The 72,089-nt window shown below is 35.9% G+C and overlaps 3 protein-coding genes and 1 pseudogene across 4 annotated transcripts; 3 read left to right on the forward strand and 1 right to left on the reverse strand.

The window, feature by feature from the left end:
- The first annotated feature begins 4,568 nt into the window (after positions 1-4,568).
- On the forward strand, positions 4,569-7,000 carry LOC140833933 (large ribosomal subunit protein uL2-like). The gene is made up of 2 exons (XM_073198462.1): positions 4,569-5,054; positions 6,409-7,000. Exons 1-2 carry the CDS (start codon positions 4,615-4,617, stop codon positions 6,749-6,751), a joined length of 783 nt encoding a protein of 260 aa, XP_073054563.1. The 5' UTR covers positions 4,569-4,614; the 3' UTR covers positions 6,752-7,000.
- Positions 7,001-9,704: 2,704 nt separating this feature from the next.
- LOC140835406 (protein ANTAGONIST OF LIKE HETEROCHROMATIN PROTEIN 1-like) lies at positions 9,705-11,018 on the forward strand (annotated as a pseudogene).
- A 35,003-nt stretch (positions 11,019-46,021) lies between these two features.
- LOC140833934 (mediator of RNA polymerase II transcription subunit 22a-like) lies at positions 46,022-50,781 on the forward strand. 2 transcript variants are annotated; one of them, XM_073198465.1, is made up of 4 exons: positions 46,025-46,159; positions 46,249-46,441; positions 50,173-50,238; positions 50,374-50,781. In XM_073198465.1, exons 2-4 carry the CDS (start codon positions 46,280-46,282, stop codon positions 50,611-50,613), a joined length of 468 nt encoding a protein of 155 aa, XP_073054566.1. In that variant the 5' UTR covers positions 46,025-46,159; positions 46,249-46,279; the 3' UTR covers positions 50,614-50,781. The 2 variants fall into 2 exon arrangements, with proteins under 2 accessions (XP_073054564.1, XP_073054566.1); XM_073198463.1 differs by having other exon boundaries at positions 46,022-46,441.
- Positions 50,782-61,857: 11,076 nt separating this feature from the next.
- Positions 61,858-62,838, reverse strand: LOC140833387 (anther-specific protein LAT52-like). Its single transcript, XM_073197739.1, has 2 exons — positions 62,590-62,838; positions 61,858-62,233 (listed from the first exon to the last, which is right to left on the reverse strand). Exons 1-2 carry the CDS (start codon positions 62,804-62,806, stop codon positions 61,908-61,910), a joined length of 543 nt encoding a protein of 180 aa, XP_073053840.1. The 5' UTR covers positions 62,807-62,838; the 3' UTR covers positions 61,858-61,907.
- Between the last annotated feature and the right edge of the window lie 9,251 nt (positions 62,839-72,089).

Raw genomic sequence — 72,089 nt, forward strand, 5'->3', positions numbered from 1 at the left:
TAAAATCATACAACTGATAGTTGCCAATAGCAGAAGATTAATGCGTACATTATCAACGACAACTCAAGCCAGCTGAATCTTATCTACGTCGAACTGATCGGTTTCCTAACTGAAGATTAATGCGTACATTATCAACGGCAACTCAAGCCAGCTGAATCTTATCTACGTCGAACTGATCAGTTGGAAACTGATCAATTGAGCAGAATCAAACTGACTGATCAGTTGAGAACTGATCAGTTGAAACAATCAGTTATGAGATTTCCAGAAGAATTTTTTTCAGCTGATCTTTCAGTTGTACACGTCATCAGTTGAGAATGACAACCGACAAATAGAACAAACAGAGTACAACTCGTAGTGTAACACCGCATTTCAGAGTCTACAGTGTACAAATGTCAGAAGAATGTTGACGTGGCAATCAACGGCTATAAAGAATCAAATTGTATTTATTGTTACCGTTGAAAAGATGCCTATAAATAGGCGAGAAGAGCAGTTGAAGAAAACAACAAGCTTCTATTCATCTTGTTGTTACGCTGCTAAAAAACATTCACAAGCTCACAGTTATCAGAAATATCAGTAGCATTCAAGGTTATATTTCGAGCTTAAATAGCACAATTCATTTAGCATTCAAGGTTATATTCGGAGCTTAAATAGCACAATTCATTTGTTGTATATTCATTCAGTTGTGCTAAGATCAGTATATTTCGAGCTTAAATAGCACAATTCATTTGTTGTATATTCATTCAGTTGTGCTAAGATCAGTTTACGAACTGTAAGAAAATTGTATACTAAGAGTTTTAGTTTTGGCAGTGTTAAGTCCAAAACTGAAGTGGGTCTATACAATCTTGTATTGATCAAATTCTTTTAGTGAATATCTTATCTTTGCGATAGAAGGGGTGACGTAGGAGGGATTCAATCTCCGAACATCCATAAACTCTTGTGTGTCATTTTATTTCAGTTACATATTCTATCTTTCAGTCAGTTTACTTCCGCAACTGTTTTCTCAGTTAAACTGATTGTCATTGACTGACAAGATTTTCAGTTTCAGTTTCTTGCAAAAATTACACTATATTTTTCAAAAGCTACAAAACCGTAAGTATTTATTCAACCTCCCTTCTAAACACTTATTCCAGTAGTCAATCGATCCAACATTTTTATTGAATAACTATTTTTAATTATTTAATATGAGGTGTTTTTAAGTATGATTTTTGAAAATAAGCCTTGGTTGGGTATTTTTGCCCGCTATGGTTATATTTTTAGCCGGTATGAAAATTTTATCGATTCAGGGGACTTTTTAGGGGTTCGAGCAATATTTTCAAACAACAAAATATTTTTCGGGAGTATTATTGGGCTTGTTAGGTTTGTTTTAATGTTTAATAGGCTCAAAACCTATCAATCCTTTTAAAATTTTATTAGAGGCCCATTAAGTTGTCATTAACTTAACCTAAACCTAATTTATTTACCCCTAAGCCCGCCCCTCCCCCCCCCCCCCCCCCCCCAACCTAGCAGCCGCGCCCCTCTCCTTCAGCAGCATTTCCACGCAAAAAACCAGCAGCACCTTGCCGCAAGATACGGCCCCCTCCATTTTTCTTTCAAGAAAGTCTTCTCCCCGCTCCTCCAGTACTTCCCCGATGCGCGTTGCTTCGAGTTTTTGAGCATCTATACCTCAAGGCACGCCATGCATTTTTATTTTTGCATCATTCATGCAATATATTTGCTGTCATGTGTGATGTATTCTAAGGTTTCTTAGTTCTTTTCTGATTGTTGCGTTTTTGGCTTTGAAAGTGCATAAAAACGATTTTTCCTTGTGCATAACTCACGTGTTTGTTACCATGGTGCAAGGGGCTGCCGAGAAAGGATCCCAAGGGCTGAATATGTCAAGGAGTATGATGTCTCTAGGCTGGAGTTGAGAGTTGGTGGTGTGTGTTGTAGGCCACGAGTTGTTTGTCAATGAATTATCCAGTTCATGATCTGGAATTGGCATCAATTGTGTTTGCCTTGAAGATCTGACAACATTATCTCTATGGAGAGAGATTTGAGATTTTTACAGATCACAAGAGTTTGAAGTATATCTTCACTTAAGTAGAGTTGAATATGTGCCAAAGAAGATGGATGTATTTGTTAAAGGATTATGATTGCGAAATCAAGTATCATCCAGGATCAGCGAATCTTATAGCAGATGATCTTAGTCACAACGTGAGATTATCTGCACTTCAGACAAGTTTCATATCAAGTGTAACCCAAGATTGTTGTTCTTTGGGATTTCACTTCCGGAATAAGAAAGGAATGGAACACATTCGAGTAACGAGCATTTATCTGAACCGACTTTGTATGCCAAAATCAGATATGCTCAGTTTTCTGACCCGAAAGTGAAAAGTTAGCAAGTTAGCTAACGAAGACAACACATCTGGCTTTGCGTTCCAAACAGATGGAACTTGTGTCTGTCAGGAAGAATCGTAGTTGATGAAGAATCTAAATTAAGAGACGAGATTTTATCTCAAGCCCATAGGAGTAACAATAGTTACCAGTAGTCTATAGGTATGGCTCTCCTTGGAGGCACATTATGAGAGGAAATGCAGATCACCGATACATTGGGATGAGGTTGGTGAAAGAGGAGAGTTAGGCTCGGACTTGATCAAACAGAAAGCAAAGCTAGTAATCAAAATCTGAGATAGGATGAAGACTGCTCAGAGCAATCAGAAAAGTTACGCTGATAAGCGTCGAAGGGAACTATAGTTCGCAGTTGGCGGCCACATGTGTTGTGAAGGTAGCATGGATAAAATCTTCAGTTTTCAAAAAATCATGCAATTAGACCTTCAATAATATACTATGTATCATTTAAGAATTTAAAATCAATTAAATAAAGTAATTAAATAATTTAAATCATTTGCATACATGCAGTTTACGTGGGTTGACTTTTGGACGTTACACATCAGGGATGTATTTAAGAATTTAGTTCATAACAAAAAAATTCATGTTGCATTGCATCTAGTCTTGGTGGATAAATTCAAAGCAGCAAATTACAGTTGTCCTTCTATTGATGAAGTAAAATCACAAATCTCTACAAAAATTGATGGAATGAGTTCTCAACTAAACATAGTGATGGATTTTCTGAAAATCATATCGGGTGATGTTGAAAAAATGGGAAAGTAAGCCAGAAGAAGACTGAATCTAGTCACTCCCGAGAACCTCCTAGGTTGATTGATTCCAGAAAGCCTTCTGATTCCAGCAAGCACCCATCATAAACTTATAGTAAGACTCTTTGTGATCAAATTGATTAAGTGCTGAGTTAACTAGGACTTTTCTATAGGCTATTGATAAGCCCCGCTGAAGTAAGTTGTTGCAAATTACTTGTAATTGTCAAAGTATTTTAGTGTAATACTTTCAAAAGAGAAAAAAAAAAGGTGAACATACGAGTTGTTCAAATATCTGAATATACATAGACAACTTATCCACGAATGAATATACATAAACAACTTATCCATGCATTTTTATATTATTTCTTCTTTCTAGCCTAACTGATATTTAGTTTTGTCACTTATAATATTCAAATCGATTCAGTGAGCCTATTTTTGCTTAGTTTCCAAATACTAGTTTACTGAAGCTCGACTGATAAGAATTAAATTTCAGTGTAGCTAACCCAAACGAATTATTTTAAGAATTTTGTGAGATTGTATATTCAATCTCCTTCTAATCAACACTCCAATCCTAACAATCAATAAAGCTGGAAAAACCGTTGTGATGTCACTCCCAAGAGTAAAAAAAACTACTATCACTGGAAAGGTCCGTCGTAGTCACTCTGAGAGTTATGGAATTTTGTAATACCAGAAATATTTCGTGATATCGCTACTGGGAGTTAGAGAGATCAGCACCACTGGACCTAAAAGATAAAACCTAGGCCCATTACTTAGCATTGATCGACAATAATACATAAATGACAAAATCTAACCCTAAGTGTGACAACCAGAGAAGCGTCGTTGCATCATATTATGCATAAATAAAATATAAAAAATAAAGAGAATTGATTAAAACCAAATATTGGAAACCTCAAAACGGCAACCCATCACCGCATACCTCCGCCATCTCATCTGCCCATCTCGCTCATCGCCAATCATCAACAACCTCACCACCAATCGCGTCCCACGAGACCCGTCTCGCTATCGGCCATCATACACCATTGCCATCATGATTTGTGCAATTTGAGCTTGACTCATTGTCCTCTTAAGTGACTTTAATAAAAGTTGATTTTTACTTTTATATTATTTAATTTTTTTAATGACAAAAGCAAATATCTAAGATTAATAAATAAATTATATTTTTAATATTATATATATATATATTAATATTTTATATATATATATATATATATATAAAATAAAAAGGAAAAGGAAAAAAAATCACAAATTGATATATGCGTTTATAAATAACCGAGATCATATACTCACTTAAATAGAGGCCAGATTACATTCGGCCTCATGTTTACTTATTGGAAATGTTGGCCCACTTTCGGAATGCGGCCCATATAGAGGCCCATGAGTGCCTAGCTCTTATAAACCCTAGAACAATCTCACTTCTTATATATTCCCTACACAAATTCACCCACGTCGCTGCGCAAAAATGGGACGGGTGATTCGTTCACAGCGTAAGGGAGCAGGATCCGTGTTCAAGTCCCACACCCACCACCGGAAGGGACCGGCCAGGTTCCGATCACTTGATTTCGGCGAGAGAAATGGGTACTTGAAGGGGGTCATCACCGATATCATCCACGACCCTGGTCGTGGGGCTCCCCTCGCGCGCGTCACCTTCCGCCACCCTTTCCGCTACAAGCACCAGAAGGAGCTTTTCGTAGCCGCCGAGGGCATGTACACCGGACAGTTCGTGTATTGTGGGAAGAAAGCCAACCTCATCGTAGGTAATGTTCTCCCGATAAGATCCATCCCCGAGGGTGCTGTCGTCTGCAACGTCGAACACCACGTTGGTGACCGTGGCGTCTTCGCCAGAGCTTCTGGGGATTATGCTGTCGTCATTTCTCACAACCCAGATAATGGTACCTCTAGGTATAATTTAACTAAATCTCTGTTATTCTATTTTTATTCCTTATTTATGTTAAGTTTGATTGATTCGAATGATTGGTAATTTTGGTTGGATGTATTGATTTTAATTCACGGGTTTTGATTAATTTTATGACATGTTGTATGGTTTGAACAGAATGATATTTTGTCCTTGTCCCCAATTATTTCCTTACTAAGATTTTCAACTGTTTGTTAATTTGATTCTGAGGGTAACTGTATGCTATTGTGTTGTAAAATGTGCGGATTTATGCTATTAGATTGTGTTTAGTTTATTTTATATGATATTATCGCCGTCTTTTCTGGCATTAATGTTATTAAAGATGAGGATACATGTTTGAAATATATGCGGGCGGCCTGTTTAAAGATGCTTATTGAGATAAAGCAGTAGTTGAGAGCTAATGCTATCATATCATAGTTAAAAGCACAAAAGGTGTGCACCTAGGCTCAATTCTAGCTGAGGCTCTTTCTCTTAGAAATGTATTTACGATAGTTGCCAAAGGCGAGCCGCTCACGCTATCAGGCGAGGACCCTACGCCTGGGGTCATCCAACGCGCAGTGATTCACTAAGGCAATCCCAGGTGCTCGTTTGGACTAGTAAAGCGCGCCTTAGTGAATTTTTTCAATTACTTGTTTAAAACAAAAAGCCAAAACGCAAACCCAAGCCGTAGCAACCAACGTTGAAATATAAAGAGATCAGAAAAAGATTGATTTCATATTTTTTATGATGAGGAAGAAAAAATTAATATTGATCAAGTAAATTATGAAGATCAAGAAGAATACAAATTCGAAAGTTCTGGGTACTCTGATGATACCTTGAACTTATTAATTGTTTTTTTTACTGACATTGTTACTTAATTATTGCATATCTTAATATATTTATTCTAACATAAATATATATTTTTTTAAAATAAAAAATGTGTCTTGCTTCGATAAGGGGCACACCTCGCCTTTTGCCCAGTCTCCATGGCCCTTGTGCGACTCGGTGCGCCTTGTGCCCTTGACAACTATTGTATTATCCATAAATCTCAAGTCTTGGTGCAACTCAAATTCTCAAGGTCACTTATTCAATCAATAATAATGTTGACTAAATATGATTTTGTTTTGTCTGTATAAGGATGTTTGAAGTTTTCATGTGTCTGACTTAATCACTCGCCTATGGTTGCATTGTTTTGATATTTGGAAGAAGGTTTGATAGATGATGATCTCGATTCATTATTTTTATATCACTATTCAAGGTAGTACTTTTTTTTAAGCTTATTCCCATGATATAATCAAAGTGGAGGGGCAAACATGTTGGCCATCCATTATATGCTGTATTTATGTCATTTTCCTTGCACAGGATTAAGCTTCCATCAGGAGCCAAGAAAATCGTGCCTAGTGGTTGTCGTGCTATGATTGGCCAGGTTGCGGGAGGAGGTCGTACTGAGAAACCACTCTTGAAGGCTGGAAATGCATATCACAAATTTCGAGTGAAGAGAAACTCTTGGCCCAAGGTCCGTGGTGTTGCTATGAATCCTGTGGAGCATCCTCATGGTGGTGGTAACCACCAACATATCGGTCATGCCAGTACTGTACGTCGTGATGCTCCTCCTGGGCAGAAGGTTGGTCTTATTGCTGCAAGGAGAACTGGTCGTCTGCGTGGTCAAGCTGCTGCTACAGCCGCCAAAGCAGATAAGACTTAGTTTACTCATTTAGTTGAAAATGAACTTAATTTCCTTTACTGTCTTCTGTTTTGTTTTTTATGAGTTAGATTTTGCCATTCAATGGCATTTGAATTATCATGCTGGAGGGTCGACATGTTTGATTTTGAATTATTTTATTTCTGTCGATTGTACTTTCTTGAACTGTTTTCCAATTTGGGGTACAATGATCGTTTTTGCCTTTAAAAAGTAGTACCATGTTATTATCAACAATATATCGTTGCCGTTTCAGAGCAAGTCTATGCGATAAGTTGCTGTTACTTTGTGTTCTCAGAATTCGTGCAAAATTTTCCTGCTATGGTTGAAAAATTAGTTTAAAATGGAGAAATATAAAAAATAAAGGAGCACTTCGTGGTTGAATGTAACCGAATAAAGAGATTTGACATTCAATTAAGACGACATCACTTACGATCGAACTTATGACTGCTCTGAAGCCAACTGTTTGGCTCTTTGGCACGTTGTTTCAGTGGTTTTCTTGCTGGTGTCTTTAAATACCTTGTACAATTTCATAGAAAACTAGTAGATATATATATATATATATTAGGACAAAACCAATAAACCCAGATCTCTGCCTAACCATAGGAATGTGAGTCATATGGTGCAACCTACCTTTCTCATGTATGCTCCAATACCACATATCTGGAAATTTTAAAAATTAAAATAAAAAAAATTATACCATCATCGAATAAAAAATAAACCCAAGATTATATATTAACAATAATGGTTCAAAATATTTTATTATTGACAAAGATATTATTATTATTATTATTATTATTATTATTATAGATAATCAATAATTCAAAAATTCATTTATCACACGGGCTAGTATACATAGGAGAAGACATGCTAATTGCAACTAAGAGCATCTATATTTATGAATTAATGGATAATTATTAACACTAATAAATATTCATGCACCAATGTGCAGATACACATTAACTTTGGCTGCCATGTCAGCATACAAATTCATGAGAATTAATCTCATTAATTCACATAAAACAAAAAAGCCAAACTGATATTTTGAATATATATATATATATATATATATATATATATATATATATATATATATATATATATATACTCTCTTTTTGTTTGTTTTGAAAAATAAATATTTTCAAAACAATTATTTTATTTAAAAAATCAAACGGCTCTTTCATTTAATTTTAAAAAATTTACATATGAAAAACTATAATTTATTCACTATAAATACTAATCAATTTCTACAAATTCATCCCAACACATTTCTCTTTAATAATCACACTCAATATTTATTCTATACATTCTCGTACTCGCAATTTCATTTTCAACATTTATTTCTTGAATCCTAATTTTTATCCAAATGGGTGACAATAGTCAGAACTCACAAAATCGAAATCAATTTGTTTCTTCTACACAAAATCCACCACAATCTCCAAATTTGCCGTTTGTTTCAAATTTCCAAGGTTATGAAAATCCTTCGAATAATCCAAATTATACCTCCCGAGCTCCGTATCCACCGCCTACACCCGAATATTGGCAAAGTATGGGCAACCCAGATTTCATGACGCCTTATTTTTATGGATTATATAATCCACAATCCATCGTTACGCCAATCGAAAACGAACCGCCAACTCCTACGTTTGTCCCAGAGACTCAGTTGTCCGAACGTGAAACACGAGTTGATCTCGAAAATGTGCAAAATGCTGATATAGATGTTGAGGGTACGAAGAAGCGAATAATATGGAAAAAGGAAGAAGACGAGCTCCTAGCGAAATCGTATGTTACAATGAGTGATGACCCAATCATCGGCAATGATCAGAAGAGGAATGATTTCTGGAGACGTGTTGCAAGCTATTACAATGACAATCGTCCCGCTGGTTCATGTCGAAGAGCTTTAAACGTGATTTGATCTCATTGGCACAATACAGTCCAAAAAAAGGTAAATCGGTTCAACGCAAATTATAATAATGTTTACAATACTTATCGAAGCGGTCATAGTGATGAAGACATATTGCGGCTTGCATATGAAAAATATCGTGATAAAAATAATGGCATTGTAAGAGATTCGTCTAATTAGTCAAAAGGCCGTAAAAAGAAAAGGGAAAAAAACAAAGCAAAATCATAGATGGAGGATATGACAACAAGATACGACATTATGTTTGAAAGTTTTTCTCATTATACAGACATAAAAAAGAACGAATCTGAATGGAAACAAAAAGAACTTGCAATAGAGAAGATTAAAGCAAAAATGGCTTTGAACAAATCTGAAGCTAAAAAGAGTAAATATTTGCTTAAGGAATACGAAATCTTTTCGAAAGACACTTCACAAATGACGCCGGAGCAGCTTATAGTTCATGAACATCTGTGTGACCAAATTAGAGAGAAATATAATACGTAATTTTCAATTGATGTAATTCTCTTTTCAATTATTATAATTCGTTTTCCAAAATTGTTTCAAGAAACATACTTGATAGGATAGAGCACACAAGAAACAGTTGTCCAAATTCTTCTCTTTGTTTGCATTCAAATTTTTTTTCCCTTATGGTTCAGTATTGGATTGTTTCCATAACTTTTTTAACTCTCAATAGATTAAATAATTTATCTCAAACCTACAACATATACTTTCACGAGTGTTTATAATTTTTTTAATAATTTTTCGATTTAAATAAAATTTTAATCTCCGATATCTAGTTTAATTAAACCAAAGGCTAGTTATTATAAAATAAAATATAACGGTGAGTTTTTTTTAAAATTTTCAAAAATAAAACTATAACGGCTAGTTAAATAAAATAATAATAAAAAATCACTATAAATACTAATCATTTTCTACAAATTTATTCATTCATCAAACACATTTCTACTTATCAATCACACTCAATATATAGTCTCCACTATTCTCATATTTTCAGTTGTAGCTTCAATATTTATTTTTTGAATCCTAATTTATATACAAATGTCTCATTATTCGAGCAGCTCGAGCTCCAGCTCTAGCCCAACAAGCGAAGACGAAGTACAAGTTGGAGTTAATGACGAAATTTATGATCCGGGAGAAGAAATGATGTTATGCATGCTTGAACTAAGCAAAAATATACATGAAGCTTCTGAAATTAATAACGAGATGCGACGAAGAAGAAGGTTCATCCAAAGAAATCGTGAAGCCGGTCACTTGCGGCTCGTCAATGATTATTTTTCCGCGAGCCCAGTGTATGAAGAACATATATTTCGAAGAAGATTTCGGATGCGAAGAGAGTTATTCTTCACATTGTGAATACACTTGAGGCTAATTCAATGTATTTTCAACTGAGGAACGATGCTGCTAGAAGGAAAGGATTTTCACCACTACAAAAATGCACAGCTGCTATACGTCAATTGGCTTACGGAGTCCCTGCCGACCATCTTGATGAGTACCTACGCATGGGTGAATCAACTGCTATCAAGTGTCTTTTCAAATTTTTCCAAAATGTGGTTGAATTATTTGGTGATCGATACTTGAGAAGGCCGAATGTTGATGATATTCAACGTCTTCTTCAAATGCATGAAGAGAGGCACAAATTCCCTGGCATGTTGGGTAGCGTTGATTGTATGCATTGACAGTGGAAAAATTGTCCAGCTGCTTGGAAAGGGCAGTTTACAAGAGGCCATAGGTCACCGACAATCGTACTTGAAGCGGTCGCATCTCAAGACTTGTGGATATGGCACGCATTCTTCGGGATCGCTGGTTCACGTAATGATATTAACGTGTTGTACGAATCTCCCATATTCAACAATATCTTGAAAGGAAATGCCCCGAGATCAATTTCACAGTTAATGGCACTCATTATACGAAGGGTTATTATCTAACAGATGTAATATATCTGGAATGGGCTACTTTCGTGAAGGCTTTTCCTTGTCCGGAGGATCCTAAAAGGAGGTTGTTTAAGGAAAGATAAGAGTCTCCAAGAAAAGATGTTGAACGGGCATTTGGAGTGCTCCAATCCAAATGGGCGATTGTTAGAGGTCCAGCTCGTTATTGGTACAGAAAAAAATTAAATATATTATGTTAACATGCATTATTTTGCACAACATGATTGTTGAAAATGAGGGGTGTAACGTGACAAATTGGTCTAACGACGAAGGTGACAAACCCGCACAACCAGTCCAGGGCTCAAACCGAGGATTTCATGATTATCTCTGTAGAAATTCCGAACTACGTGACTCTCAAGCACATCACCAACTTCGTGCCGATTTAGTTGAGCATATTTGGACAGAGTACAACAACAATCAATGAAATCAGTTTATTACAAATTTCAAAATGTTTAATTTATATGTTGTTTTTAATTTTATTCAACTGTTTTTTCTATGTGTACGGTTTCAGTCAAATTTGTAATAAAATTTTAAAAATAAATAAATGAAACTCGTAAAATAATCCAGAAAACTATTAAACATTAATTAATAATAAATCAATAATATTATGTTATTCTAAATAATTATAATTTATAAGTTTAAAGAATGATAGCAAAGAGTCTAACTGTTTTTTCATTTTTTTAAATAATATTTTAATCAATATTGAAATTAAGTTATTTTTAAAATAATAATACTATTTATTTTCAATTATATGTATCGTAAATTTTTAAACAAAATTAGAAAGATATTTAATTAATATAAAATAAAAAAAGATAAACTAAGTGGACTGTGAGACCCATAAATAATGAAAGTTGATATTAAATGAATGTGAATGTGTATTAATAATGAGAAAGTGTTAATATAATGATTATGTGGCTCGTACACCCCACACTTTTTGAAGAGGTGGAAAATTAATAACATACATTAATTACTACTGGATACGGATGCCCTAATACGTTCTGAAATATTTCCATTTTCACGGAAAAAAATTTGTTGCCTGTCAAATTCGTTAGATCCGTCAATAATTACAACCCACACCCAAAATCAATGTATTGTACATGCCAAATTTGTCAGATCTTTCAGATAATTACAATCAAGTTTCTTTTTTTTTTTTAAGTTTTACCTTGACGTTTATGAAAAATGAAAAATATCCAAATAAATAAAGTTTTACCTTGACGTTTATGAAAAATGAAAAATATCCAAATAAAATCTACAACGCATTTCAACCAAATACTGAAAGTAGCACTTCTATTCAATCCAATGATAAATATAAATCTATTATCATGTTAATCGGATTTTAAAATATATGTAATCCACAAAATCTCATACAAAAGGCAATATTTTTGTAATGCCCGAGATTTCGATTATATTAATATGAGATTATTGATTATGACCTAATGTAAGTATAGCCGGGCTATTCCGAGACCAGATTGGACAAAGAAATATGAAAAGCTAAGATGTGGGCCGAAAGTGTTGCGCCCGGGCGGAAGTCTTTGTCCGCCTGAGCGCCAATGAGTGAGCAAGAAAGTCGAACACTTCGCGTCCGGGAGGAAGTTTTTATCCGCCCGAGCACGCTTGTATAAATTGCGAGGGCCGTGAGTTCCGCGCCCGGGCGGAACTTTATGTCTGCCCGAGCGCGAAACGTGCAGTTTGAAAAATAAGCCACTTGGCTTGAATTATGCACGAGATATGTATATATATATATATATACATATATATTCAAGCAATTCATTTCCTCAGAAACCGAGAGAAGCTTCAAAATCTCTCCGAGCTTAGAATTTTAGTTGTGCAACATACGTACATCAGAATTCGAATCCGAGCTCAGTTCTGTACTCCTCTCGTCAACAGCTACAACTGGACGTAAGCTTTACTACGTTTTGACATGTCTTGAAATTATGATATTGTCAGAATTGAATGAAATTTATATATGATGTTCTTGACATGTTAGATATCATAGAATCGAAGTCAGATTAAGAAAAGGATTGATTCTGGAATTGTTATGAATTTTTAGGATGTATTGAATTATACCGGACATATTTGAATTACGGTTGGATTACAGATTGTATTGAATATAAATTATGGATTGTAACTGTTATCTGGTGATGTTGTATTGACGGGGAGATGGAAATTGTACCGTTATGCCGTTGATTTTGAGTTAAATCCAGATTAATCAGATTGTTAGTAATTTGAAAGGTAAACTGACGTGAGATTATTGATATTGTCAGTGCCAGACAGACTGTGAATTTAGGACTTCGACTGAGCCAGAAACCGACGAAGGAAAGGTATAAGTCAATGTGTATTGGGACATCGACTCAAGTAGGATGTACTTGAGTTTCCCTAAATCACATACTTGTTATTTGTCTATCATTGTGTTTAATGATTTGATGAAATGCTTGTTCTATGGATTTATAGGAGCATGCATTAGACGAGTAATCTTGTGTCAGAAGTACCTGATAGTGGCAGGTAACCACGGGTACATTGCACGATATCACAAGATATGGCGATAGACCATAGTCTATGACGGATGCGTCTAGACACTGGATGTTTGGTTATATCGACTTGGATAGAACTGAGGTCTTTTCTATTACTGTTTGTCGATATAGGAATGTCACATCTGGACACTGGGATCCCTAGGCTAGGATTGAGTCTAGTCTGAGTCGTGGAGTCACGAGCATTGTCGACAGTTTGATATTGATTACATTTCTGATTTTGATATGTATTACTGTCATATGTTTCATGCTTTATATTGATTATATAACTGCATGTTCGTTGATTTCTACTGGGATTTATTCTCACCGGAGTTATCCGGCTGTTGTCTTGTTTGTATGTGTACTTGACAACAGGTGGGACATGTTCAGGGTCTAGGAGATGAGGAGAGTTCGTGATTAGAGTGGAGGCTCCGGACTTGGATTATATATAGGGTTGAACACTTGATATTAGATGTTTAAACCGTAGTTGAATAAATGTTTGTGGTACAGGACTTGTACTTTTATTTTATATACTGAGATGTATATATGTTTTATTGCACTACGTTCCGCATTTTAAAAAAAAATAAAAATTTATACCCTGTTTTCTAATTGATTAATTAGCCCCAATGACGATTAGGAACATGATTAGCGTCCGGGTCCCCACAATTTTAAAGAGAGGATGAATTTTGATAAAGTATATGTAGGCCTCTTAACTCTTTATCGTTATTACAATATAATTTAATTATACTCAATTATCTACAGCGAAAAATGAGTAAATATTTTCTTTACAGTGAGCCCAAAATATGACATGATTATAATACTTAAAATAGTATATATAATAAAGTCCCGTCTAAACACGACAACACATAAAATAAGCCTACACATGACTGAAATCAACTACATACAAACAACTCACATCATTTGGACATGCCCTGATATATAGATACATATATACAATGAGATAAACTACTCAACCTCAGCTCATACATGACTCACTTCAGAAGTACCCTCTTTGTTCTCCTGATAAACTGGGGTACCTGCCATTGTCCATACACAAAGACAACAACAGTTTCAGGGTGAGAAAACGCTTTCTATGGAACAATCATGATAAATGCAATATGTATCTACACAATGAAAAATGATATATGAAACGTCTACTACTCATTTTTTTAAAATATACTAGAATTTTTTTCTTCCTTTAAGCTTTCGACTAAAATATATCAGTATCTATAAATATATAATTTTGCATCATTTAAAATAACTCACCATATATTTTATTTAAAATCCAATACGTATTGCAAAACGAGGAATCATCAACCAAAACCTAAGACTAATATTTTTCAAAATAAATCATAAACTCTTTAATCCTCTCAAAACCACTCAAAAGCATAATAGTGCATAAACTTCATCAAAATTTTTAAAGTAATCTTAAATCATATAAGTGCGAAAAACTAGCAAATGTTCTCGGGTTATGTGCACCATCAGCTCAGCTAGTTCAACCATCAAGTCCTCTATCATCAACAAAATCATGCTCACCTGCATCGATCACACCTAGTGAGTCTATTGATTCAACAAACCTTAACCATGATAACAAGTAATACTTATACATTCACAAGCAACAGTGAAATATACTTTTAATAAAATAGATTTTCATGAACATGTATAAACTTTAAACCTTTTTCCTTTCATCATATACGTATACTTTTCCCTTTTATTGAATTCAGATCATTAATTGTGACTTTCGTTTCAGCTTTTAGTCGATGGATCCATCTACGTATAACCATGGTACCAGGCGGCCGGGACATCAGGGATACTCTCACCCGTAAACTAAGCCTTGACCTTACATATCATCATATCATCACATTCTTTCATTTTAGCTACAATCAAATCACCTCTTTCAACCTTTCATTATACTCATCACTTATAAAAATTCATGTATATATATCATTTTTTAAAAAAACCAAGCATTCAAAACGTCTTTTTGCGTTATCATTTTTTATTATAAATTTCCATAATATTTTAAAATAAACAGTTTATCATTCATTACAGCATTCAGGGCACTGCCAGGACGTCTAACATTTTTCAGGTGTAAAACGACCGTTTTTCATCAGAAATCCTAACTTTCTCAATTTGCTCTTAAACCTTAAAACGACGACCTAAATCCATCCAAACTTAACATAACACTTTAAAATGAACTCATAAACATTTCTTAGATGTAAACTTAAGCTTCTAGACTAATTTTCCAATTTGTTTTAAAACTTGAACCTATGCCTCGGTTTTAACTCGAATTGAATCGAAACTTAACCAAACCTTATCAAAATTGAACCATTACTAGGGGTGGGCATAAAACCCGAAAAACCGAAAAAACCGACCGAACCGAATAATTCGGTTTAAATGGTTCGGTTTTATCGGTTTTTCGGTCGGTTATGGTTTTAAAATATATAAAGTTCGGTTTTTCGGTTCGGTTTTCGGTTTTAAGCCCCAAAAAAACCGAAAAACCGAACCGGCCATATTTTTGTTAAATATAAGGTTTTTATATATAATGGGTCATATTATTGTTAAATATAAGTCTTTTTATATATAATGGGCATATTAAGATTTAGGAACTTAGTATCATTAACCCTCAATTTTTCAATCCGATCGTTTTATCGTAAGATTATTTGTGTTCCATTCGAGCTGGTTGACACCTTGTTATCATTCTTATTACTGAATATTCCGTTGGATTCATGCATTTTCCGTGTTTACATGGTTAATTAGTTATATATAGTTATTATATTCGTATGACATGTTTATACACAAGACATGTTTTATATATATATATATATATATATATATATATATATATATATATATATATATATATAAATGATCAAGTCTCACAAATTAAATATTTTAAAAATACTATGATTTAGATTTTAAAGACATAAAGTGACATATAATTTTATCTCTCAACAAATTTTAGCCAACCGTATATAACCGGCCGTAAAAACCGAACCGTATTACAGAAAAACCGAACCGAACCGTAATAAAATGGTTTGGTTTTGGACTAGAGATATTCAAAACCGAAAACCGAAAAACCGAACCGTTGTAGACTAAAACCGAACCAAACCGACCGTTGCCCACCCCTAACCATTACTTATTAACACCTAACCATACCATATAAAACCTAAATCGAACTATTTAGAATACTTGAACAAGCCTAGCACCTAGCTGGAAAATTCTGCACAATTTCGAAAACCCTAGCTTGAACACCCTCAATTCCTTCGACCCTAGCTCATGACCGACCCAACCAGACCCTAGTTGACCATCCTAGGACATAGACCGAATCCTAGAAAAGGTGCTGGACCAAGCCTATCGAACCTAGCTAGCACATCCCTCAACCCATCAACTCTTCATGATGCGCGACCCTCCTTGCGCCCAAGGCGCTTGACTACCGCCCTCCTCATTGCACCAGCCATCCCTTAGCCTATCTAGGACCATGACTAGCCTCTATTAGGACCCATGGACGTGACCCAATAGCAGCCCGAGCCGCACCCTTCTAGGATACCCAAAACCGAAACCCTAGCCACTATAATCCCAATTTTCGTTCAGCATGATTCCCTTCTTGTCCAGCCTTTAACCAAGCATCTAGTGTTAGAGTAGATACCCTGCAAGCCAATGGTTGGCTAGGGAATTTATCGACTCAAGTGCAATAAACAATATTTATTTTAATATAATTTAAATTTTTATGGTCTTGTTTTACTTTATCTGTATACCAACAATAACATAAATATAATCCTTGATTATACTTTAATACAAATGAATCGTAATTCGACGTTGAAAATCATTTGTAAACACTGTATGATCTAAATTCGTTCCTAGTCGATTCAGCCGCCTAAAACATTGATAAAGGTCACTTGAGCTCAAGACTAGCATCTGTAATGTGTACTATGTTTCTTAGTAAGGGCATAAAGATGTCCAAACATGCAGATGGGTAGTCATATGATGATTATTACGAACAAACCTCTCTCGAACTTTCCAAGTGGTTATCATTCATCGAGAGGATAAGCTCGTGGTTATGATTGTACACCATTAGTCCTTACGACCCGGGATAACACTGAGGCTCTATATGCTAGGGCTGTGCTTTGACTCGTTTACCGGCTCCAGGAGAGTCATCAGGTGGCGAGATTGGGTACAATTACGACACATGTAGGAGCCAGTGCATTGTATTCGAGAATTCACCGCTCACCTACGGGTGTGGATATCCTATGTGATCTGATAAAATAATAGTGCATCGAATCTCTTGCTAGAGTATGAGATGTACGTTAGAGAAGGATTTCTCCAATAGTACATGCGATGCCACTATTTATATGTATCGCATAGTTATCGAATTCTTATGTAACCCTCGATGAACCAATAGTTGTAGATTCGGTCGGAATATATGAGATGAAGGAGACCGTACTGTATGTTAATCATAACCGACTGGTTCTTGCAGGCACTATCAGTGATACCTAGGGAATCATGGGACGATGCTACTAGACGCTCTTACCATGATTTGATGGGTTTAATCAGAAATATGATTTCTGACATTCTCATGATTTGATACATAAAATGGGGAAAATTAGGGTAAGCCCGAATAAAGGATTATGTCCTGAATCTCAAGGAGTTGTTTACCCACGACTAGCTGTATCCCTGAACCATTGATGGTCACACAAGTACTGTATCATTTGTTCCCGTTGAGAGAATAAATTCAAGGAGTTGAATTTATATTATGATATAGTAAATTCAAGGAATTGAATTTATGATAATTAAATTTTGAGAGAATAAATTCAAGGAGTTTGTTAAGAAATGAAACTAGCGCTTCAAGAATTTTGGTGTATGACAAATCAAAATCAACCGCGGCTGGAATCCTAATAATCTCAACCGGCAAAAACCTACAGGTTTCTCAACCGCTGATTCTTTTGGAAACCAAGAATTATTTTTCCTTTCAAAACTGAAATTCTAAAAATAGATTGTTGGAACATTTTAAGTTTTGGTGATTGAACAAGATTAGTGATCCATCGGATAATTAAAGAACCTAATCGAACTTAATTCGGGGAGGAAAACTAAATTTTTACAAGAATAAGTTTTCTAAGAAGCCTAACTGATTACAAAAAAAAAATGGATAAAACATAAGAAAGATACTAATAGATAAACTGATTCAAGGTTGACTGATGAAGTCCAACTGACAGTCTATCTAGTTGACCAGTCAGTTCAAATCAATATGTTCCCTGAAGAATCAGTATAATAATTTATTAAGATCAGAGCTCAGTTGAAATAGTAGATAAAGCTTTCCGTATCAACATTCGCTAAACCTTAACAGAATGTTAGGATTCGGCGCACTACCAGAACATGTCAGAAAGGACAATGACATTACAACAATAACATGTCTTCTAAAATAGATACATTATTTTGAAAAGATTATAGTTATATATTAAGATATAAACAGATCAGTTGAACAATCTCTGAAGGTTGCATAGTTATATTATCTCTGGACATTGAAAACCAAATGATCTTCTTTGAATAAGCTTTTCATGAGACAAACTGAAATATCAAGCACACGCTGATAAATCATTATCTGATCATTTTGAGGACCATATTCGTGTTTAGAATTTATCTGTCAAATCTGTGTAATTTAGAGTAAGAATTTTTACTGCTCAAAGTGTTTATATTGAAGTCTTACTAAGAGTTTTAGTTAAGCAGTGTTAAGTCCTACTGAAGTGGGTAATTTCAAATTGCTTGTAATTATCAAGGTATTTTAGTACAAACCTTCCGCGAGAAAAACTCTCTGAACATCTAGAAACAACCTTATATTTATTTATTTTTCAGTCTACCTACTTTTTTATTATTTAGCAAACCGCAACTGATTTTCCTGATAATCTAGTTTCAGTAAGCTTATTTCTGCACAGTTCATACTAATTGACTTATCGACAAATCTATTGACAAGAACAAAATTTCAGTGTTGATAACTTAACTAAAAAATTTTTGGGATAAATTTATTCATCAACTCTAAATTTATTTTCGATTTTAACATTAAATTACAAAAAAACAAATATACAAGAACAAAATTACAATTTTTCCAAAAACATAACTTGAAATTAATTATTACCAAGTTAGGCTTACATTCAATAAAACAGCAAAATATTTTATGACTTTAAAAAATGAGAATACATGAAAAATATATACAATAAGTTTTATTTAACATCTAATTCTTGGAGTATATTATATACATATTTGCAGTTATGATCTCAATAGAACTTTGAGAGAAGTGATTAAGCTAAAGGATAACTTAAAAATAATGTTTTTAAAATATATTAAAGAACATGCTATATATGATATAAATTATTTATCAAGAGATGCTTCCAAATTATAAATTTTCTTTTATAAAATTTAGGTCTCATTCCAGTAATTTAACATTTTTTTAAAATTTTTAGTACTTTTTTGTTGCTACCTTGAAGTTGTACAGACACTGATCATTTGGTGTGGTGATATGATATCATATATTGTTAACATATTCAATGTCATGTAGATTAATAGTTAGAAAAAAACCCAATTTATTTGACTAATTCTAACTTTGCTGAATTTTATGATCAAAATAAAAATATTTAAAATTAGAGATATTTTTTATAATTTTATGGAGGCACTAATGCTCGATCAAATAGTAAAAAAAATAGACTTTAGACCAAATCCAACACTATTATTCTACCGTTGGATGGGTCCAAGACTTTATCCAAATAATATTATAAAAACAAGCAAACCATTTCAATATTATAAAAACAGAAGCAAACCATTTCAACTTGCGTAGTTTTCACCGAACAATTAAACAATAACGCATATAAAACCAACAAGAAAAGAAACAATTCCACCAATTAATATATGCAAAAGATAGCAGCAGAAGTTCTCTTCTATCGGCAAGTATGAAATCCTTTTTCGAATTCTTTACGTGTTGCGGGCAGCGCCAGCCAGGGTCAAGCCCTTCTGCAGAAGACAAAAGATTGCTCCGAAGCATGACCAGGAAGCTGGATAGGGTGATTGAAGGCGGCGGCTATGACGACGACAACCATCATGAGTGGAGGCCTTCCCTAGTATCGATAGCAGAAGATGATATATTTACGGAGGTAAGCAGTGGTCATAATATTGGAGATCCGGTGGCAGAGCATGGGAGGAGCTTAAAGAGGCAGGTTTCGTCATCCTCTCCGCGGAAAGGTTCCGGTTCTTCTTCGAATTCCCCCATCGGGTAACCCTTGCTGCCTCCTTTCTTTTGATTTTTATGGTATAAGAAAACATTCTGAAGAACGATAATCGTCTGCATATGATTCCTGATCATATTGTGTGCATTTTACAGGAGAGCTCCCGTTTCAACAGTCGTCAGGCCGACTCTCAGTGTCCTCCAGATCATTCATGTTTTGATCCGTGTTTCTTTTTTTTTTTTAAAAAAAATTAGATTTGTTTAATTATGGATTAATAATCTATAATATTTGTTAATGATTCATTAAGAATTAATTAACATAAAAACCATGATTTTGAATCATGGATCTCTCGGCCATACTTTCAAAAGATTTGGGAAAATTTCGGCCATGTGATTTTCTTCCATCCATGCGCTGCTTCGTCTCCGGATTTTGGAAATTCGGAGGCTACAGTCTCAACGCATAAATCGTTTGCGATTTCTAGTGCAATCAAAGCGAGGAATATAGCTTTGGATCGTAGACCTAATTAAGCGATCAAAGGAGAAGAGCCGTTCGTAGGAAATTACAAGAAGAACTATATCCACCTCAAACAGGAATAGTTTCGATCCAGCGATTAGAACGCAAAGGTATAATTTCAAACGCCCTATGATTTTAAACACACGACACCCAAGCAAAATTTTAAAACTTCCACTGCGTCTTGAGTGTGAGAATACGATGTCCCAACACATCGTTCATGTTTTGATCTGTGTTTTTTTTTTTTTTTTGTTTAATTACATATCAATTCAAGAGTTTTTGCTTTTACGTGGGGTTCGACTCCCTCCTCTCCTCTTAATTATATTGTGGAAATTTAAATTTTGTGCACAAACTTTTATTTTACTAAAGAAGAGGACAATATAATTGTCTTTCCCAATGTAAATTGTGTTTTCTCAATTTTATTAATTTCCTTGATTTTTATAATACTGTGTTGATAAGAATATTGAGCTACTCTAGGACAAGATGCACCTGACTTGTTCTCCGGTGACGTTAAACCTAGATTAAAGGCCTCCAATCCCGTTCAAGACATTGAACTGCATCTTCTGGTGTAGCACAGGTCATTTAAAACTTTTGTAACTGAGGATATTGTTTAAAGTGCGTTCAAAAACCGTTGTCGTAACTATCATTATTTGTGACGGATTATTGAATTAGTGACTGATTTTACCGTGTACTCCCTTTTATTAGTACATAGTAAAATATGTATAAAATTTAGTAATCACATATTGGTGAAATTCGTCGAGGCTAACAGTCAGAATCCTTAAAACCCTCCATCAACACCAAAAATCCTTCTTGTTTGGAATGTGTACTCCTTTTATTTGTTCCTTCCGAAGAACCTAATGAACCTGATAACTGTTGAAGCCAGAGATATCTCTTCCGCATCAAGGGAGATTATAATGGCATGGGCATAGATACATTACTGTCATTATATTATTTGGAGCCTTTTTTATATTAAAATATGAAATAAATTGTAGAAAGTTTAATTAATCAAATTCTTGGATTCCCTCTTGACAATATTTTTATTTCTCCCACTATATTGGAAGTGCTCCCAAATCTCTAAAAATAAATTTAAATATTTTATTCCTAAATAATTACCTCATTTATGAGGTTTTTAAATTTATCTTCCATTGTCCCATTTATTTTCTTTTCATTTGAAAGTTAATTGCGAGAGGCAATTTATCTTTTTAAAATTGGCATATCCCATCATGATTCCAAAATTTCTTCAAGTTACATTTTGATGGGAGAGTTTAAATTTTAGAAAATATTTGAAATGATCGAGTGGTAGCAGGGATGGAGTATCAAGGGGAAGTGGTAGCAGGGATGGAGCCAAGGGGACCCTTGATTCCACCCAACCCCCTCAATTCTGCCTCATCACTAAGTACCCCACCCTCTCATCTTCCTGATTTTCAAATCTCTTATCCTCCTTCCATGACACCATCTTTTAATTCCTATATTCCAGTTTTAAAAGTGCTTATGTTTTAAAACCGGAGTTTTAAATTTTTATTATATTAAATTGAGATTGTTTTATTATAATAAAAAAATTTATATTATATGAAAATAAAATAATAATAACAACTATTTTATACATATATTTCGATACTGTATTTGTATTATTCTAATAACTAATTTGTTAGAATCGGTTGATTGGTTGAAATGTGTTTAGAAAGAGGGTTAAATAAACACTTACGATTTTATAATATTTTCGAATGAAGCGTCGGTTTTCTGACAAATTGAAACTAGGAATCTTGTCAGTCAATGACAATCAGTTTAACTGATAAAAGTTGCGGAAATAAACTAACTGAAAGATAGAATAAATAACTGAATTAATAACACAAAGAACTCAATAAGATCAAGAACAAATGTCATCTTTCAAGAATAGATGACTTTTCAATCAGTTAAAAGGAGCTAAGATCTTTCCAAAACTCTACCTAAGGTCAGACTACCACAATTGAAGGTCAAGGCAGAGAATATTCCTAAAATAGCCTTAAAAAGAAAAGGGTATGAACACTATGAGTTCATAATAATTCATTTTGTCATGACCAATGCTCCAACAACATTCATAGAACTCATGAACAGTGTGTTAAGAAATTCCTCGACAAGTTTGTGTTAGTATTGATGATATTCTTGCATATTCAACAAGTGAGGAAGACCGTGAGGAAGATCTTCGTCTTACTCTGCAGATGCTCAGAGAAAAATAACTATATAGTAAATTTAAGAAATATAAATTTTTACTGAAAAGTGTCACATTCCTAGGTCATATAATCTCTTAAATAGACATACCAGTGGGTCACAAGAAAGTGGAGACATTCATGGATTGGCCTTGACCGAAAACTAGAATAGAAATTCGAAGCTTTATGGGATTTGTTGGCTATTAACAAAATGTGTTGAAGGATTTTCTTCCGCTCACCAAGCTCACTAAGAAGAAATCTAAATTCAATTAGAGTGAAGAATATGAAAAGAGTTTTAGATCATGAAAAAGAAAACTCGCTTCTACGTCATTATTAGTACTTCCCGAATAAGGCATGAATTTCACAATTTACAATGATGCAGCTAAAAAGGATTGTGATGTGTTATCATTCATGAAGGTCAGGTAATTGCATATGCATCAAGACAATTAAAACCTTATGAGAGAAATTACCCCACTCATAATCTTGAGTTAGCAGCCATCGTATTTGCACTAAAAATATGGAGATACTATCTATATGGTGCTAAATGCGAGAATTCACGTATCACCAAAGCCACACATACTTGTTCACTCAAAAAGAATTAAACATGAGGCAGAGACGGTGGATTGAACTCTTGATGGATTATGACATGACATTCAACTACCATCCGGGTAAAGCCAATAAGGTAGCTGATGTTTTAAGCCGAAGAAGCATAGGAGGTGTAAATTTATTTCTGCTCAACCATGCCTTCAAGAAACCATCAAGCTGAAACAAAATCACGATCCTTCTATAACAAGGATTAAGGAGCAAATTCAAGAAGGAAAAGCTCAAGAATTTAGAGCTGATGAGAAAGGCGTCATGTGGATGAAAGGACGTTTATGTGTACCAGAACTCGATGAGATTCGACAAGAAGTAATGTCCTAAGGAACATAAGTCAAAATTCTCAATTCATCTTAGAAGCACCAAAATGTACCGAGACTTGAAAAAGAATTACTGGTGGAATGGAATGAAGAAAGATGTAGCCAACTTTGTCGCTAAATGCCAAATCTGTCAACTGGTCAAAGGCGAACACCAACGACCTGGAGGACTCCTACAACCGCTAGAGATCCTAACATGGAAGTGGGAGCACATTTCTATGGACTTTGTGGTAGGATTACCAAATTCAAGACAAAACCATGTTGGGATCTGGGTTATTATCGATCGTTTGACCAAATCGGCACACTTTTTATCGGTGCGGATGAACTACAACCTAAATAAACTAGCCACCTTGTACATGGACAACATAGTAAGATTACATTGAGTTCCAGTCAATATCTTATCTGATATAGATCCGAGATTTGTATCTCGATTTTGGAAGAGCATTCAAGAAGCTATAGGACCAAAAGTCACTCTAAGTACGGATGATCATCCTCAAACTGATGTCCAAACAGAGAAAACAATTCGAACTTTGGAAGATATGCTGAGAGCTTGTGCTCTAGACTTTAGTGGTAATTATCTTCCATTAATTAAATTCACGTACACTAAAATTTACCACAACAGCATTGGTATGGCTCCATACGAAACTCTGTATGGGAGGAAATATCGATCACCACTCTATTGGAATGAAGTCGTGGAAAGAACCATCACGTCACCCGAACTTATCAAAGATATCGTGAACAATGTATTTGTGATCAAAGAACAACTTTAAACGGCACATGATAGACAATAGAGTTGGGTTGATTTAAAAATAAGACCATTGGAATTTGAAGTGGGGGAAAAGCTTATCTGAAATTTTCCTCGATGAAGGAGTAGTCCTGATTTCGTAAGGCTAGATACGTTGGATCACTAGCATATAGACTAGCCTTACCGCCCAATATGGCGAGGAATCATAATGTCTTCAATGTTTCACAACTAAGAAATATGTGTCTAATCCAAGCCGTGTTCATGAAGAAGGACCGCTACTAATCGAAGAGAACTTGAACGAATAATTAAGAAATGAGGAAGTTCCAATTCGAATTGTGGATAACAAAGACCAAGTACTGAGACGACGAACTATTCCATATGTCAAACTATAATGGCCCAATCACACCGAAAAAGAAGCTACTTGGGAGTTGGAAGAAAAGGTGCGAGAACAATATCCTTATCTCTTTGAAGATCAGATATAGCCAAGTTTCGAGGACGAAACTCCTCATAAGGTGGGAAGATGTGAAGATCCAAAGAATTAACGAATTAAAAACACATCCAAGCCATGAATTCAAAGAAGAATTTGAAGAGCCACAAAGCCATGAATTAAACACACATTCAAGCCATGAATTCAAAGAAGAATTTGAAGGGTCATAACAACATTTTAATGGTGTTTAAGGCCATTAAGAAGGCCATAAACATGGTTGTAATGGTATCCTTTTCACCTCCCTTCCATGAGCCTATAAATAGTGGCCAAAAGGTGGGAGAAATCACACCAAAACAACATCAAAATTTCTCTCCAAAAGTTGCAATTTTCGAGAACCAAATATTCTCCACAATTTCAGAAGGTTTTGCTCATAGTTTTGCATTATAAAATCTGATCTTCACCAGTTCAGAATATACTTACACATGTTTGGAGCAACATATCCAAAATTCAGACCGATCCAGCGGTTCAATTAGGCGCAAAAATTTTTGCAAAGCGACTGGTCGGTGTCAAACTACAACTTGTTCATTCCAAGATTTTGGAACAATATTTCAAGTAAGTGGTTTTTTGCTATGTATTTCTTTGTAACTTAAAATTTGTATAAGTATGACATGCTTTTATGTGTGTCAAACAATTTTCGAAAAATGATGTATTATGTATTATAAAAATCTCGATCGATGTACGATATATTCTTCTGGTCTCGACGTTCTTTGAATCTGCTGAGTCATTTCACAATTCTGATAAGTATTGTTTGATAAGTCTGATTTTGTGGTTCACTATTATGATTTGAATTGGATATGGAACGATGATTATAAATTCTGTCTGGCCCCTATCAGTGAGTATAAAACTGTGTTCTGGCCCCTATTAAAGGGTATAAAATTGTGTTCTGTATGGCCCCATCAGTGGGTATAAAACTGTGTTTTGGCCTCACCCCTTAAAGGACTAACATATGGGGGACAATTTGACCATGCATGAAGAGATGAATAACAGTGTTCTGTTTGTTCCGATCTATTCTGTTCTGAATTGTTCTCATAAGTTTTGTTTCACCTCTTGAGTCTGATTCGGTTAATGTATGATATGATAAGTGTTGGAAACTAAGTTTCAGCGTTTGACAAACATGAAGGACAAAAGCTCGAGAACCAACTTATTATATAATAACTGAACGCGTGAAGCCGCAACTGAACTACGCAACTGATTTACGCAACTGAACGAGCAGTCAACTAACAGCAGTTGTAAACCTTACCAGCTATTGCCCAGCAGCTGATTCTTCAGCTGAACACGTCATCAGCTATCGGGAAAGGACATTCAACTGAAAGTAGTACACAACAGACTGTTACTTAGTGGAACGCCATATTTCAGAGATTGTAGTGTACGATTGTCAGAGGAATATTGACGTGGCAATCAACGGATATAAAGATTCAAATATTATTTAATGTTACCGTTGGAAGATAAGCCTATAAATAGGCGAGAAGAGCAGTCGAAAAAATAAGAACGAACAACTATTCTATTCAAGCTTGCTGTTACGCTGCTAAAATCACTACTCGTATTCAAATATCAAAAGCTCAATCTTATCAGATTTATTAGTAGCAATCAAGGCTACATTTACGAGCTTGTCAGCACTTTGAAATCATTGTTAGATTCATTCAGTCGTATTAAATTTAGTCACGCACTATGAATGTTTTTGTGAACTAAGAGTTTCAGTTTTGGCAGTGTTAAGTCCAAATTGAAGTAGGTCAATACAAATTTTGTATTCTATCAAAGTCATTTAGTAGAAATCCTATCCTCGTGATAGAAGGGGTGACGTATGAGTTATTCCATTCGCCGAACATCCAGAAACAAACCGTGTGCATTTTAGTTCAGTTATTATTGTGAGTCAGTTTACTTCCGCAATTGTTGTTCAGTTAAACTGATTGTTATCGACTGATGAGATACCGAGTGTCGGTTTGTCACTAAACTGAACTCAATCTTCAAAAAATATATATAACCTGTGAGTGTTTATTCAACCACCTCTTCTAAAAACTTATCACATTCTAAACGGTCCTTTCAAGTGGTATCAGAGCAAGGTTGTATCTCGTCTCAGAATATTTCTACTCAAATTGTTCATCATGTCTTCCTTCAATAAGATCCCAATGTTTTCCAGAGAGGATTTTGACGGCTGAAAAATAAGAATGCAGGCTCACTTAGCTGCACAAGATGACGATATGTGGTACAATATCACTGATGGTCCCATGAAAATCCTAAAAGCAAATATAGCAGTCGCCATTACTGAAGGGGCACCTCATCGCTAGAAAATCCCAGAGATGAATGGACGACAGAAGACAAAAGAAAAGCAAGTTTGGACAATGTGGCAAAGGATATACTGTACAAAACGCTGGATAAAGTAACTTTCAAAAAAATCAAGATGTGTAAGACAGCTAAGGAAATTTGGGAAAAGCTGACCCAGCTTTGTGAAGGAAATGAAAAAACTAAAGAGAATAAACTTTCTGTTGCTGTTTAGAAGTTTGACAACATCAAGATGAGAGCTGGAGAATCGATGCATGAGTATGATGAAAGAGTCAGCTGTATCATCAATGAGCTAAATGCACTTCGAAAAGTGTATAACAACAAAGAAGTTGCATTAAAAGTGATCAGAGGTCTTCCCAAGGAGTGGGACGTTAAGACCATGGAAATGAGGGAGTCCAAGGTTCTAAACAAAGTTGAGCTTCATGACCTATTCGCTGATCTGAAGGCCTATGAGTTTGAGCTGCAAAATCGAGAAGGAGAACCTTCTACTCCAGCAGCCACAATTGCCTTAGCTGCTGTGAGAACAGAACCAACTGGTTCAGTCAAGAAGGTTGCTGATCAACTGAGCAATGATGCTATGTCATTATTCATCAAAAAATTTGGAAGGTTTATGAGGAAGAATCAAGTTAACTTCCAGAAGCATTATCAGATAAACAATTCTAAAGAGGAATCAAATGCTTGCTACAACTGTGGCAAACCCGGTCACTTCATTGCTGACTGTACCAAACCCAAGAAGGACAGTCAAGGCTCGACTGAAAGAAGGAAGAAGTCATATGAGCACAAAAGGATATCCAAGGATTATAAGAAGTCTTCCAGGAAGAAGCATTAGGTGCTCTTAGCTAAAGAAAGTAAATCTAAATGGACAGAAACTGACAGCGAGGAGTCAGAGCCAAAAACCTCATGCAGTTCCAGTGATGGTGAAGAGGAAGTGAAGTGTCTAATGGCTGTTGATACAGAAGTGGAGTCAAGCAGTCAACAGGTATTTGACTTCAGCTCAACTGATTTCACTAGAGAAAAACTCATTTCAACTCTTCATGACATGGTTAATGAGTACCACAAGCTTGCCTTATCTTTTGAAAAGGCCAGAACAAAGAAAACTGATCCCATAGACAATAAAACTTAAAATGATGAATCAGTTGATGAGTTGAGTCTAAAAAGGGAGATTGTTGAGCTCAATGCTGAAAGAAACAGGAATCAATCAATGATTCAGAAGTTGATGCTTGAAAATTCAAAGCAAACTGAGCTTATTCAGTCGTGGAACAAATCATCTGCTGCATTATCTGAAATACAGAACTCACAGAAATCAGTTACTGATAAAAATGGTTTAAGGTTCAGTAACCAAGATAAAAGGCTTTCCAATGATACTCGACCAAAACTGAATATGGATAAAGGGAAATACATTCACTTTGTCAAATCAGTTGTGGTACAAGAACAAACTGAGCCAAGTAAACTGGTTGAACAGCCTACTGAAAGTACGAACAAGCCTAGAAGATATGGTATTGGTTATCGCCCAAAAGTTTTAACCGACTCACGCAGTCAGTCGTCAAAAAGATTCAACAGGGATTATTCAAATGGCTACTTTAATCACTATAATAACAAGCCAGTTCAGAAAAGATATCGGCTGAACAATCAGTTGAACAAAGCTGAATCACATGTTGTCTCATCTGCACACTACACACCAAGCACACACAAATCGAGAAAGACCATTTGGAATACATCAACTGGATAGTCATTCAGATTAATCCAAGTCTGGGTTCCTAAAGGACTAATCAGTTTAGGACCCAAATAGAAATGGGTACCGAAATTATATCTTGTGTGTGATTGCAGGTAACAGGTACAAGCAAGGAATCAATCTGGTTCTTGGATAGTTGATGCTCACGACACATGACGGGAGATGCAAACTTGTTATCTCAACTGATCTAGTACACTGGAGCAAACATCAGTTTCAGAGATAATTTCAAAGGTAAAACTGTGGGTAATGATAAGTTTATCCATGGTAACTTTATCATTAATGATGTTTTGTTAGTTGAGAATCTCAAGTATAATCTGATTAGCATCAGTCAGTTATGCGATAATGGATTCTCAGTTCAGTTTGACAAACATTCTTGTTCAATCAGAGACTCAACTGATGAGGTCATCCTAACTGGCAAACGGTGTGGAAACAACACTTAAAAAGTCAGTTGGAATGATCAACCTTATTCACCAGTATGTTTCATTGCTTCAAAATCTTCTAAAAACTGGTTGTGGCATAAGAGATTAAACCACCTGAACTTTAAATCTATTTCATATCTGAGTATTCATGATCTTGTCACTAGTTTGCCCAAAATGGATTTTACCAAAGATAAAATTGGTTCAGCATGTCAGTTTGGTAAACAAGTAAAATCTTCTTTTAAAAATAAGGGCCGTAAATCTTCTTCCCGATGCTTAGAGCTGTTACATATGGATCTATTTGGTCCAATATCAGTCATGAGCTTAGGGGAAATAAAATACACCTTGGTGGTTGTGGATGATTTTTAATATTTACTTGGGTTATTTTTCTCAAATCCAAAGACTAAACTGCTGGACAACTGATCAAGCTTTTCAAAAGACTATTAAATGAGAAATCAGTTGGAATTGATAGAATCATATCCGATCGAGGAACTTAATCCATCAATCAAATTTTTTAGAAAAAGCTGGAATTAAGCATGAACTCTCAGCAGCTAGAAATCCTTAGCAAAATGGTGTAGCTGAGAGGAGAAATCGGACCCTTAAAAAAGCTGCTAGAACAATGTTTTCTGATTCTGGTATTTCTCAAAGGTTTTGGGCAGAGGTAGTAAACACTGCATGTTATACTCAGAACAGATATATGATTAATAAAAATCATTTGACACAAACCCGTACAATTGTACCAAAAGACGACGAACACCAAACAATGCAACACAACCCGTAAACACGACATTTTTATACCAAACGCATCCTACGACTTCTAATGCAATCAAGTGCCTATCGACGTAAACCGACACACCAAAAACCATCCCAACATCATACTCAACATACTTAAACGCAGCAACGATCACCCGTCGACCCCCAACAAAGCTTGCAACAATAAAATTTCAAGAACACCTTTTTAGAAAATTATAGTTTGAGCAGTCTCACGAAAACAATCATAACTCGCTCATTTCTTATCCAAATATTTCAATGTTACTGTCAAATCGAAGGTATCTAAAGGTTCTACTTGAAAGCTTTTCCAGAAAATCGACCGAAAAGTCGCAGTATTTAAAATGACAGAAAATTTCGAGTTTTCAGATATAAAATAGTTTCAAAATTGATCCAACAAATTTTTGCTCAAACTTGTACAACATACATTTATTTTTACACATAATAAACATAAAAACAAATAAAATGATGAGATCGATGCATAAACGAAAGAATATACATGTCTTTTGATATTTAACATTACCGAAACGATGACAGCGAAGCGGGAAAGATGCGAGGGTTGATCCGGGACGAACGTGGCACGATTTTCTCGAAGAAACCCAAAGAATATTTCTGGAAAAATGAAGGAAAAAGGAGGCGGCTGCTATAGCTTTTAAAACCCTAAGGTTTCTCTAGAAAATAAGAAATGAAACAAGGAAAAATGAAGGGGTGAGTGTAGGGGTGTGTTTGTGTCCGAGTGTGTATAGGTGTGGTAATGTGTGTGTGTGTGTGTTAATTAGGGTAAAATTATTCCTTAATTAACTAATTAAAAATGCTAATTAAAAGTTAATTCACACTAACCTTAACCAATCCCTTAATTAAAATAAAGTACACACTTGCTTGACTTTAAAGGTTTTAAAAATCTTAAAACCACTAAATATAAAAATTAAGCTTAAAAATGCTAAAAACTTAATAAGTCATTTAAAATGCCCCAATATTAACTTAAAATAAAATATCACATTTTAAAATTGCCAAAAATTGTCGTCGGTCTCTTTTCCTCGATCTTGCACCGAATAATCGCCTGAAACATGAAAGTCAAGAAAAAATTTTAATGTGCATCACATAAACATAAATAATTAAAATAATACAATTTAATAAATCATGCACCACTAAAAATCATTTTAAACTTAAATAAATAATTTAACAATTAAATAAATGTATGGGTTTTACGTGTACTGATTTTGAGCTCTACATCCAGTCTCTTTATTGGTGGCCAGGCATGAAGTGAGATATTCTGCATTTCGTCTCCGAGTGTTTGACATGTCAGCAGGTCAAGGCAGAGCATTAGAGATCTGCAGAGAAGCTTAGGCCACTCCCTATTCCTGAGTGGAAATAGGACAACATCACCATGGAATTCGTGACAGGGCTTCCGAGGATGACTGGAAGATATAATGCCATTTGGGTGATAGTCGATCGTTTCACTAAATCTGCACACTTTTTACCAATCAAGAAGACTTTCACCATGACTACATACGCAGAGTTGTACATCAGAGAGATAGTCAGGCTGTAAGGCCCGAGGCTTTTATCCTGTTAATCTGAAATGATTTGGGGATAACTGATATGATTATAGACGGAAAGGATCAGACCGGGAAAGACGAGAAAATGCATGAAAATGTGCGAGGAACAGTAGCCTCGTGCATATGCGGGGCACAGATGCGCGCATATGCGCGACAAAGGCAGAGGACCTCGCGCATATGCGCGAAGTGAGTCACGCATATGCGCGAGCCCTTGAAGTTTTGCTACGTTTTAATAAGTTGTGAGAAATCCGCCCGTCCGATTTTGAATCCGACTTCGGTATTAAGTTCCTATCGACGTAGGCTACAACTGGACGTAAGTTTTGCTACGTTTTAATATGTTCTGAAATTATGGTATTGTCAAAATCTGATATGATTCATATATGATGTTCTTGTCAAGTTAGACATCGTATAATTGAAACCGGATTGAGAAACATATACCATATGAAATTGTTATGATTTTTAGAGTTGAATTGATTGAGAATTGATATCAGGACTGGAGTATTATCGAGTATGAGGTATTGGAATTGATATCTGATTGATATGGTAATACTGGGGATATTGAAATTATGATGTTATGTTGTTGAAACAGAATTTGATTAAATTCTGATTATATCCAGTATTGATTGACTGGTGTATTGATATCGTACCCTCGATATCGTTATTGTCAGATTGAGTATCGACAGGCTTGGGGTTCGAGACTTCGACCGAGTCAGAGTATCAGAAAGAAAGGTATAAATTATTGTGGAGTTGGGATTGCACAACTCGAGTGAGGTTTGGCTCGAGTTTCCCTAAATCACATACTTAGTCTATTGCATTGATATTTGTAATTGATGAAATTGATGTTTGTAGTCTATTGATTTATAGCCACTGCATGTATTGACTATTGATTCGTTTAGTCATTGGCTGATTTGCCTAGTCACCGGCTGATTCGTCTGGTTATTGACTGATTCGTCTAATTATCGACTGACTCGTCTAAACTTTGGCTGATTCGCTTAATTACTGGCTGATTCGTCTAGTTATTGGCTGATTCGCTTAATTCTTGACTGATTCGTCAATTCTGTGGCTGTTTCGCCCAGACACTGGATATATGAATTATATCGATGCCGTTTAGGGTTGATTTATTTCTATCGACTGAGATTCGATATAATTAGCAATATCCAGACATTGGGATCCCTAGGTTAGAGTTGAGTCGAGTCTGAGACGACGCGTCAGTTGAGTCGAGTCTGAGACGACGCGTCGGTTGAGTTGAGTCTGATACGACATGTTGATTTACATTGGTTATATCTTTCATGTTTGTTGAATTACTACATGTTAATGATACCTTTATTATGCTTTTATATATGTTTTTATATGATTGCATGTTTACATTGTTTATACTGAGATTTATTCTCACCGGAGTTATCCGGCTGTTGTCTTGTTTCGTATGTGTGCATGACAACAGGTGGGGCTGGATCAGGGTCGAGAAGAGAATGAGAGAAGACAGTTAGCGTGGAGATCCGGACTTAGGAGTATATCTGTTATATCACCTGAGGTGTAGTGAAGAAACAATAATTATTATGATTTATGATTGTACAGGACTTGTACTTAGATCTGAATAGTGATCTTGTAAATGAGATAAGACTTATTTCATATGCTGCATACTCTCGTATTTTTAAAAAAAAAAATTAGACCCTGTTTATTTTAATTGATTAATTATTCCCAGAAAGTGATTAAGAATTGAATTAAGTTCGGCTCCCCACAACAGGTGGTATCAAAGCAGTAGGTACTAGAACTGTAGGTTCTTGAGACTGAGATAGAAGCTAGTGAGCGGGGTAGATTGAGTTTTCTTTCCTTGCTTGTGATTGCTAGCATGATTTACTGCTTTGACATACATGTTACTTGATTTAACTGATTTGATTGGTAATATTTATTATTGAGAATGACTCAGCACCAATTCTCGATCAGCAGTAAGATGATCGGAGGAGGGGACTGAAGTGAAATAGGTTTATTGGTTTAGGTTACTAATCCATTTGATTATCAGAGATGCCTCCGAGAAGAGTACCTGAACTAGGGTAGCACTTCGAATCTTCCCATGGATGTTACAACCACTCCTATGGAAAATTTATTGAAAAGATTTCAGTCATTCAAACCGCCAACCCTGAAAGGAACAGAGACTTCGGTTGACTGTGAGAGTTGGTTGAATGACATAGAAATGTTGTTTGATTCGCTGGAGTATACAGATGAACGACGAGTTCGGCTAATAGGACACCAGTTGCAGGACATTGCAAAGAACTGGTGGGTTACGATGAAGAGGGTCTTGGAGCATCGAGGTACGACTATTACTTGGGATGTATTTAAAACTAGTTTTATCAGAGATTTTTTCCAGTGTCGTACAGGAAAGACAAGGGGGCGGAGTTTGCCAATTTGAGACAGGGTCAGCTGAACATTGAAGAATATGTGACCAAGTTTTCTACCTTGTTGAAATTTGCTCCACATGTGGCTGAAAATGACGAAGCCATTGCTGATCAGTTCATCAATGGCTTGAATCCCGATATCTTTACATTGGTGAACACAGGGCGACCAAATAACTTTGCTGATGCCATGAATAGAGCAAAGGGCGCTGAAGCGGGCCTGATAAGGCAGAGAGGAGCTGCAGATGTTCCTCCCGCACCGAGACCACCGCAACCACCTCCTCGATTCGAGGGTGACAGTAGCAGTGGTGGAAAGAAATATTTTCTGAAGCCTAGAGGAAAGCAGTTTAAGAAGTCTGGCGGCAGTTCTTCTAGCTCTAGTGGTTCCAAACAGAGTTGTACCGGGGCTTACTGCGGAAATTGTGGCGGGAGACATTCCACTGAACAATGCCAAGGAGTACTTGGTAGTTTCCACTTCTGCAAACAACAGGGACATTTTGCCAGAGTGTGTCCACAGAAAGGTTCCCAAAGATCCCAGGGAGCCGAATCATCTGGATCAGCGGCACAGTGGAGTAGACGATCAGCTGCTGTTCATTCATTTTAGCCAGCACCATCTCAGTCACAACAGAGGCCAGGAGGAAGCCAGACAGTTGGCCAGCCTCCTAGACAGCAGGCCAGAGTATTTGCTTTGACCGAGGAGAAGGCTCAGGAAGCACCAGATGCTGATGTTCCAGGTAACTGTTCTTGATATAGTTATTATCCTGATTTTGTATTGATAAATACGAATGCTTCTCATACACTTATTTCTGAATGATTTGCATTGATTCATGCATTGCCTGTTGAATCTTTATCTACTGTAGTGTATCTCTTTACCGGTTGGGGAGAGTTTTATATCAGTGAATTCTGTAAAATATTGTATGCTACAGTTGGATGAGAATGAGATCGAGTTAGATCGTGTGGTAGATGGTATTGTACTAGTGTTCTCTGATTTTGGGACTGCATTACTGATATTGATATGCTGATCAAGTACAGAGCTACCATAGATTAGTTCCAGAAGATGGTGAGAATCGGACCTGAGATGGCCAATGGATGAATATTGTACGATAAGGATTCTAGATTGAGAATTCCTTTGATAATCCGTACTAGCTATGACTCGATTATTACAGAAAGGAGCAGAGGGACTCCTTATGTATTCAGTTGATTTACTAGAGTTGAGTCTATCATTTACTGATTTACCAATGATATGAAAGTTATTGATGTTTTCCCCCGATAAGACTTTAGATCTGATTTCAGTTAGAGAGATTGATTTTAGTCTTGAACTGATATTAGAAATTGTTGAAATTTTAAATCCTGATTGAGACAGATTGCATTCAGGATGTGTTATAGCTGAAGATGATATATTTGTTGGTTTTAACAGAATTAAACCGTAATTAGTTGGCCGAGGTGGATATCAGTGTCAGATATTTGCGGTTTTATGAGTTTAACAGATCAGTACCGATGAGTGATGTTTTGAATCTGATTGAATCTGGTTGTTGTTCTGAATCCGTGTTTGAATCAGGTAAGTAATACTGCATTGTATATGAATAACCAATCTGTTGTGCCAGATGTTCCGAATTTAAAATGATAAATATGGCCAGAAGTGTGCAATAATTTATTCAGTGTGCAGTTCAATAGCAGAAAAGGTGTTAATAGAAACAGATGAGAGTAGATGTAGCAGAGTCTGTACTGAAATGTCTAATTACTTACAGATAAAAATAGAAAGAAAGAAACCAAGAGATTGGTTATATAACTTATCGGTTCCTGAATGGAAATGAGATTACATTTCCAGGGATATCGTGATGAAGTTACTGCATTCCTCTCAGAATTGAGTATTGATTGAGTTAGGAATGATAGACTGATCCAATCTGCGAGTGCTAACCCGTACATGAAGATGTACAAATATGATATATTATGGAGATTCTGTCAGAAAAGTGATTAGATTACACAGAGTGTTGCGAGTTGATTATATTAGACCGTGATTTTGGTTGATTTTTCATGTTTGGCAGAATGTACAGGAAGAGTTGGATACTAGATTATACCTGAATACTGAATAGTATTCACTACCTGACAGACAGTCAGAGTGGATTATCCGGATTTCGGAACATATGCTTAGAGTTATAGTGCTTGGTTTAACACTAATTGGCAGGATTTATTGTCATGTTGCGAGTTTTCATACCACAACAGCTATCAGATGAGTATGGGAATGGTACCATTGGAGACGTTGTACGTTAAGAAGTGCAAATTTCCTCTTTATTGAAATGGTATCGCTGAGGTTCCTGAGATCGCACCTGATATGATCAGAGATGTGATTGAAAAGTGAAGCTGAATTAGAAGAAATGTAGACAGCTCATAATAAATAGATGTGATAACAACTATCGATGTTAATTTGTTATGAACTGTTAATTGGTATATACGGATGTTGTATAGCCAGTATTGTGAGATTGATTTATCATCAGTTATTCGAGTGGTATTATGAGATTATACTTCTTGAAGCATTATTCCAAATTGAAATCAGAATCAGTAAAAGAAAGATGATTCAGAATAAAGAATATTCCGTTTGTGAAATTTCAATGGAATCGTTATGATACTGAAGAAACTATTTGGAAAACAAAATCCGAGATGAGATAAAGATTCTAGGATTGTTTTATTAAGGTGAGTTTTCTGTTAGCCTTTGTATACATTTCTTCCTAGTTTGATATGATTACCTATGATATGATTTGATTGCCTGTGATTTCGAGGACGAAATCATATCTTAGGGGGGGAAAAATGTAAGGTCCGAGAATTTTATCCTGTTAATCTGAAATGATTTGGGGATAACTGATATGATTATAGACGGAAAGGATCGGACCGGGAAAGACGAGAAAATGCATGAAAATGTGCGAGGAACAGTAGCCTCGCGCATATGCGCGGAACAGATGCGTGCATATGCGCGACAGAGGCAGAGGACCTCGCGCATATGCGCGAAGTGAGTCGCGCATATGCGCGAGCCCTTGAAAGCGAAGTCCAAAGGTCCTCGCGCATATGCGCGGAAATAAGTCGCGCATATGCGGGAGCTGCCGAGAAGCCGAGAACCGAGACTAGTAGTTCTCGCGCATATGCGCCGATGATGTCGCGCATATGCGCGAGACGTGTAATAGGCGGAATGAGCCACTCGTCCTCTTGCATGTACGTGGACGTATATATATATATATACACGAATCCTTCATTGTTCAGAAGAAAGGAAATGAAAAGAAAATTGAGAAAAGGTTTCTGAAAAGGGTTGAAAATCCTTACGCCTTTTGTGAGAAATACGCCCGTCCGATTTTGAATCCGACTTCGGTATTGAGTTCCTATCGACGTAGGCTACAACTGGACGTAAGTTTTGCTACGTTTTAATATGTTCTGAAATTATGGTATTGTCAGAATTTGATATGATTCATATATGATGTTCTTGTCAAGTTAGACATCGTATAATTGAAACCGGATTGAGGAACATATACCATATGAAATTGTTATGATTTTTAGAGTTGAGTTGATTGAGAATTGATATCAGGATTGGAATATTATCGAGTATGAGGTATTGGGATTGATATCTGATTGATATGGTAATACTGGGGATATTGAAATTATGATGTTATGTTGTTGAAACAGAATTTGATTAAATTCTGATTATATCCAGTATTGATTGAGTGATGTATTGATACCGTACCCTCGATATTGTTATTTTCAGATTGAGTATCGACAGGCTTGGGGTTCGAGACTTCGACCGAGTCAGAGTATCAGAACGAAAGGTATAAATTATTGTGGAGTTGGGATTGCACAACTCGAGTGAGGTTTGGCTCGAGTTTCCCTAAATCACATACTTAGTCTATTGCATTGATATTTGTAATTGATGAAATTGATGTTTTTAGTCTATTGATTTATAGCCACTGCATGTATTGACTACTGATTCGTTTAGTCATTGGCTGATTCGCCTAGTCACCGGCTGATTCGTCTGGTTATTGACTGATTCGTCTAATTATCGACTGACTCGTCTAAACTTTGGCTGATTCGCTTAATTACTGGCTGATTCGTCTAGTTATTGGCTGATTCGCTTAATTCTTGACTGATTCATCAATTCTGTGGCTGTTTCGCCCAGACACTGAATATATGAATTATATCGATGCCGTTTAGGGTTGATTCATTCCTATCGACTGAGATTCGATATAATTAGCAATATCCAGACGTTGAGATCCCTAGGTTAGAGTTGAGTCGAGTCTGAGACGACGCGTCAGTTGAGTCGAGTCTGAGACGACGCGTCAGTTGAGTTGAATCTGATACGACATGTTGATTTACATTGGTTATATCTTTCATGTTTGTTGAATTACTACATGTTAATGATATCTTTATTATGCTTTTATATATGTTTTTATATGATTGCATGTTTACATTATTTATACTGGGATTTATTCTCACCGGAGTTATCCGGCTGATGTCTTGTTTTGTATGTATGCATGACAACAGGTGTGGCTGGATCAGGGTCGAGAAGAGAATGAGAGAAGACAGTTAGCGTGGAGATCCGGACTTAGGAGTATATCTGTTATATCACCTGAGGTGTAGTGAAGAAAGTAATTATTATGATTTATGATTGTACAGGACTTGTACTTAGATCTGAATAGTGATCTTGTAAATGAGATAAGACTTATTTCATATGCTGCGTACTCTCGTATTTTTTTAAAAAAAATTAGACCCTGTTTATTTTAATTGATTAATTATTCCCAGAAAGTGATTAAGAATTGAATTAAGTTTGGGTCCCCACACAGGCTGCATGGGATTCTAGTGTCTATCTTGTCAGAAAGAGATCCGAGTTTACGTTCTGGAAGAGTACATCAGGCATTGGGTACTAAGATGCTATTCAGTACTTCCTTCCCTCCTCAGACTGAAGGACAGTCAGATAGAGTTATTCATATTTTGGAAGACCTACTCAGAGCTTGCATGATTGACTTCCAGGGCAACTGGGAGCCGGAGCTACATCTTGTGGAGTTCACGCACAACAACAGTTATCAGGCATCTATCGGTATGGCTCCATATGAGGCATTGTATGGGAGAAAGTGTAGGTCTCCAGTGTATTGGGATGAGTTAGGAGAGAGGGCAGAGATAGTGCCGGATATTGTTAGTCAGACTGCAGAGTTAGTGGTCAAGATCCGAGGTAGGATGAAGACCGCTCAGATCTGGCAGAAGAGTTACGCAGATCAGCGGCGCAGAGATCTTAAGTTTGCCGTAGGGGATCATGTGTTCGTGAATGTCGCACTGATGAAGGATGTGACGAGATTTGGGAAGAATGGCAAGCTCAGTCCGAGATACATAGGGCCGTTTGAGATACTAGAGAGAGTTGGGACACTCGCATATAAAGTTGGATTACCGTCGAGTCTGGCGGGAGTTCATAATTTGTTCCATGTCTCCATGCTGTGGAAATACATGTCAAATCCTTCGTATGTACTGAACTATGAGCCACTTCAGCTGACACTGAACATGTCCTTTGAGGAGAGATCCGCTCAGATTTTGAACAGACAAGAGAGGAGGCTCCGGAACAAGGTGATCTACATGGTTAAAGTCAAGTGGCTGAATCATTCCTAGGAAGAATCTGCTTGGGAGACTGAAGCCGATATGAGGAGTCGCTACCCAAAATTATTCGGTATGTTTTTAAATTTGGAGAACGAAATTCAATTTAAGGGGGGAGGGAGGGAGAATTGTAAGGTCTAGGAAATTTGAATTACGTAACCTGACTGCATGCAATCTAAAATTTTATTTAAATATGTGTTTAATGATTTTTATGCATTTTATTGAATGATTATTACATGATTATGTTTTCATTTCATTGGTTGTTTAAGTTTCATGCATTATGGTGTTAAATTGTGTTCCGTGCTCGATCGAGTAACGGAGGTCGGGGATAATTAGAAAAATATTTTTATTCAATATTTTTTTAATAATTTAATATAAGGTGTATTTAAGGGTTAATTTTGAAAATGGGCATTCGTTGGGTATTTTACTCGTCGGACCGTATTTTAAACTAGTACGCAAATTTTATCGATCGAGGGACTTGTTGAGGGTTTAGGCAATATTTTAAAAAATGTACCTAAACAAAATATTTTTCGAGAGTGCTATTGGGCTTTATGGGTTTATTTTAGTACTTAATGGGCCCAAAACCCTTTTAAATTTTAATTAGGGCCCATTAATATGTTAATTTTCTACTTAAACATTTCTAACTAAACCCTAACCCTTAACCTAGCGGCAGCCGCGCCTCTCCCCCATTCAACAGCCTCCATCTTTGAGAGAAAAATAGTTGCAGCCCTCTATTAACTCCATAGTTTTCAAGCAAGCTTCCTCCCCGCTTCTCCGGTGCTAGCCCAACGCGCGTATCTTCGAGTTTTTGAGCATAAAAACTTTAAGGCACACCTTGTATCATCCATTTATCATCATTTACACCATTTATATATTTTTATATACGTTTTTGCATGAAATTTCGTTGGTATATCATATAGCATCGTTTTTGCAAAGGTTTTGACATGAACATGCATTTATCTTATGTACAACTCACGTTTTTATTTTCCATGTGCAAGGGACTGAGGAGTAAGGGTCCCAGGGGGCTTCATATGTCGAGGAGTAAGGCGTCAAGGGGCTGGAAATGGTCCGAGTTTGATATTTTGTGATAGCCGATCAGTTTCCTTGGGTGTATGTCTCAGCTATCGCTAGATGGAGAGGTTAGGGAGTTGCAACCATGCATGGCTCGATTCCAGCCAAGAAGCTGGCCCTCTTGGGTCTGTGACATGGTTGGGAGAGGGCTATGACTAGCTGGTGGTGATCTTGGAGTCGATAGAAGGGGATTGGTTGAGGTTGGTCTCGGTTGGAGTTCTTTGGGGTGATTCTCGGGTTGTTGCGGCTTGCACCGTGCATGGGCTAGGGTTCTTGGTTAGATTGGTCTAGGAAGGGTCCAAAGGTGGGCTAGGAAGTTTTGGTTCGAGGCTGGCTCAGGTTGGTTGAGAGTAGGTAGATGTTGTCATTGAAGCTCGTTATGACCGAGCTTAGTGAGGATGAGATTAGATCAAGCGAATCTTGATTAGGAACCCTTGAATTATGATTTAGATGTGGTCATCTTCAGGTAGAGTTAGCAATCTTGGCAGAGCCGTAAACACGATTTTGCATGTTTTAAAGATTCATGATATTATGGATAAGAATTTTTATGTAAATACGAAAAGTTACGTTGCATGCTTGATTTTAAGGAAAAGTTTATATATATGCATGTTTTATTAAGTGATGATTATGAGATATGTTTTTGAAGGAAGTGAGTTGATTGTGACTAATAGGAATACGTTAATACGATGATATGTAAAGCCAAGGCTCAGTGGATGAGTAATAATGTCACTGATATCCCCGCCGTCGGGTACCGCGGTTACACGTAGATGGATCCATCGTCTAATACAATGGTACGAAGTCACAACTAATGAAATGAATGAAATTAAAATTAAGAAAATTAACACATATATGTTGATATGTTGAGTTATGCTATGAAATGTTTATGCTTTAACAGATCATGATTATGCATACGATTTTACAAAGATCGTGAAACGTCTCTTTATTACTGTACTTTTCAATGTTGTCTGTTATGTACATGTATTTGCGAGAACATTACAGGTGTGTTGAGTCTTTAGACTCACTAGGTATGAATGATGCAGGTGAGTTTTTTTATCAGGAGATTGGAGGTGCCGAAGACTGAGTAGACAGGGTTGGATTTGCGCACGCTAACTCGAGGGTTGGATTTGATGATTCGACATGAGTTTTGATAATACTTTTAGCTGCAGTAATTTTCAGTATAAGATATCTATTATTTCAAAAATGTGTGATTATTAGTAGTTATTGCATGCATGCTTGTAATTATTTATTTTCGAAATGTAGTTTTTTTAAAAAAAAATTAGTAGACGTTTCATTTAATATAAGATTTAGACAAAATGATCATGGAATTAGTAATGATATTGGAATGTGGATTAATTTTTTTTTCTCCCTAGTGTGTTAAGATTTTAGTAAATGTACTGTTATTTGAAATTATCTTGAGTTCCGAGGTTACATATAAGTGTTCGATTTATAGCGGGATTTAAAATGAAATCATGATATGAAATTGTGACTCAATAGACTTGAATCATGTAAATACTTTGTGCTTTGGAATTAAGAAAGTTTATGATAGTGTCAAGAACTATATCTTTAGCATATACAGAAATGAAGTGTTAGTTAATCACCAGCTATTAAAGTGTTTTATTTCCTACAATCATGGATACGATAGGATGACTATGGATCGATATTGGGTTTAACAATAGAAATATATTTTGGGTGAATTCAAACATACGATTATGGCGACTTTTATTTAAATTTTTGGAGGTTAAATAACTTAGGGTATTTTAGGATTTATAATTGATAGAAGATCTTGAGTTAGTTAAATCTTTGATTTTTGAGATCGAAAATTTTGTATAAACGTATAAAAATGGAAAATGTCTTATGAGAGTATACAACAAATGCGTGATAGATCGACTAAAAATTTTCTAGTCCATTGGACTAAGTATGAAATGAATAAGTGAGCCTAAGCTTTTCATTAATCAAGAGTATACGAATTTCGATGACGAAATTTTTTTAAGGAGAGGAGGAATTGTAGTGCATAAAAATCAGTACACGTAAACCGCATGCATAATTTAATAGGTTAATTAATTTAAAAGAATTAAGTGATGAATTCAACATGTTTAACTTATTTTAAATTTTTATATGTTTATTTTTAACGGTATATAAATGCATTTCTTGAGTTTGAGTTTCTCAGACGAATATTTGATGCTTGGCCGGGTATAGGAGACCGGAGACGATTAAAACGATACAATTAAATGTTATATTTTTATTTTAAGTCAAGAAAATTAGTTATTTTAAATGATGCATGAATTTTAGCATTTTAAAGTTCAATTTAAATTATTAGACGATTTATAAGATTTTAGGCGCTTTAAATATAAATTTGGAATTTGAGGATATAATACTGAAATTGGGAGTAAAATATTTTTTTAATGAAATTTATGCCTTGATTAAATTATTTAATTATTATTTAAGTTAAATTAGGATTTGAAGTACTCCATTTAGCTATTTCGAAATTTGGAGATCTTAATCTCAAAATTTGGTACTTGAATATTTTATTATATTTTTTAGTGTGTCTAAATAATTAAATTAGTATGGGTTTAGCCTATTAATTTATTTTATTAGACTTTTCCTAATTCTAGTTACTTATACTAATCACACACACATACACCTAAACACACACACACATACGCGTTATTTTTGGAGGAAAAAGCTATGGTTGTATCTCACTTGAGCATCAGCCTCTTGAGCACTTATCCTAGCAATATTCTGGAGATTTCGGTGAGTTTTTGTCAAGTAAAACATCAAGGAATCATCCTCCGTTCATCCTCCACGTACCCTCACACTGGCATTCGTTTATTCGAACGTTTTTACGCAAAGGCATGTATAAACTTTTCTTTTACGCATCGATCTCGTCATATTATGTATTTTGATGTATGTTGTGCACGAAAATTCATTTTTTATGTGCAAAGTTTGGTGGGTTATGATTTAAACTATATCTTAAAATTTTGAGTCACAAAACCCGTCATTTGCTGTCATTTTGATTCATGTGGTTTATAGATCCTTTTTATGGAAACGTCTTTAACATATGATTTGTAGTACTCTGTAATACCTTTGATAGAAAATCGTAATTTTCTCATGTGAAACGAGGTAGATATGATTTTTATCGTAAACCGCACAAGCTGTGAAATTTCTGTGTCATAAAACCCGTCACCCTATGTTATTTCGAATTCTGCGACTTATAGGTTGATTTTTGGAAATGTTTAAACATATGATTTGTATTACTCTGTGTTATCTTCGATTGGATAGTAAATTCATAACTTTCTGATAAGAAACGAGGGAGATATGATTTTTGTCGTAAAACAGCACAAGCTGTGAAATTTCTGTGTCACAAAACCCGTCACCCTCTATTATTTCGAATTCTGCGACTTATAGTTCGGTTTTCGGAAATGTTTTAAAAATATAATTTGTAGCAATTTGTGTTATCTTCGTTCTATAGCAAATTCGCAATTTTCTGATTAGAAATGAGGGAGATATGATTTTTATCGTAAACCCGCACAATCTGTGAAATTTTTATATCACAAAACCCATAACCCTTTGTTATTTCTAATTATGCGAATTATAGGGTTGATTTTCTGGAAATATTTTCAACATATGATTTGTATCATTCTGTGTTATCTTCTGTTCAATAGTAAATTCGTAATTTTCGGATAAGAAATGATTAGGATATGATTTTTATCGTAAAACCGCACAAGATGTGAAATTTCTATGTCACAAAACCAGTCACCCTCTGTTATTTCGAATTCTGCTACTTATAAGTTGGTTTTCTAGAAATATTTTCAACATATGAATTGTAGTACTACTCTGTGTTATTTTCGATTCGATAGTAAATTCGTAATTTTCTGAAAAGAAATGAGAAAAATATTATTTTTATCGTAAAACCGCTCAATCTGTGAAAATTTGGGCATGTTCTTCACGTTTTCTCAAGTTTTGGTTGAAGGCTTCGTTGGGATCTCCTGGATCATTGCAGTTGTGATTGGGGCAGCATGTCCAGAGCGTTTCAATGAAGCCTTAGACGTTTTTAAGTATGATCGACGTGTAAAAATATTTTATTTTGAAGGTATGTGATTTGTCTTCTGGCCACCCGGTAAAGCATGACGGGGGACGTATGATTATGAGATTGGAAAGCAGTAAATCATGATCGGGGACCTCTCCACCCGGTAAAGTATGACCGGGATTTATGTATGTGGGAGTGGACATCAGGTCGAAAGGCTGTGGTGATCTCTGCCAGCCCAGTACTGTGGTTTATCTGATCAGGTGATATATGTTACGAGCCACTTGCTTTGAACATATTTCTACGCAAAATTAAGTATGATTATTTATGTTATGATGGAAGCAATTTTATGAAAATGTTTATGCAGTTATGACACATCTATGTGTATGTATGCTCAGCTTTTATTTCGTACACGTTACTTTCAAATGCATGTGATTTCATTAAGCACTATTTGTTATCATGGTTTATGCTTGTTGAGTCTTTAGGCTCACTAGACTTGATCGATGCAGATGTTGATGCTTTTGAGGAGACAGGAGGTGCTGACCAGTGAGCTTGCTAGGACTTTGTGCAGTAGAAACCCGATGACCGCTATTGTTATGAAAGGATTTTATGGAGGTTAAATTTTTTACTCTGATTTATCTATTCAAAATTTTGTTGGCAAATAAATATTTTCAAATGCTCGTTTTCGAATAATATTTCTTTTAGTTGTTATGAATGATATTTTTATACCGTGGAAATTTTACGTACTTGGACTAATTTCAAGATTTTAGTCAAATATTTTATTTAATTCAGAATACGAGGATTTACTATTAAATAAAAAAAATATTTCTCCGCAAATTTTAAAATAATACTAGAAATTTATTATGGGATATTACATGATGGATTAAGAATGAAACAAAATCTAATCACTCCATGACCCTATAAGACAAACAAGGCCCTACAGTATTTATTAAAATAATTTCAACCGTGTGGTGAATACTGTAAATAAATTCAACGTGAGGACGAGATCGCAAAGCTTCAAAACGTTGGGGGAAATCAGGTTGAAAGTTTACCTATTTTCTCATTTTTCTCGCTTTACCCTCGGTGAACTCGAAGTTTGTTCCGTTTCTGTGATGGGTTTCGGTGATAAGATTCTGGGATTTTTCACTATGTGTATGAATTATTGATTGATTCTGAACTGTGTTTAGCTTATATTTGTTTCTCTGGCCTTTTTCTAGTCGTTCTTCTCCCCTCAATTCAAGGTAAAGGGTAGTTTGATTTCAGTAGTTGACAATGAATAAAGGAGCAGGCATAGGAGGCGTCGCTGGTGGCGGTGGACCCACTGCCGCTGCGTCGGCGGCGGCGGCCCAAAAGCAGAAAGCACTTCTTCAAAGGGTGGATGCGGATGTGGGAAATCTTGTTGAGAATTTCGCGTACCTCGTTAACGTGGCTCGGGTACTCTTGAAATCCTTTCTTCTATAGCTTTTTTAAAGGCTGTGTGTATTGGAATGTTTATATAGTTTAGGATTACAATGTGGGAAATATGTATGATGTATGAAACTTTAATTAATCTGATATCATAGAGTTGCAATTGATTTGATTTCGTTGTGCTTATTTGTTTTTCCATTGTTAGAGTATGCTTCATAATAGCCATAATAAAAGTAGTAGTGGTGAATGATGATATCCGGGTGAATCGGGGGAGCCGGATAGGGGCAATTCACCGGATTTGATAAGAGTTCTTGTGCAGGGAAAATGAATAAGAAATATATCTGTCAACTATGGCTTCTACCGTGTCCTGTAAATAAGGAAATGAACTCCTGAATGGGCGCCAGATGGGTGTCCGGCGTGGCCACTCCGATGATTAAGTCAGCAGGTTGAAGATGAAGGATAATGACAATATATGTGAAGATATATGTGATTTTCAAGAGCTTAGAATAAGAATGTCTGAATCTCTCCAATGAAATACATACCTTCTATTTATAGAAAATAAGGTGATGAGTATCTTGTTTTCAGTGCCTACTTGCTAGTGTTACGCCATCTTACTTTTCTATCGTGTCACATCAGTAGGATTCTGTCAGAAACGCTTATCGAGGTAATGTTTTACCTACTCTCGCACTCGAGTGCGGCATTGTTATCGAGGTACTTGAGTAGAAATCACCCGGGAGTTTATATGAGAGCCCGAACTTCTGGTAGCCCGAGGAGATGTACCGGACACTCACCTGTCTGGTCTCTGACGAACTCTTCCCGCAGATTTACCCAGAAATTGGCAATTCATTTAATATCCCGAGTCATTAATGACTCGGGCCTTTATGGGCGTATCACCGCCCATCCCTTAAATAGTCGGGTTAGAGTCTTATTCGCTGTCTCGATCAGTCATGCTTCGACTCCAACAGTAAAATAATCAGTCTTGTTTGTAACAGCATCAGGCTTCATGTCTCCCATAGATGAGATGAGATGCAAGGGCTTCAAGTCTCCCGAGCTTTAAATAAGATGTCGGGGCCTCATATCTCCGGAATTTTAAACAAGATGTCGGGACCTCATATCTCCCGGACTTTAAACAAGATGTCAGGTGCCTCATATCTCCCGGACTTTGAATATATTGTCGTTTAGTATTCTCGGGCAGTTGGGATAGGCAGGGAGCTCTTCAAATGCGCCTCTTCGGCAGGAGCTAGCAGCTGCTTGAATAGCCTAAGCCCGGTTGGGGTAGCTCCCTCTAGGAAGAGGTTGCCCTGGGTAGGCTGCTCAGTTTGGAGGGGCTGATGGTGAGGAGGAGTGGTTGATTGGGTTGTCTGGGAGGTGCCCTAGTCTCTCTCCCGGTTGCTCTCTAACAGTATCAGCTTCGGGCTTGTTGTAGCCTTTCGCTTCCTCTGAACGAGGGGAACATGATCTTCAGATTCTTCTTGGGAGCTTGCCCGAATGGCTTCCCTTTCGAATTGAGCTCCTCCCCGAACAAGTTCGTTCAGCCGGGCAGCCTCCTCCTTAGCCACATGCCGGGTTGCCTCCTCATCGGCTCTTTTCTTCTCGGCAGCCGCTCTCCGAGGTGCCAGTTTTCTCTCCTGTGCCGCCTTTGCAGCTGCCCACTTCCTGGCAAAAGGCCTCTTGTTTCTTTGTATTATCTGCACAAGAAGAAAAAAGGTAGTTAGAATGATTACAAAACAATAAGGCAAGAAAAAAATAAAAAGGAAGTTCGGAAAGAGACAGTTACCGGACGAGCGCCCGAGCCAGCAACTTCATCAATTACCCAGTCGACTGGGTCCTCTAACTGAGCACTCAACCTGTAAATTATTAAATTTTCCTCAGAGAAGAGGGTGGAGGAGTAAAATTTTTGATCCTCTACCAAGTCTTGGCTTCGGGTGAATGGTTCCTCAATTTTGTATGATTTTGGAAGAGAGGGTTGTGTAGGAAGGGAAGGGAGAAAACCAGTTAAGCAAGAAATAGGGGCCGGAAGGCGGATACAGAAAAAGCGTCATTTCCACACTTTCTGGGAAGAAGGGATATATCATCAAAGAATCTATAATTGAGCCGGGCAGACAGGGAGAAAGCGTTGTCTCCTAGCCAACAAACAAAAAAATAATGAAGAATAAGGGGGGTAATGAGAAGGTTGTGCATGCGGAAAAGGACGTAGACCGAGGCCATAATCCGGAAAGAGTTAGGGTGAAGTTGGTTGATAGATACACCAAAAAACTTGGCGACCTCGATGTAAAAAGGGGGACCTCGATGTAAAAGGGGGGATGGGAAATCGGAGACCATTTTTGACTTGGTCTCGAAAGAAAGTGGTGAAGTCAGGAGGGGGTTGTTTGCCCTATCCAAGGGATCGAGAATTAAAATTTCGAAGGTGGAGGGAATGAGCCGAGAGTCCTAAGCTCCTCGTCCGCTCCCGAGCGCAGAGTGCTGTTCATTGAAGCGAACCAGAGAATTTCTGGAGTCTCAGATTGGGGTGGAGAGGAAGCTCGGGCTTTACCCTTAACCTTCCTATTTTTGAGAGCTTGGGAAGGGCCGGAAAAGGAGGATTTGGATTTTCTGGGTGGGGGTTTCGAAGAGGATTGAGTAAAGAAGCGCTTTGGGGAGGAGAATGGGGGGATCGGAATGCATCGCGGTGGACTCGTAGCTAAGCGGGCCTCACGCATTCACTCCGGAAGTGAATGAAAAAAGAAGGTGTGTTATTATATATAAGCGAAGGGGGGGTATGATCTCGTACGATGATCTAAAGTTGAATCGGACGGTTAGGATGCATCTTGGAAATTGTGCGGGAAGATGAAAAGAGAGGCGCAGATATCGAAGCGTGTCAGACTTATCATATTACCGGAATACAAAGCGTTTCGAACCGTTTGAATTCTTGGGCATACGTCATCATGACATCATCCCAACTTCCCGAGAATACTAAAGGACAAAATATTCAAAATCCGGGAGATATGAGGCCTCGACATCTTGTTTAAAGTCTGGAAGATATGAGGCCCCGACAAGATTTAAAATCCGGGAGATATGAGACCCCGACATCTTATTTAAAGCCCGGGGGACTTGAAGCCCCGACATCTCATCCCATCTCTAGGAGCTTCAGGAGATGTGAAGCTCCGATGCGATTATAAACAAGATTGATTATGTAAATAAATATAAGGGGTTCTCACACCAAGTTGACTAGGCTTTTGATCTCGGGTTTTGCTCTTTGGCCTATGGATTAGTATTAGTGTTAGTCCTTCCGTCGAGGGTCGACTTTAGTGGGATGGAGAGACCTAAAAAAGGGCTACCATCAGTACAACATCGGTTACGTGGTCCATGTTCACAATATTGGCTAATGATGGAATTAAGATGCTTTCATCCAATACCTTAGATGGGTGAAATTCGTTCGTAGGCATCAATCTCTCAAGGAGTTTATAGTGAGCATATTATCAAATAATATCTGAAATCCTTCCAAACGTAGTTCATTTTTGGATTTGGGTTGTCGGTGATATTTGCTGATCAAACTTAATTATAATAGCATAGAATGACATCTTCTATATACATAACTGCAATAGATTGTTTTTAATAAATCCCCTATACATCTTGTATGAAATTCATCCTCTCTTCCCTTTTCTGAGTATAAAAATTGTGCCATGATTCTGCACGTTGCTTATCCAGCTCATATTCCTCGGTTAACTAGTGATTTTTTAAAAGATTGAGTACATCTGATGGTGCTTCTCATCTTTTAGGTTAATGATGCTCCGGTTCAAAATTCTCAAGAATCTTTCATGATGGAGATGCGTGCTGCGAGAATTGTGGGTTTTGGATTTTAGTTAACTTATATCCACAACATTTTCTATCCGTTTTTTCCAGCTAATTCTACTGTCTCTATGAAACAACTCTATCAAGTTTTGCCTTTTGGATTACCAAGTATTTCTGTTAAATAACAGGTTCAAGCAGCTGACTCTTTGCTTAAGTTGGTGTCCGAATTAAAGCAGACAGCAATATTTTCCGGATTCGCGTCTCTCAACGACCATGTGGACCAGAGAACAGATGAGTTCAATAAACTTGCGGAAAATACAAATGGAATGTTGGCTGAAATTGGAGAGGAGGCAGCAGCTAGCCTTAAGGAGCTTGAATCCCATTACTATTCCTCGATCCTGAGATCCGTCATGGGTCAAGAACTGTGAAGTAAGATGGCCGGATAGATTTTCTGGGATTAGGTTGTTGAAAATTGATTCAGTAGAACACATACTTCTTATGCAAAACATGCTTTGATTTCTTGAATCTATCTGACTGATATTAATCAGGGGGCAAATAAATCAGAGTCTACAGTTCGAGTCTGTTAGCTCCTTTAATTTTGAATGTATCTGCCAAAATTGATTAATATTGGTTTGAGAATAATCTGGATTCGAGTGTAGTTTGAAAATATTGTACTCGGAACATATTCGGGTACAATACTTTTACATATAAAATAAAACAACACGCGCGACAACCCAAAATATTAATGAACCAAATCGACTTTATTACCAAATCATAACAAAGCAGCTCATGAACTTGTATCCTTTGGTCTCAGAAATTTGGTGTATGTTGATTACAAAGATTGTAGTCCTTTTTATTTAAGTCCATTTGTAAGAAAGTGACGTAGATGTGATAATTGAATGATTGATAATATTTGATTGATTAATGTTAGATATGATAAGATATTTAATTTGAGAGATATATAATATCATGTGTGATGTGAAATTAATAAGATAGATAAAATCATGATAAATGTATGAATGATCCAGATACCCTTCATCTTAATATTTATTTTATTTTTCATTATTGTTTTTTCCTTCAAGAAGACCCACTTGGAATTTTTAGGGATTTAAAATCAGGGGTATTTTGGTGATTTGTCTTTTGTGGTGTACCCGGATAGATTTTATCCTTCTTAAATGCCATGATTTGTTCTCCAACATAAATAGTAAAATTATCAAAGAGATAGTCAATGTCAAATTTAAAAATCAAACCAAACAAAATATTAATAAATAATCCAACTTTAATACTACTTACCAAACTGGGCCTGAATGTATTAATTTTATCCTCAAAAATAATAATAATAATAATAACAAAATTGGCGCATAGCCATGGTAAGCAGAAATTGAATCAACCCAATGGTTTGGATTAATTTTTAGTTTACAATATGGTTCAGACCGGGTTCTAAAATCAATCAAACCAAATAAAATTGTTTCATTTAAAGTTTAGATAAAAGAGAATATCAAACCAAATCGATATCATACAATAGACTTGTTGAAAAGTGAACTTGTTATTATTTGTAATTGATTTTATTTTCTAAATTATTTTTTAGCTCTCTGCTTTATATTTCAATATATGTTTGTTGATGTATTTAATAACGGATGATTGTAGAGTTTATTACGAGGTTAAAGTAAAATATTTTGAAGAATCGTATTTTCTATATTAAATTTGTTATGTCATTCCCCATATATTACAACAATACAGGTACCTATGCATGTGTATATAGATGTAAGTTTATTTATGAGAGCTAATTCATTAATTTCAAATTATATTAAAAAATAATCAAATTATTTTACTTAAAAAAACAAAGTTTAAAAACTGATTATTCAAACAAAACCGAAAATTTAGGTTTGTTTTTTTATTGTTATTTGATTTTAAGCGGTTAGATTTAATCGACAGACTTGTTTCGATTCAGTTCTTGTTTTTGTTTTTGTTTTTTTTTTTTTTTCAAATTTTTTAAATAAAGTTTAGGGGCAGGGCACATATCTTCTAAAGAAAGAAATGAGTCCGTGGATGAGAGTGACGGAATTAAAATAATTCACCGCTATTCGGTTTACCGTTGACCCGGTAAACAAACCTGTTGACCACGGTTTGGCTGGTCCAAGTCTAGGTCCAACCTGAATCATGGCCAGGTCTAACTTGAACTTGCTGTTGTTCTGACCGAAGTAATCGTAGGGATTCTCCAAAACCCGCATCGAAAACACAACGAAATTTAAAATTTTTCGAGATTTAACAATCTATCGTTTGCCTTTTACTAATAAAACAACACTTGCATATGATAAATTAAATGTACAAAAAGATATTACTAAACGACCTAAGTCGTGGTTACTCATGTCTTTTTTTATTCTGACATCCGATCCATAAATGAATAGATCTACCACCAATAATAGACAATAGACAACTATCCGATTTATACGAACAAGAAATATGATATTACAACGAAACCAGTACACAATGATATATAGATTGTAGGAATACACGAAGAATAAAATTTTCGACATCAAATCTCAAATATAAATTTGAAAGTTTGAATGAATTGCTTCCCACGGCCAATCCCTATATTATGTATATATACTATTATATAATTAATTAGATTTTATTTTACTTAAGATAATTTGATTTTATTTGAAAAATAAAATATATATACAAGCTTAAATATAATTTTCCATCATATTATAAAGCTTAAAACTAGGCGTTTCAATTAACTCGTTAATTAACGTTTCGAGCGGCGAATAAATCTCGAATAAATCCAAAACTCATTATTTTTATCCCAAATTTTAAATATAAATTTTAAGATTTATTCTAACCTTCCAAGTCATGAGCCACCCCCGTGGACCCATGGATTCAATTATAGCCTTTTAATTTTTGTTTTTGACCCTTAACCGATCAACCTGAGCCATCTCCCGATTTACTCGAGCAACGCCCGAGCCACCTCAAGCCAACCCATCTAGGCACCCTCCTGACAAAGCCTGACCCAAGGAACCAGCCCCCAAGTCGCTCAAGCTCTCCTGGACCGAAGCACCAAATTTTAATTATGTGCTTTTGTGTGTGTGTGACTCCTTGCAAATCTAGGACTCCTAACCCAACTAGGACTCCCCCAGCCAAGCCACCATCGAGCCCACCTATCTATAACCATCCCTGGACGAAGCCCAGACCAAGCCCAGACCAGCCTAGCCAACAGAACCCAAGTACGAAGCACCTGAATCATAAAGCTGCATGCGCGTTCCCTTACTGTCTCACGGGCACCACTTCTCCTCGAGCCAGCAGCGAACCAAACCACCCTAGCCCCTGACCCGACCCCTTCCCATTACCTTAGGACCCTGATGGACCACTAGCCTAGCCCCTACCAAGCCACAGCCCCCCTGCACAGCAGCTGTCACGAGAAGTGCTTGGGGAGAGTCCTAACTTTTGTGGACTCCTCCCCACGAGACCTAACCATGCTAGGACTCTTCCTAGGATATAGCCACGACCTTTAGGACCCAACCCTCAGCCCTGGTCGAGCCCCAAGACCCCATGCATAAGAACCCAACCTCTTGAATATTGTACAAGCCAAACACCCACGGCTCTTTCCTCCTGAGTCTTTCCTTCGGTCCCAGCATAAATTCCCTTTTTAATTTATCATGTTTTGGACCTAATTCATTCGTATTTGATCATGTTTTGGCATATCCTAATTCATGGCAGCCCCTTAACACATAGAACATATTTTTGGAACCAAATAACACGAGTTTAGAACTTGTATATTCATGGTTACAAAATAAAAGATTGTGTGACTTGTTTTCATGCAAATTCATAAACAATTATATAATATGGTGTGATGATGAGTAAAAGGAGAATATGACGTGTCTTTGTGTTTTAAACGCATGAAAAATCGTTGACGATTCGAAGAACGATGGCACGAAGACGGTGGCTTGATTTTCCCTTGCAAACCTTCAAATTTTCTTCTTAATTTGATGATGTGTGTGCCGTGTATTTTTGGGAGAGTATTTGCACGTTCAAGGGGTGTGGGTTATGGTGGTTATGGGGTTTAATTGTACATTATATATTTTGATTAAAAACTAATCAAGCCTTGGCCCATTAAGAGGTTAATTAGGCCCATTAGCTCTTAATTAAAATATTTAAAAGATTTAAAAATAATTTTGCTTAAATAAGTTTGTACATTTATTAGCCTGATCGCCTAAACGTTCGTATTTTTGTTGAAAAACAACACCGATGAAAATTACGTCCTGGCGTATAAAATCACCTAAAACCCCATATTTTCAAAAATAAGAAAAAAGCATCACCTTTAATTTAAATAATTAAAACAATTATCAAAAAAAAATTCTATTTTTCAGCCATCGGTCCCCGTTCCTCGATCGCAACTCGAATAACCTTTAAAAATACATTTTTATGCAACAATGTAAAAAAATATATTTTAAACATGTAAACATGCACACAACATAATTAATTCATACAATTAAAACATTTAATTGAAATACACGAGGAGTTTAATAATTGCATGCATGTGGTTCGCGTGAACTTTTAAATTTTCGGGGCGTTACATCAACCAGTTCTTAGAAGATTTTGAAGCTATAAAACAAACTGGTTGATTAGGTTGATCAGTTCAATTGACTTTGTAAGTATTTCCACAACGACTGCCAGTTAAAATGATCTCATTAGTTGAGTTTCTAACTGAGCAAGTGTGTAAGTTGAACTGAACTGAGAAATTGTGGTCGCATAACTGACTGATGTTGATCAAGTTATAATTCAAATTCTCAACTAGTAAGACATCTTTGATAGTAAAGTTACCATGGATAAACTTATCTTTACCCACAGTTTTACCTTTAGAGTTGTCTCCAAAACTGATGTTTGGACAAGCGTATTTGATCAGTTGGGATAGCAAATTTGCATTCCCTGTCATATGTTGCGGGCATCCACTGTCCAGATACCAGATTGGTTCTTTGTTTGTACCTATCACTTGTAATCACACACAATGAATAATTGGTACCCGTATCTATTTGGGTCCTAAACTAATTAGTTTTTTAGGAACCCAGACTTGGATCAGTCTGACTGACTTTCCAGTTGTTGTGTTCCAAATGATTTTTCCCGACTTGTGTGAGCTTGGTGTGTTGTGTGCAGATGAGGCAATATGTGCTTTAGCCTTGTTCAACTGGCTGTTCAACCTATATCTTTTCTGAACTGGTTTACAGTTATAGTAATTGGAATAGCCATTTCGACAAATCAGGTGTTTGTTGCTGAACATTTTAGGTGGTCGGCTACACAAATCAATTAAAGTTTTAGGGCTACAACCAATTCCATATCTTTTAAGCTTGTTCTTATTTTCAATAGGTTGTTCAACTGGTCTACATGGCTCAAGTTGTTCTTGTACAACATCTGATTTGACAAAGTGAATATATTTCCATTTGCCCATGTTTAGTTTTGGCTGAGTATCACTGGTAGAAGTTTTATCATGATTGCTAAAGCCTAAACCAGTTTTGTCGGTAACTTATTTTTGCATATCTTGCATTTCAGCTAGTGCAACTGACGATTTATTCCATGCCTGAATAAGCTCAGTTTGCTTTGTATTCTCAACCATTAACTGCTGAATCATAGATTGATTCTTGCTTCTTTCAGCATTCAGCTTAGCAATCTCCCGTTCAAAACTCAATAGTTCAACTGATTTATCAGTTTCAGTTTTATCGTCATTTGGATCAATTTGCTTTTCTTTGGCCTTCTCAACTGAGAGAGCAAGCTTGTGATACTCGTTGACCATGTAATGTAATGTGGAAATAAGTTCATAACGTGTAAAGTCAATTGAACAAAAATCGAATACCTGTTCACTGGTTGATTCTAGTTATGTGTCATCAGCCATCAGGCACTTGACTTCTTCATCATCGTTAGAGCTGCTCAAGCTCTCAGGTTCTGATTCATCGCTGTCAGATTCAGTCCATTTGGATTTACTTTTATCATTTAGAAGAACTTCGTGTTTATTTCTGAATGATTTCTTATCATCTTGGTTCTTCTCCTGTGCTCATGTGATTTCTTTCCCTTTTTAGCTGACACTCGACTATCCTTCTTTGGCTTAGGACAATCGACAATGAAGTGTCCAGTTTTGCCACAGTTGTAGCAAGCATTTGGTTCTTCCTTGGTGTTATTCCTCTGATATTTTCTTTGAAAGGAGCCTTGATTTCTTCTCATGAATCTTTCAATTTTTTTGACAAATAATGACATTGCGTCATTGCTTTACTGATCAACAGTTTTCTCAACTGAACCAGTTGGTTCTAGTTTGATAGCACTAAGAGTTGTTGTAGCTGCTGGTGTAGGAAGGTTCACCTTCTCTCATTTGCAACTCGAACTCATAGGCCTTCAGATCAGAAAATAGATGATGTAATTCGACATTATTCTGGTCATTTGATTCTCTTATAGCCATTGTCTTAACATCTCATTCCTTGGGAAGACCTCTGACTACCTTCAACGCTACTTCTTTATTTGAGTACACCTTTCCAAGTTCATTCAACTCGTTTATTATGCTGCTGATTTTCTCATCATAATCGTGCATAGATTCTCCAATCTTCATTTTAATATTATCGAATTTTTGAACAGCAACTGAAATTTTATTCTCTTTGTATTGTTCATTGCCTTCGCAGAGCTGAGTCAACTTCTCCCAAATTTCTTTTGCATTCTTGCACATATTTATTTTGCTGAAAGTGATTTTATCTAGCGTTTTGTACAAGATATCTTTGGCCACATTGTCCAAGTTGGCTTTTATTTTATCCTCTGCTGTCCATTCTTCTCTTGGCTTTTCAATACGGTGTTGTGCGCCATCAGTTATGGGAACAACAATATTGCTTTCAGTATTCTCATGGTTCCGTCAGTAATGACATACCACATGTCATCATCTTGTGCAGCTAGATGAGCATGTATCCTAATCTTCCAGTCATCGAACTCTTGTCTTGAGAACATTGGAATTTTGTTGAAGGAAGACATGATAATCGGATTTTGTAGGTAGGAATATTCTGAAACAAGATTCAACTGTTCTGATAACACTTGATAGGATCGGTTGGTAGGTGAAAGAGTGTTTAGAAGGGGGGTTGAGTAAACACTCTATAACTTACCTCATTTTGAAATAATGAGTCAGCTTAGTGATAAAATGAACTCGAGAATATTGTTATGTCAATGTCAATCAGTTAACTAATGAAAGTGAAGAAATAAACTGACTGAAAAATAGAATAAAATTGAAATTAAGAGAAACAAGATTTATGGATGTTCGGAGATTTCAATCACTCCTACATCACCCCTTCTATCTAAAAGATAGGTAATTCAGTAAAAGACTTCGATCAATACAAGACTTGTACAGACCCCCTTCAGTTTTGGACTTAACAATGTCAAACTGAAACTCTTAGTTTCAATGTCGTTTATCAGTTCACAACTGATCTGAAACTACTTAGCACAACTGATCTCTAAAAGATCGAAAATTACAACAATAAGTGTTTGTGCTTATAAGCTCGATGTATAGCCTTGAATTCTATGAATGTGTTTGTTAAGTGTGAGATTTTGAAATCTTTTGACTATGAACAGAAAGTTTGTGAGGACATTTCAGCAGGATAACAGCTTGGTAGTTTTGTTCGTTATATCTGTCTCAGCTGCTCTTCTCGGCTATTTATAGGCTTTGTTTCCAATGATAACAATGAATACGTTTGAATCTTTCTATTCATTGTTTGCCATGTCAATACCCTTCTGAAAATCGTACACTATAGTATTACTGAAATGCGGCATTCCCACTACATGTTGCAGTCTGCCTTTGTAAAATTGTCGGTTGATAGTTACATTCCTTAACTGATGACGTGTCATACTATCTTATCAGTTTGACACAGCCGATAGAGTTAGCTGATAGCTCTCAACTGATTGTAGTAAAACTGATCAGTTCCAACTGATCATCCAGTCCACTACATAGTTCAGTTAGCTTAGTTAAGTTGTCTTAGCTGCGCACTAATCTTAGTTAAGCATCAATTCTTTTCAGTCTTCTTGATCAGTTAGTTCAATCTTTATATTCTTGGTTTGTCAAACTTCCAAAATTAAGTTTGCAACACCTTTTTCTACATTCCAAACTTAGAAGGCCTTGAAGTATGGTGAAAAAGCCGACAATAATGAAAGAATTAAACGAAGGAATCGAGCTCAAGCTATAAAATATTTTAGGGTTGCGATAGTTTCTGAAAGCTTTTCCGGAAGCGTAATCGGGAATTAACCCGGACTGCAAAGTACAATTTCAACTTAAATTGATAGCTATAGTGTAGCACTAATATCTATGGAACCTTATTGAATGGCTTCAACTGAAATTAATGAGCTAAAAGAGCAACTCCAAGATTTTTTAGACAAGAAACAAATCATTCCAATTGCCTCTCCTTAAGGAGCTCCAGTCTTATTTGTAAAGAAGGAGGGTGAAAGTACAAGGTTGTGTATCTATCTACAAAGAACTCAATACTATCATAATAAAGAACAAATGTCATCTTCAAAGAATAGATTATCTTTTTGATCAGTCAAAATGAGGTAAGAATTTTTTTTCAAAGCTCGATCTAAGGTCAGACTACCACAACTGAAGGTCAAAGTAGAGGATTTTCCTAAAGCAGCCTTCAAAACAAGGTATGAACATTATGAGTTCATGATAATACCTTTTGATCTGACAAATGCTCCAACAACATTCATAGATCTCATGAACAGAGTGGTCAATAAATTCTTCGACAATTTTGAGGTAGTATTTGTTGATGGCATTGTTGCATATTCAAAAATGAGGAAGACTGCACGGAACATCTTCGTCGAACTCTACCGGCGAAGTGTGAATTTTGGCTCAAAAGTGTTACATTCTTACATCATATAATCTTTGAAATAGACACATCAGTGGAACACAAGAAGGTGGAGGCAATCATGGACTGGCATTGACAGTAAACTGGAATAGAAATTCGAAGCTTTCTGGGATTAGTCGGCTATTATAGAAAATGTTTTAAATGATTCTTTTCAATAGTTATTCCCTGACCAATCTTATTAGAAGAACTCTAAATTCAATTAGAGTGAAGAATGTGAGAAGAGTTTTTAGATACTGAAAAAGAAACTCGCTTCTACGTCAGTATTAGTACTTCCCAAATAAGACAGGAATTTCACAAGTCACAATGTTATATCAATGGGAGGATTGTGATGTGTTCTCATTCAAGAGGGGAAAGTAATCGCGTATGCATTAATGCAAATAAAATCATGTGAGCAATTACCCAACACATGATATTGAATTAGCCACAATAGTATTTGTGCAAAAGATCCGGAGGATCAACTTTTTTGGTGCCAAATGTGACATAATTACCAATCACTAAAGCCTTAAATACCGTTCATACAAAAGGAATTAAACATGAGGCATAAACGGTTGATCAAAATAATGAAAGATTATGACAAACTCACTACAGTGCCTACAAGAATCAATGAAATTGAATCAAGACCAAGATCTTTCCTTAACAAAAATTAAAGAACTAGAAATTTTTAGTCCACCTTGGCAGTACCAAGATGTGTGCCGAGATTTAAAGAATTTTTTTTTGAAATAAAATGAAACAAGATTTGGCTGCTAGGTGTTAAACTTTTCAACAAGAGAGAACATCAAAGGCCTAAATGACCCTTTCAACCACTAGAAATACAGATAAGGAGATAAGAGCATATTTCTATGGACTTTTGTGATAGAACTACAAAAAATAAAGACAAAATCATGATGAGATTTTAATAATGGATAGGTTAACAAATCCGCATTTCCTACATGTCCATATAAATTATAATTTGGACAAGGTGGCAACCTTGTTTATAGAAAATATTGTAAGACTACACAGTGTTTTGGCAAGCATTTTGTCCGATAGGGACCCAAATTTTGTTCTGATTTTGGAAATTTTTCTTTAAGTCATGGATACCAAGATCACTCTCAGCACATTTTGTCAATCCCAAACTGATAGCCAAACTCAGAATAAAAATACATACTCTTGAAGTTATTCTTAGGGCATGTGCCATAGACTTCAGAGGAAATTTAAGTAAAAACCTCCCCTTGATTGAATTTGCCGATAATAATAATTATCGTGGAAGTATTGAAATGGCTCCTTAAAAGGCCATGTATGGACGAAAGTGTAGGTCACCTATATATTGGAATTAATCGGAGAGGAAGATATCACGGTACATGAAATGTTCAAGTAATTTTTGATAAAGTAGTTCTTGAAGATACAAGTAATATTTGTTCTTGTTCGAGTTCAACCAAGGTTCTATCCAAACGTCGATCAAGTTCGAACCATGCCTTTGTTTTATTGTAAGTGGGCTTATATATTTTTTTAAAGGCTTATGTATGTTTTAAATTTTAATCATATACTGTATGTTTTGCTATAATCGTTTGCTTTATATTTTCATCTTTTGCTAAGTTCTAATCCGATCCGATTCATTCCATTCGTTTCGTTTCAATTTGATCTGCCTGATCCATCTCAATGGATAAATTTCGCACTTTTTCTGTGTTAGAACAAATACCACATTATTTGTATTTCTCATATGTAAAGACATTGTTTTTTTTAATTAGATTGGTTTTTGGCTATTTGCTTCGAGTCATATTGTTTTCAATGAAATTGTTAAAATATATTGGATGTCATCTACGCCTCAGTCTCTCAGGGCTTGACAATAAAAAGTTGACTTTGCAATTATATATACAACATGAGAATTTTAATTAATTGGAAGTAAAAATATCCTATGGGATTAGGATTATAAATTTTAATTAGAGCGGGATTCCTAATGTGATTAAGAATTTAAAATTTATAAATATTTCATTGTTGTTTATTTGAAATAAAACAAATTTTGCAACAAAATTTTTCCCCCTCTCCTCTTTCAAGAAAAATTTCGGCCACTTCAATTTTTCACAAGCCGTCGGAATTCCGAAATTCCGGCGATCCAATTTTGACGCAAATTTCGTTTATATCTTTAGTGTGATCTATACGGGAAATCAAGTCTCTGATCGTTGACCATAATCAACTATCGAAAAGGAGCAAAATCCGTTCATATGAATTATAAGAATGCCCGACTCCGCTAATCCATGATTGGTTTGGTGTCCCGCGGTAAATATGAAATGATAAACAAATCTACACCGTATGGATGTTGTAAGTCATATACCATCCAATGAATGTTTTGAATGTCAAAACAAAAAATTTAAACTTATGATGCGTCTTAGATGCAAGAAAACGGTACTCCAACATCTAATATTGATGAAAGTGCAACGATGTCTCTGTAAAGAAAGCATTCAAAACATTATATTTTAACATATTATATGATTTAAAAGATTTAAGTTTCAATGGTTTGGAAGATTGGATCCAGTCGTATGTCCAGCTCCATTCAGTAATGATATATTCTTGATACGTGCTTTCGATACTGCATCGGCAAATGACTTGTCTATTAATCATTTGATTTCAGTACTAATATTTTTTACTTTGGCATAAAAAAGAAATATATTTAAAAACATATAAATTTATATAATTTCATTTATTATTTTTCCTTTTCGTCGAAGCCAAAAGGTACAATAACCATAGAAGGAACTAAAACACAAGGCATAAACAACGTACACCCTCATTTGCCCCAAAGCAACGATGTCTAACAATAAATTAAAATATTGTCTGTCTACTCATAATTAAAGCTGAAACAATGACAAGGTATTTATTTAAAAATCATGGAGGTCCAATTCCTGGAGAACTCCGGGACACTGGGCATGAATGTTCTTCGTCATGAACCCGAGAGGGTTCGCGAAGCGGACCGTGGTGTGCATGCCCGAGTTCTCGGTGCACACGATCCGGGATTTCTCAACTTCGGTCATCGGCTCATTGCAGTCTTCTAGAGGACTCTTGACCGGAGTCACTTCACACATATCGTTCTCGTGATCTCCAACTACTTGTAAGCTATAGTGTCCGTCCGCGTTGGTTACACCTTGTACGTCGTATGTGACCTTCCCCGTTACGTCGTCTGTGCATACTAAACGCACGGTTGCGCCTGCAGATTATGAACATCCAGCATTGAGTTAAAATTATGGAATGCATGTATAAATTTTCGTACAAAAACTTTCACTACAAGATGGGAAAATTATAATTTTTTCCCCATAAGTTGGTCTGATTTCCCCAAGTTTGTTCCATTTTTACTTTTAGTTATTTTTCTTCGGGATATTTGGTGTCACACATTGATGACGTGACTAGATATTTCTTTGTACAAAAGGGACTATCCAACTTCTTGAATCAAAACCAAACTGTAGGATCCTGATGATCGAGAACAAATCAAAGCATGTCAACGTACTAGATAAATTTTGAAAATTTTCCTGAACACACGGGGGAAAACATGGTTAAAGCGAGAACCTGGGAGCTTTTGGCTGAGGGTGGTCTGGAACTGTACGCGGCAAGGGTCGCAGTATACGTCTCCTTCGATGTTGAACACTTGATCATGGCCGTGTGCGATTGTGGAAATGGCAAGGGTGATGCAGATCGCGGAGACGAGAGCAACAACCTTTGCCATTTTAAATACCTTTTCTCTTGCTGCGTTTACAATTATTGATTGATTCATTTGAAGTGGCATTCTTATAGAATAACACAGAGGACGAGCTGTTATTAAGGCCATCTTTTGAGGGCATCCATCCAAGTTCTAGATGCAAGTGTGCTTGATCCGATATTCAGGTTGATATGTTTAAGGGTATAAATTAAAGAGTGAGTCTCATGTGAGACCGTCTGAGAGATCTTAATCTGTGAGACGGGTCAATCTTACCGATAATTACAATAAAAAGTAATACTCTTAACATAAAAGTAATACTTTTTCATGGATAACTCAAATAATAGATCTGTCTCACAAATATGATCTGTGAGACCGTCTTACACAAATTTTTGCCTAAATTTAAATTCATATACACCATCCATATGTCCCAAGTTCTTATATTCAGATGTAGTATAGATTAAACTCGAATACTCAGACAATTATTTTTAGTCATCTAACTTGCACGTTTTTATGTTAATCCCTATAATATTCAAGTAATTTATGTGAGCAAATAAATAGTGACAAAATGCATGTAACTTAATTTTAACTGATTTGAGATTATGAACTTGTTTAAAGATTTCATAATTATTCACAACTGAGCAAGAGATTTGTCTTTATGCGTTTTCGAAATTATTACTGTTGAATTTCTAACCAAATTTGTGGAAATAATTTTTTAAAATTAAAAAAATTGAAATATGGACATTCAAGATGTGCCGCGAAGAATTGCATAATTATTTGATAACCAAAAGATTTGTCTTGTGGGACAAACTTTATATATCGATAATAAGTGCCGAATTTGGGAATTGCCCTGCCTCAATATCTTAATAATAAATAAATAATAAGGGAAATTTAGATGTTAATTAAAAGGAAATTTGGAAAATAGATAACGTGTATATCAAAATTAGTGATTATATCCATTTTCAAAAGTAAAAAAATTGTTATTATATATACTGTTAATCGAATGATCAGAAGTCAGTAACGTTGATATGGGCTTTACGTGTGTGTCTATATGTATGTATTGACTATTGATATATATAATATTCATTATATATTTAAATGTGTTATCATTATTATACAAGAATAAGGTCTACTTTAAACATAACACAATAACATTTTGAGACATGCAGCAAGATCGCAGTCAATTTTATAAGACGAGTCTTAAATCTATGAAAAATATTATTTTTATATTCAAAATAATATTTTTCACTATAAAAACATCCTTTTTTGTTAGTTATATTATGAAAAAATATTGTATAATATATGTTGATTTTAGTTAAAAACATCCGACCCATGAAAAGTGATCTATATCGTTTTCACGTGTTTATTTTGTTATTTCGAGTCTCATTCTTGCATATTTCGTTTATTTTCCAACTGTTTGAGTTATTTATATATGTTTTGCATATTTTGCGTCCCTTATGTGTTTCGGGTTGACTTGTAGGTGAATTAATTAGGAAAAGATGGAATTATTGGCCAAGGTCGAGCATGGAGCGCTAGGCGGATGAAACTGATCACCCCAGCGCACAAAGGATGAAAACAAGGCACACTTGCGCAGAGCTTGCGTAGGGCGGGTGATTTTTTCTGCCCCAGCGCACCCGACTAAAAAAGAAAATAAGAATTTCGCAAATCTCGCACAAGCATGAGTGATTTTGTCTACCCCGGTGTGAACTAATATGGAAAAAATATACATCGACTTGTTTTCATTTTTTTGGATTCTCCCCTACATGGAAAGCGTAATACACGGTCTTGAGGCATAATTCATCACTTTTGGACATATCAATTCAACTTTGAAGAGTTGTCGCGCAATGAAAAAGACTAGAGTCGAGGAATCGAGAAGAATTCGAGATTTCCACACAACATGGATCAACTCCAGAAGTTGTTGGACAAAAAGCAAATCCGACTTAGTGCATCTCCATGGGGAGCCCCGGTACTATTTGTGAAAAAAAAGACGAGAGTATGAGACTATATATCGAATATAGAGAGTTGAATAAGATCATGATAAACAAAAAAATAAATGCCATCTCCTGAAGATAGATTACCTTTTCGATCTGTTATAATGAGGCAAGGATTTTTCAAATCTTGGTTTGAGGTCAGATTACCATCAACTGAATGTCAAGGCAGAGGATATTACTAAAACAACCTTCATAACATGATATGGACAATATGAGTTTATGGTAATGCTTTTTGGCTCGACCAATGCTCCAGTAGCATTCATGGACCTCATGAATAGAGTATTCAAACCATACCTCAATAGGTTCATGATTGTATTTATAGACGACATCCTTGTGTACTCATCAAATAAAGAAGATCACAAGGAACATCTTCGTCTCACTCTACAGAAATTCAGAGAAAAAGAACTATAGTGCCAAATTTAACAAATGTGAATTTTGGCTAACGAGTGTCATCTTATTGGGCCATATAATCTCCGAATTACGCATTTCAATAAATCCCAAGAAAGTGGAGGCGATTATAGACTAGCCTCGACCAAAATCAGTAAAGGAAATACGAAAACTTTTTGTTTTAGCTGGTTATTATAAAAAATTTGTTGAAGGATTTTCTTCAATATCCATACCTCTCACTAAACTCACACATAAGAATGCGAGAATGGTTTTCAGATTCTGAGAAAGAAACTTGCATCTACAACAGTACTAGTACTCCCGAAGATGGCAAGGACTTCACTATCTATAGTTATGCATTGAATGGGGATTGGATGTGTGCTTATGCAGGATGCTCAAGTAATTTCCTACGCGTCAATATAATTAAAACCTTATGAGCAAAATTACACAACTCATGACCTTGAGTTGACAGGGGAGTCAAATACTAGAGCCTCAAATACTTATTCACAAAAAAGAACTAAACATGAGACATGGGCGGTGGATCGAAGTCTTGAAGAATTAGATTTAACAATCAACTAACATTCCGGGAAAAGCAAATAATGTAGATAATGTGTTAAGCCTAAGAGACATGGGAAAAGTAAACTTATCGTCTCTTTAAGATCAAACATGTCTTCAAAAACCATCAAACTGAAGCAAAATAAAGGTTCCTCCATAATTAAAATTAAGGAACAACTCCAAGTACGAAAAGTCCGAGAATTTCAAACAGATGAGAAAAACGTCCTTTGGATGCAAGGACGTTTGTGCGTCCCAAACATCGACAAAATTCAACATGAAGTGATGTCTGAGGCACATTAGTCAAAATTTTCAGTCCACCCTGGGAGCACCAAGATGACTGGTGGAATGGAATGAAGAAGGATGTAGCTGGCTTTGTCTCTAGATGTTAAATCTGTCAACAGTTCAAAGCCAAACATCGGCGAGCTGGAGGAATCCTACAACCGCTAGAAATACCAACATGGAAGTGAGAAAAATTTCCATGGACTTTGTGGTAGGATTAACAAAATCAAGACAACATCATGATGGAATCTGGGTTATCATTGATCGACTAACCAAATCTGCACACTTCCTACTGGTTCAAATGAGCTACAATCTGGGTAAACTAGCCACCCCGTACATGGAAAACATAGTAAGATTGCACGGTGTTCCGGCAAGCATATTATCCGACAGAGACCCAAGATTTGTGTCGATGTTCTGGAAAAGCTTCCAAGAAGCCACGGGGACCAAGATCACCCTCAGCACGAATATCACTCTCAAACAGGTGGCCAAACTGAAAGAACAATTCAAACACTGGAAGACATGATAAGGGCGTGTGTACTAGATTTATGTTGGAACTAGAGTGAACATCTAACTCTAATAGAGTTTCCTTATAATAACAGTTACCACAGTAGTATCAAAATGGCTCCTTATGAAGAGCTTTATGAACGAAAGTGTAGGTCGCCACTATACAAGGATGAAATCGAAGAAAATTCCATCACGGGACCTGAACTGGTGCAAAAAACAGTTAAGAAAGTAGCTGTCATCAGAGAGAAACTAAAAGCAGCGCAAGAATGGAAAAAGAGTTGTGATCACTTGAAGAGAAGACCGTTGGATTTTGAAGAAGGCTTATGTAAAAGTTTCACCAATGAAGGGAGTTTCCGCTTCAGCACATCGGGAAAATTAAACCCGAGGTAGGTCAAACCCTTCGAAATCATTGGAAAAGTTTGAACCTTAGCTTATCAATTAGCTTTGCCACCGAACATGTCATGAAACGTCTTTAATTCATTTTTCTTTAAAATGTACTAGAAATTTTTTTTAAATTTTTTTTCTAAAATCCTTAGGTTTCGGCTACACACACAAATATATATATATATATATATATATATATATATATATATATATATATATAAATATATATATATAAACATATATCTTTATATATATATAAACTCAACATCTATTTTACTCAAAATTCATAACTGAAGTAAAATTCGTAAAATCGTAGACGTCAAACAAACCTAAAACTAGCATTTTTCAAAAAATAGCATAAACTTCATCAATCATCTCAAAAACAACCCTTACTTCCAAAAGTAATCAAATTTTTTAAAGTAATGTAAAATCAATAGCTGTGTAGAAAAACTAGTAATGCATAGGTCCTCAGGTTAGTGCACCATCCGCCCAGCTAGTTCAGTCATCCAACCCTCCTGTCTCAAAAGTAAATTCATCAACTTGCATCATTCACAGCTAGTGAGTCTATTGATTCATCAAGTCTTAACCATCCTTTCATTTTTCGTTCGATTGATAAATCTTAGATGTAACCATGGTACTAGGCGGCAGGGCAACAATAACCATTTTTTCATTCTAGCCTATGGAAATTTGGTATTGGGTTCCACGGGACTTAGCCCCTCAATCGGTTCCACTGATGCTTAGTCCTCACGAATCCTCATTTACTTACCGTCACAATTAAGTCACTTCATTCAAAATATTTTCAACATTTCCATAACTTTTATAAAAATACATGCATAGATATCATTTTCCTTTTAAACCAAACATGCAACATGTCTTTTAGAATTTAACATTTTCGATTATAAAACTCCATATTGTTTCAAAATAACCATTTTAACATTCATTATAGCATTCAAAGAAACTACCACGATTCTAAACATTTTACAGGTATAAAATGAATGTTTTACTCTTGAAACCCTAATTTCCCATTTAAACCCTGGACCTTAACACTTCCACCTAAATCTATCCAAACTTACCATAACACCTTAAAACACTCCCATAAACATTTCTTAGACCTAAACTTAAGTCCCTTAACTAAATTTGTAATTCGTTATAAAACTTGAACTGAAGTCTTGTTTTAACCCGAATCAACCCAAATCCTAACCAAAATTTTAACCATAGTTTACTAACTCCTAATTAACCCTTTCTCATCCCAATTCATGCCATTTAAAATCTTTGGAAACCAAGTAGTAAGCTACTGAAATTTGTTGCAAAAATTGTCCAAACCTTAGCTTTAACAAACCATGTGCTCCTTCGACCCTAGCCTTTAACCAACATGACCAGCCCCTGACCAGCCATTCTAGGACTTAGACCAAACCTTTAGGACCCAATTGGACCATCCCTAGCGAGACATGAACGATGTCGTGCATGGTTCGTCCATCTTGCACTCGGCCACGGCTAGGTTGTGCCCTAGCTGTGCGCCTACCCCTCCTAGCCTCTCCAGCCATGCGTGGACACCAGGGCTCAGTGCCAAGACCCTCACAAGCCCAATTCCTTGCTTGGAAAGTACCCCATGCGGCCTCCCCCTTTTATCCTTCCAAAACCATGCCCTAGCTTTTGTTGAAACGAAAAAAAAGCGTGCAGCCCTTTCACTTCCTTCCCAGCCTTTAACCGTGCATCTAAGAGTCCATAAACCTGCTGTAAATCGAGCCCCTAACATCTCTAACCTAGCAGCCCCTTCCCTTTAACAAAAACCATCAAGAATCATGTAAGAAAAATAATGTTTTCCATGTATAAACCCTTAAAAACGAAAATACCATGATGTTTTGAGATTTTTCATGCAAGAACACATATCCGCACATAATATGGTACGAATGATGAGAAACAAAAGAATAAGACGTGCCTTTGCGTGATTCACGCACGAAAATTCAATTATTGAGGCGAAGGAACGTTGGTGGAGGGACACAGAAGACTCTTGCTGCGTTTTTCCTCTTTAAATTGACGTGAAGTGTCTTGGATGTGTGGGTGTGTGCGTGTGAGGTGGGGAGATAAAACCCTAAGATTCTAGTAGTGAAGTGCGGGAGTTTTGAAGTGTTTAGGGTTTTTGGAAATCCATAATTTGGTTATAAATAATAAGGTAGTTAATTGGGCCTAATAACATAGTATAATAAGTTTATTAGAGTGTAGAAAAATATCTCGTTTAAGAATGTTTTCGAAAATATTAATCGAGCTTAAAAAAATTCCATGTTTTCGTCAAAAATTGATTACCTGTTTAAAATACGACTCGGTAAGTAAAAACATATCAAAAGACACCATTTTCAAAATTTACACCTTTGATATGCCATATATAAAATAATTAAAAATAATCATTTAATAAAAAAAATTTCCCTTTTCAGCCACGGTCTCCGTTCCTTGGTCGCGTCTTGAATAAACCCTGAAACACAGTTTTATGCATTCTAATAGAAAACTGTACTTAAACATGAAAACATGTCTGCCAAATTTAATCAATGAAATTAAAATGATTTAATTAAGCATTTTTCATTTTCCGAGATTTGTATACAGTTTGATTACGTTATCGCATTTTGGACTTTACTATTCTTCCTCCATCCCTTAAATGAAATTTCATCCTCGAAATTAAGACTCACTGAATAACTCCGGGTAGCGACTCCTCATGTCAGTCTCAGTTTCCATGTAGCTTCCTCCTTCGAATAATTTAGCCACTCGACTTTGACCTTGTGAATGACCTTATTCTGGAGCCTTCTTCTTGACTATCTAGAATTTACGTAGGTCTTTTATTGTAAGACATATTTAAAGTCAACTACAGAGGTTCATAATTCAATAAGTGTGAAGGATTCAACATGTACTTTAGCATGGAACATAGATGCACTTCGGCCAGCATCGGTGGCAACCATTTTGATGGGCCTAGACCAGGCAGGCTAGGAAGTCGCCACACTATAAGCTAATGTTCAATCTTCTTCAGAACCTCAAACAGTCCTATGAATCTCGGACTTAGTTTGCTTTTCTTGCCAAATCTCATAACACCCTTCGTTGGTGCTATCTTCACAAAAACGTGGTCACCTACTTCAAATTCTAGCTCTCTTCGCCGCTCATCAGCGTAGCTTTTTTGGCGGCTTTGAGCAGTCTTCATCCTATCTAGGATTTAGACTACTAGCTCTGCTATCTTCTTGATCAATTTAATGCCTAACTCTCCTCTTTCACCAACCTCATCTCAATGTATCGTTAATCTACATTTCATCCCATAAAATCCCTTGTAAGGAGCCATACCTAGAGACGATTGGTAACAATTATTATAGGTGAACTCCATTAGAAGTAAATTCGGATGCTAGCTACCCTAGAAATCTAGCACACAAGCTCGGAGTAGATCTTCGAGAATCTGAATCATCCTTTCAGATTGACCATCAGTTTGAGGACGAAGCACTATGATGAACAACAGCTTTGTTCCATTGGCTGAATGCAGACTCTTCCAGAAGTACGATATGAACCTCGGATCGCTGTCCAAAACAATAAAGTGGAATTCCGTACAGTCGGACTATCTTTCGGATTTACAGCTCTGCATACTATGTCATGGTGAATGTCGTCTTAATAGATAGAAAGTGCGCTGATTTTGTAAGACGATCAACTATCACCCAAATGGCATTGAATCCCCTGATAGTCCTCGATAATCTCACTACAAAATCCATCGTAATATTTTCCCATTTCCACTCGAGAATAGGAAGTGGCTTAAGCTTTACTGCTGGCCTCTTGTGATCTGCCTTAACTTGCTAACTTTTCAAATAGGGGTGTCAATCGGGTCGGGTGGGTCGGGTTTCAGGTCAACCAGCGTAATTTTTTATTTTTTTTCCAACCTGAACACGAACCCGTTAAACCCAACTCAACCCGTCTAACCCGCCTAACTTGAATTTTATTTATTTTTTTTATTTTTAAAAAAATTAATGAAAAAAATTCCAAAAAATAATAATAATATGTCATATAGCTAACATTTCTAATAATATCCTCACAAGTTTCTCATTAAGAATGTGTAATGTTGTGATTGTGTGTAATATAATTTTAGTTGTCTATGTGTAGTATTAATTTTTCAACACAATAATTAGATAAATATTCAAAACACATAATGATAATAATAACATTTAATCCAAACACATAATAACAAAAGCTATTCAAAAAGTATTCAAACATAACAAAATAATTTTCAACTTCCAAATGACAATAATCAAACTCCACTTCTGTCTTCTGACTTCTTTATTGTTCTACATTTGTTTGTAGAAGTCAACCTTTAAATAACATTTAAAAAATTAAAATAGGAAAGGGTGAAAGTTTTCAAAAATTATGAATTTATAAAATTTAACTTACTTTTCAATACTAGGTATCATAGCATTGTTAGAACCATCAATCATCAGTTGCATCATTGTTTGATACAGCATCCTCATTTATGAATAAATTCATAATATTTTCAATCAAATCCAATCTCACCTCAGTAGTTTCTAGAAAAATAAAATTTAGTAAAACAGATAACTTTAAAATGAAAATAACAAGAAGAATAACTAACTTTTCTGCCCAACTAACCAATCTCTACGACAAACCAACGCCTCAACAACATCAGGCTTCATCGCACTACGATATTTGTCAAGTATCCTACCACCCGTGATAAAAGATGATTCAGAAGAAACTGTAGAAATTGGAACACTCAAAATATCTCTGGCCATTTGTGCAAGTTCAGGATACCTAAATTGGTAAGCTTTCCAAAATTCAAGAATATCACATTTTGAATATCTGTAAATTTCCGGTTCATCCAAATAAAGATCTAATTGACTCTTTTGAGCTCTATCATTTAATTATGTTCTTTGAAATGTGTCAAATTCCTACATCATAAATTAAATGTATTGGTAAGAAAAGTAAAAAATAGTGAGAATTTTTTTTATCATAAATACCTTCAAAACATCCATGCATCCACTGTCTAAATTTAGAGGAAGAGAAGCATTATCATCAATGTCACTGTGAGAACTCATAGATGTGTTGCTACTACTTGATTTAGAATCAAGGCCCATATATTCCTCAAACAAAGAAACTAATTTAGACTTCACCAGACTTAATTCGTTACTACCATGTCCATATAACTTGTTGTAACAAAACTCAACAAACTGCATCTTGAACCTCAGATCAACTATCACAGCAATGGACAACAAAATGTTATAATATTTCCAGTACTTGTCAAATTTCTG

The sequence above is a fragment of the Primulina eburnea genome, chromosome 6 (assembly GCF_022965805.1).
Source record: "Primulina eburnea isolate SZY01 chromosome 6, ASM2296580v1, whole genome shotgun sequence".
NCBI lineage: Eukaryota > Viridiplantae > Streptophyta > Magnoliopsida > Lamiales > Gesneriaceae > Primulina > Primulina eburnea.

Excerpts from the sequence above, each read along its gene's own strand:
- LOC140833933 (XM_073198462.1), top strand. The coding sequence starts at position 4,615 with ATGGGACGGGTGATTCGTTCACAGCGTAAGGGAGCAGGATCCGTGTTC. Across the intron at positions 5,055-6,408 it reads CCAGATAATGGTACCTCTAG|GATTAAGCTTCCATCAGGAG; the intron begins GTATAATTTAAC and ends TTCCTTGCACAG.
- LOC140833934 (XM_073198463.1), top strand. The coding sequence starts at position 46,280 with ATGAATAAAGGAGCAGGCATAGGAGGCGTCGCTGGTGGCGGTGGACCC. Across the intron at positions 46,442-50,172 it reads ACCTCGTTAACGTGGCTCGG|GTTAATGATGCTCCGGTTCA; the intron begins GTACTCTTGAAA and ends CTCATCTTTTAG. Across the intron at positions 50,239-50,373 it reads AGATGCGTGCTGCGAGAATT|GTTCAAGCAGCTGACTCTTT; the intron begins GTGGGTTTTGGA and ends GTTAAATAACAG.
- LOC140833387 (XM_073197739.1), bottom strand. The coding sequence starts at position 62,806 with ATGCCACTTCAAATGAATCAATCAATAATTGTAAACGCAGCAAGAGAA. Across the intron at positions 62,234-62,589 it reads CCTCAGCCAAAAGCTCCCAG|GCGCAACCGTGCGTTTAGTA; the intron begins GTTCTCGCTTTA and ends CATAATCTGCAG.